This window comes from Piliocolobus tephrosceles, chromosome 3 (genome assembly GCF_002776525.5).
Source record: "Piliocolobus tephrosceles isolate RC106 chromosome 3, ASM277652v3, whole genome shotgun sequence".
Classification (NCBI taxonomy): Eukaryota; Metazoa; Chordata; class Mammalia; order Primates; family Cercopithecidae; genus Piliocolobus; species Piliocolobus tephrosceles.
This window is the reverse complement of record NC_045436.1, coordinates 55,383,314-55,455,402: the sequence shown is the minus strand read 5'-3', so window position 1 is coordinate 55,455,402 and position 72,089 is coordinate 55,383,314.

Sequence of the window (72,089 nt, the reverse complement as noted above, 5' to 3'; positions counted from 1 at the left end):
TAAGTATAAAATTCAATGCTTGTAAGTAAATATACAGAGCTGTGCAATCATGACCGCAATTCAGTTTTAGACCTTTACAGTCACCAGCCCCAGGATACTAGTTTGCTTTCTGCCTCTATAATATTGCCTTTCACATGAATGCTTGTTTTTACTTTTAATCCTGGATTTCTAGATATCACCTCTGTGTCAGCAGAGCACAGGTGTCAGTCAATAATTGGTATGCGATTGTTCTTTAAAAAGGTTTCTTTCTACCTATTACTAATGATCTGGGTGAAGATTAGGTAATACATTCAGTTCTCAGGCAGTTTATAAGTCTGTCCTAGATATTTCTTTCTACTAGGCCTTCTTCACTTCTCCTCTGTTGCTGAGGTCTGAATATTTGTGTCCCCCAAAATTCATATGTTGAAAACCTAATCACAAATGTGATGGTATTAAGAGGTAGAGCCTTTAGAAGGTGATTAGATCTTGAGGGTGGAGACCTCATGAATGGATTAGTATCCATATAAAGGGGAATCCAAAGAGCTTCCTTGCCCCCTCTGCCATGTGAGACACCTTTATGAACCAGGATATGGGCCTTCAACAGCTACCAAATCCACTGCGTTAGACTTTGATTTCCCAGCCTCCAGAACTGTGAAAAATAAATTTCTGTTGTTTATAAGCAGCCCAGTTTATGGTATTTTGTTATGGCAGTTCAAACAGACTAAGGCCTCTGTACATGAAAAAGGCTTCATGTTCAGCCTCTGCTGTTGTAATTAGTCTTGAGCACATATGCAGCTTCCCAGACCTCCAGGTAAATGAGGGCTTATCAAGGCACACTTTAGTGATCTCATCCTCCAGATCTCTCTGTTAAAAATCTGACTAGTCTGCTTGTTTGTTACTTATTCCAACAGGTATCACAACCACAGATTATCTGTGATATTGGTCTTTGGCAGTTATTTATCCCTAAATTGACAGTTCTTTCAACATCACCTTCAGATGGAAATTTTGTGTGCACTGCTCCAGATTAAGTCAGCGCCAGAGCCAAACTTCTGTTTTTTTTATGGCCTTTCCTGCCCTGGTGAAACTACCATACTGATAGGGCTGGGAGGAATGAGAGTTTGCCTGGAATAAAACACCTCAGGTGTCACTATTCTTAACAGAAGTTAGTAGTTTTGCTGCAACAGTCGCTTCTGAATTTGTTGCATGCCTTTGGTTGATTTCCAGAATTCTACTAAGGCTGCTTCTACATTGTTGTTCAATCTCATCACTGATTTTTAGGGGAAGAGGATTTACTGAGAATGTTACTCTATAATTTCAAAAGTCCTAATCCCTTTTACATATGTGAAAAAATCCTTGAGGTGATTTTGATATAATAGCTAATGTTACACAATAATATGTAAAGAACAAAATATTTAACAAGTTAGATAAATGACTTAGACACCATCTTCAACACACTGTCCTGTACTCATAAATTATACTGTTTTTAATGAGCTATATAATGGTAATAACTAATGCAAATCTTCCAATTGTAAGTTTTATTCCACTATTTTTTTTGGAAAATGTAGGATGTACATTAAAAAATAGTATACTTCCAAACCAGTGGGTTTTCAAATGATAGATAATTATTTTTAGTTTTTATTTTTTAATAATTATTTTCATTTTTATAAAATCTCATTTAGTGTGACTAATATTTTTCTACTGGATTCATTTCCTGTATTTACTAAGTAGCTTATTTTAACATGGAACTAGTTTTCTACAAAGTATTGCTTTTATTTTGGTAATTTTATTTGTCAGAAAGTTGAAAATCAGAGAATATGACTATCATTGGTGAAGTGAGAATACATCATGAAGTCAAATGAAAGGGAGTTGTGATGGTTAATTTTATGTGTCAAGTTGTCTAGATTATGGCAATCAGTTGTTTAGTCAAATACTTGTCTTGATGTTTCTGTGAAGGTATTTATTTAGATATAATTAACATTTATAGTGAGTTGACTTTAAATAAAACCAATTATCTTCCATAAAGTAGACTGGCCTTATCCAATCAGTTGAAGACCATAAGCAGAAAGAATAAAGTTTTCTGAATAAAAGAAATTCAGCTTTCACATTGCAACATAGAAATGCTGCCGGAATTAGTAGTTTCAATCTCAAAGTTGAACTGAAAAATATTGAAACTGAATTAGTGGTTACAGTCTCAAAACTTCAATTCTTTCCTGAATCTCTAGCCTGTCAGTTTGTCTTATAAATTTTGAACTTGTCAGGTCCCACAATTGCATGAGCCAATTCCTCAAGGTTTACCTTGAGCATATACTCTCTCTCTCTCTCATTATATTTTATTTAATATAGACAATATATAATATATAATACTATATATTATATATGATAAATGTCATTTACTTGGGTGTGTATATATACTAGAAATATAGGAAATAACTAAAAAAGTTCACCTATTAAACATTGTTTATACATACAGTTCAATTTCAGAGATGTCTCAGTGGAAAATTATAAATTATAATATCTCTTACCTAGAATTTTTCATATAGTTAATCCTAAATTATTAGGATTTCACACTGAATTTCGGGACCAATACATTCCCCACATCTCCTCAACCTTATTGTGAAATATGGATCCCTCTCAGAAACTTGAAGAAAAACACTTGAAATTTAAGTCATTATATTTTATTATTTTGGTAGTAAGCAAGAATAAATTGTGCAAAGTAAAAGATATTTTCTATAATACTTAAATTATGCCAAGGTAAGATATTTCAAGTACAGATTTCTCAGAGGGTGGTGAGAGCACTACCTGAAGGAAGCAGCACCAAGCCTACCTGTATGTAATTTTAACAATGATGAGATAGAAGATAGTCTGAACAGAGACCACAAGGACAGAACTAGATGAGATGAGATGCCACCTAATGGCAGCAACACAGGCCTGTTTTACCTGTCAATAAGAAAACTACAAAGGAAAAAATGTGAGAAATACTAAAAGGAAGAAAGAGATAGCATTTAAGCTCTCTTTCTTACTTCTCCATGTCATGGTAAAAAGACAGTCAGTCCAGAGGCTGAAAATGAAAGGGTAAGAAAGAAAGAAAAGGTGAGTGGGCCAACATCTCCTCAAAATAAGTCACAAATAGGCTCCATTAAGCATCCAGTCTCATTTGAAGAAAACAACAAATCTCAGAAACATATTTCAAAATAAAAAAAAATGATAAGAAGGAATTGGTTTTAAAAAATTAGTAAATAACCCTCTAGTTTTAAGACATGCCCAAAGAAAAAGAAAATTGATCTCTTTGATTTTCCCAATTAACCATCTTCTGAATCCATGAGTCTCATAACTATAAAATATTTATCAGTTTTTAAACAAATAAGAACATACAAATCAGAACATTTGCTTAGTTTGTACTATTACACTAACCTCAGTTTTAATGCTATGTTACATATAATTATTTAAAAGCCAATATTTTCAAATGACAATAATGGAAAGTAGTTTTTGCTTACACTGAATACAAGGAATTTTAAGATTATTTATTATAATAATAAATTATCTGTGGTAAAATAATAATCTTTGTAATATATTCCAATAAGTGACCATTTCTCTTCTAAAATATATACAGAAATTACATGGAATGATGAAAGTGATATTCTTTCATGTGTTCAACAAATATATGCCAGGTACAATGTGCTAGCACTGTTGTACACCCTGGAGAATATATAATACTGAAAAATCATTCTTTTCATCTCTGTATAAATATGCTTTTTCTCCCATTACCAAGGTGGTTTCTGTCTACACAAATGATGATGAGGCTGGCCTTGTCACTTGCTGTGACAATAGAATAAAGTCAAAATGACACTATCTGTTTTCAGGTTGAGGTGGTTTATGACTTTATGCCTTTGGAAACCAGCTATCATTTAAGAAGGCTTGCCACCATGTTGGAGAGATAAATCTGGTGGATGTAGAGAGGCTCTTTATTAAGAGGAAAATAAGAGGCAGGAAGGAGCAATAAGAAGTCCAACTATCCCCAAGTCATTCTTCCCATCCCAGCTTAGTCACCATGTATGCCAATGAAGCCATGTTGATTTCTGCAGTCCCAGTCAAGCTGCCTGAGCCAATACAAACTGATGCCAGGCAGGTAGGAAAAGTACCAGAATGAATTTTTCTACACATTCACGTTATATATAATATCTAGACAAAGCTGACGGAAAAAAATATTAAACTCAGAAAAACAAACGGAAGAGGACAACTATCATTTGAAAGTCTGAAGAAAACTCAAGATTGGAAGAGAACATTTTCCAATGGACTGAAATTCATTCCTATGATTGTTTTGAAGAATTTACTACCAACAATAATTCCATTATACATAACCTCAAAAAAGAGATGATGAAACAATAGAACAAGATGATGAAGAAGTTGAACTAGAAGAGCAGAATGAAACTGAGCTACTGCTTACATTCTAAATGAATTTGATTGGTAACAATGCTATCTCATATGCATTGAGTAACCACTACATGAAAGAAATTCTTATGATTCTATTACTTATGTTACCTCTGTTCATCCTCATAATAACGTTTTGAGGTAGAAAATACCAGTTTGTTCATTTAAAAAATAATAAAACTGAAGACACAGTTTGGGTAAATGATTTAAGTTATTAACACAATTCAGCTAAGTAATTTCACTACTCCTTTCAAACTGTCAAGCTAGAATGCAAGTCTGAGCAGTGCATCTCCAGAGCCCCTGCCTTTTTTCTTACAATATTAAAGCTACTTCTACTCTCTTTTGGTTAGTATTTGCATGGAATATTTTTTCTACTATTTTATTTCCAATGTATTCATTGTCTTGGACTTAAAATAAGTCTCTGGGAAACAGTACATAGTTGGATTGTGGTTTTATACATTTATTTTGTCATCTCTGTCTTTTGATTTAACAGTTTAACTCTACTTACATTTAAAGTAATTACTGATAAGGATAGATTTGTCATTTTGCTATTTGTTTTCTATATACTTTATAGCTTTTGTTAATCCTCATTTTCTGCATCACTGACTCTTTTGTATTTAGTTAAATTTTAGTAGTGATACATTTTATTTTTCTTCTTAGCTCCTTTTCTGTATATCCTAAAACTATTTTCCTTGTGATTACCACAGGCATTACATTTAACATCATATAGCACTCTAATTTGAATTTATACAAGCTTAACTTAAATAGCAGATAAAAATGTGTTTATTAACAACTGCAACACAAACCTGTTCAGTTATTGATGTCACAAAATTTGATCTTTGTACATTATGTGTCCAAAAAATAAACTGTTTTTTAACACATCATTCTATAAAATCATGTAGAAAATAAAATACTGAGTTACCAACTAAAGTTCTACCAACACTAGATTTTAGACTAATACTTTAGACTAATACTTTAAAATAATTATTTTCTTAGATCACATTGAAAACAAGAAGGGAAGTTACAAACGATTGTTAAAATAATACTAGCTTTTGTAATTTTTCATGTATTTACGTTTCCTGAGTTCTCTGTTCCTTGATATGGCTTCAGGTTACTATCTCGTGCCCCTTCCTGTCAACCTGAAAGACTCCATTTAGAATGTATTGTAGGATAGGGCTGGTGGTAATGAATTCCCTCAGTTTTTGTTTATCTGGCAATGTCTTAATTTCTCGCTTTCTTTTGAAGGAAAATTTTGCCAAACATAAGATATTTTGTTGACAGGCATTGTTTTCTTTTATCATTTTGAATATATCAACCCCCTACCTACCGACTTCCAAAGTTTCTGATGAGAAATCTGCTGATAACATTATTAAAGATCCTTTATATGTGATGAGTCACTTCTTTATTGCTGCTTTAAAGATTTTATATTTGTCTTTCAAGATTTTATTTAATGTGTCTGGTAGTGGTCTCTGAGTTTATTCTGCATAAAGTTTACTACATTTTCTAGCTGTTTGTATTCTATTCATAGTTTCCATCATATTTGGGGTGCTTTGGGCTATTATTTCTTCAAATAAATCTTTCTCTCCCTATCTCTTTCTCTGTTCTTATGGGATTCCCATTATATGTATGTTGGTCTACTTGATGGTGCCCACAGTTCCCTTAGGCTCTGTTCATTTATCATCAATATATATATATATATATATATATATATTTTTTTTTTTTTCTGTTTATTAGACTTTCAATTGCCCTACCTTCTACTTTGCTGATTCCTTTTTTTCTGACTGGTTGAATCTTCCTTTGAGATTTTCTTGTAAATTTTTATTTTCAATTACTGTACTTTTCATTTCTGGGATTTATTTTTGCTTTAAGTTTTTGATCACTTTTTTGATATTTCTATTTTACTCATACATTATTTTCCCAACCTACTTCATATCTTGTTTTAGTTCTTCCAGTTTCTTTAAGGTGGTTGATTTAAAAATCTTTATCTACAAGGTCTGGAATCTGGCCTTTCTTAGTGATGTATTTTTCTGTTGATTTATTTTTTAACTTTGAGTGTACTATAATTCCTTATTTCCTTATATTCTTTGTGATTTCTTTATTGCAAACTGGATTTTTGAATATAATAATATAGTAACTCGACTATCACCTTCTGCTTAGGGTTTATTACTTTTGGGATTTATTTAGTTTAGCTTTGTTTTTGATGATTATAGAATGTCTTTAAGCTCTACATCAGTTTGAGGTGTAGACTTAAGATATGCTCATGTCTTCTATGCTTTTACCTGGGCATGCACAGTGACTTTATTTTTCCCCATATATGTAGGAGTTTTGGGGGAATGTTTTGTTTGCTTATTGTGTTATTTATTTTTTAGTATTCCCGTCTTTAGAAGACTAGAATTTTTAATATTCTAGTCTTTAATTAATATCAGGATTAATTAATACCAGGATTCCAAAAGGACTAGGGGAAAGAAAAATTAAGGGAGAAAAGAGTTTCAGCTCCTTAGATCTCCTGGAAATTGAATTAGCCAGAAAGAAAGGGACTTGCAACAATGCCCACCACTGTGTCTGCACCTGTAATCAGAAGCAGCAATAAGCAAGTAGAACACAGACCTAGGTATTTGGAAGACAGAGCCCTATTGCCCACTCTGATTCTGCAGGATTTAGGCAAGCTGTTCTAGGAACATGTGCACAGTCATCTGACACAGTGTTGAGGCATGGGAAATGGCTGCTCTATGCTAAGATCCAAAGCTGACTGAAATTAAATGTAATTTACTAAGTCTAAACTTTCATTAGAAGTTACAAGCCTGTAATAGAATTCAAAATTCCGGAATAGTTACATCAGGCAGACTTTCAGTGCGATTGTTGTGTATGTGGGGAGACAGTTTCCTGGTGCTTCCTACTCCAACATCTTCTCAGAGTTCTCTCAGAATAACTTACTTTTACAGTAGTTCATGATCTAGAGAACTATTATAAAAGCGGTCTTCTTTGATTCTTCTCTAGATTAAGTGGTTGTGAAAATATATGTGCCCTATTCTACATATCTTTTTTTTTTTTTTTTTTTTTTTTTTTTTTGAGACGGAGTCTCGCTCTGTCACCCAGGCTGGAGTGCAGTGGCCAGATCTCAGCTCACTGCAAGCTCCGCCTCCCGGGTTCACGCCATTCTCCTGCCTCAGCCTCCCGAGTAGCTGGGACTATAGGCGCCCGCCACCTCGCCCGGCTAGATTGTTGTATTTTTTAGTAGAGACGGGGTTTCACGGTGTTAGCCAGGATGGTCTCGATCTCCTGACCTCGTGATCCGCCCGTCTCGGCCTCCCAAAGTGCTGGGATTACAGGCTTGAGCCACCGCGCCCGGCCTTCTACATATCTTTATAAATTAAAAGTCTTTATTATTTTTTTATTTTTAAATGTATTCCCAATTTCAATTGCATTTCTCCTTATTTATTTGGACTTTAAAAAAAATCAGTATCAGGAATTATATTTTTTTAAAAAAAGCATGTAAATTAAGAAACAAAAAAGGTGTTTTGGTTAGAAAATCTAATTTATTTTGTTTTGCTTTTCAAAATACTGAATAATGTATTGATTTTTATCATCTTTACACTGAATAAAGAACATTATTATTCTTAGGAACAAGAATAAGAAGTCACAGATCTTCCTATAAGGCTTGTAACTACATGAATACATGAATATGATTTTTCCAAATTTATATTTTATTTGGAATAAATAATGGAAGAAACTTTTGCTGTAGATTTTGGAGAAAAAAAAAGAACTTATAAATCTAAAAGTCACATATACTTTAAAAATAAATTGATTTCAACACTATCATGATGAATAACAAAAATACATTAAATAGTTTGTATAATGAAAAGGAATCTGATTCATATAAAAGCAAGTTAATGCATACTACATACAGGCATGATAAAGTAAGTTTACTAACCAATAGTGAATAAACTGAACATCCTTTCTTGATCTGGTCTCTGTTTCTCCAGGTGCATTTCTCAAACTCTCTCTTGAGTTTGAATTCTTTCAGTTCTACTTAAAGATTCTGTCAGCTCTGAATGTTTACATAGTTCATCAACTCTCTGGAAAGCCCTCTCCAAAATGATACTATACATAGAACCTCATTTTCCCCACTTGTCTTGGTCTACTTGGGCTGCCGTAACAAAAATACAACAAACTCAGTGGCTTAAACAACAGACAATTAATTTCTCACAGATCCAGAGACTAGAAAATCAGAATCAAGTTTCCATTAAGGTTGATTTTTGGTGCAGCCACTCTTCCTGACCTGCAGATGGCCACCTTCTTGCTTTGTTCTCATATGGCCTTTCTTCTGTGAATGTTCATGTGTGAAGAGGGAGAGCTGTCTGATGTCTGTTTCTCTTCTTACAAGAACAACAGTCCTATTGGATTAGGACCCTATCATAACCTCATTTAACTTTAATTTCCTTTTTAGGGCCCTTTCTCCAACTCTCTAGTGATATTGAGGGTTATGGGCTTTAAAGTAATGAATTCTGAGGGGAACAATTCACTCCATAACACCATTTACATCCTCTAGTTCTCAGATTAAATATAATTTTTTAAAACAAATTATTTTTAATAAGTTCTTATTGAATGTGAACTTTTTAAACATGTATTGTCTTTGTAATAAGCTAGCTTTTTTTTCTTTTTCATTTTTTTTTTTTTTTTTTAGAGACGGAATCATGCCGCTGCAGACCTGAACTCCTAGGCTCAAACAATTTTGTCACCTTAACCTGCTGTGTAGCTGGAACTACATGGCCATGCCCAGCTAATTATTTAACTTCTTTTCTTTTCTGTTTTTTTTTTTTTTTTTTTTTTTTTCAGAAAAGGGGTTTATTCTTACAGGTTTACAAGTTGGTCTCAGACTTCTGGTCTCAAGTAATCTTTCAACCTTGGCCTGCCAAAGTGCTGGATCACAGGGCCAGGCACGGTGGTTCACACTTGTAATCCCAGCACTTTGGGAGGCCAAGGCTGGTAGGTTACTTGAGGTCATTAGTTCAAGACCAGCCTGGCCTACATAGAGAAACGCTGTCCCTACTAAAAAACACAAAAATTAACTGTGCATGGTGGTACATGCCTGTAATCCCAGCTACTTGGGAGGCTGAGACAGGAGAATTGCTTGAACCCTGGAGGCCACTGCACTCCAGCCTGGGCAACAGATTGAGACTTCATCTCAAAAAAAAAAAAAAAAAAAAGAGTGCTGGGGTTACAAGTGTGAGTCATTATGACAGTCCTAGGCTAGCTTTTTAATATTTATTTTTCTACTGGAAAATGTACCCCAAGAAGGGTAGGATATGCCTATTTTTGTTCATTGCTAGAGCACCAGCTCTTAAACCAGGAGCTGTGTATGCTAAGTGGCCAGTGAATAGTTTATCTAATACATTGAACTGAACTGAATCTGTGACTATAAATAAGAGCAAGAGCAAAATTATTTTCAGTAATATGCATACAAGGATTATATTTCACATATTTATTTTATTAAGAAAAGTATGAAATTGCCATTTTATCATGCACTCCACAACTAAATAAATGTTTTGAAACATTTTATATATAAGTAAATTTTCTGAATTTTCAGTGGAAAATCTCTTTTTAAATAATTTTAACTGATTAGGAATAAAAATTTAATGTAATAATATATTTCTAAATGTTACAACTTTATGATAACTTTAAGACTGAAGTTTTGTTAATGATAAGAGAAAATATTTTCAGTAATTTATTTTTCATTCTAACAATAATTTTTTTTACCAGCATTTGAAGGAAAATTAAGGTGGGGCATGGTGTCTTAGAACCAAGGAAGTGAGATATTTTAAACCACAGTTGTAACAATTAAAAGTAAAACATTTTTCCACTATTTTATTTCCATGTTTAATAGCTTATAATGCCAATGGCAATCTTTTCAAAGATTACATCTTTTATTTTTTCCCCTTTTAATGCAGAAAGAACAGATCTTTTGTTTTGATCATCTGTTACCCTGGTGTTTGAGTTTATAACTGGCACTTGTAAATTATTAGTAAATACTAATCTCTTATTTAAAAAAGGGTGAGTGAAAAGAAAAGCCTGCAGCAGGCCCAAGATGGCTGAATAGGAACAGCTCCAGCCTCCAGCTCCCAGCCTGAGTGACACAGAAGACAGGTGATTTCTGCATTTTCAACTGAGGTACCAGGTTCATCTCACTGGGGCATGTCGGACAGTTGGCACTGGTCCATGGGTGCAGCCCAACCAGTGAGAGCTGAAGCAGGGTGAGGCATCGCCTCACCTGGGAAGTGCAAGGGGGAAGGGAATTCCTTTTCCTAGCCAAGGGAAATTGAGACACACAACACCTGGAAAATCGGATCACTCCTACCCTAATACTGCATTTTATCAAGGGTCTTAGCAAATGGCACACCAGGAGATTATATCCCACACCTAGCCCAGAGGGTCCCACACCCACGGAGCCTCCCTCATTGCTAGCACAGCAGTCTGAGATCTAACTGCAAGGTGGCAGCAAAGCTGGGGGAGGGGCGCCCACCATTGCTGAGGCTTAAGCAGGTAAACAAAGGCACCAGGAAGCTCAAATTGGGTGGAGCCCACCACAGCCCAAAGAGGCCAGCCTGCCTCTGTAGACTCCTCCTCTTGGGACAGGGTATAGCTAAAAAAAAAAAGCAGCAGAAACCTTGGCAGAGGTAAATGCCCCATCTGACAGCTTTGAAGAGAGCAGTGAATCTCCCAGCATGGAGGTTGAGATCTGAGAATGGACAGACCGCCTGCTTAAGTGGGTCCCTGACCCCTGAGTAGCCTAACTGGGAGACATACCCCACTAAGTGCAGACCAATACCTCACACCTCACACAGCTGGGTACACCCGAGATGAAGCTTCCAGAGCAAGAATCAGACAGCAACATTCGCTGTTCAGCAATATTCTATCTTCTGCAACCTCCGCTGCTGATACCCAGGCAAACAGGGTCTGGAGTGGACCTCAAGCAAACTCCAACAGACCTACAGCTGAGGGTCCTGTTAGAAGGAAAACTAGCAAACAGAAGGGACACCCACACCAAAACCCCATCAGTACATCACCATTATCATAGGCCAAAGGCAGATAAAACCACAAAGATGTGGAAAAAGCAGTGCAGAAAAGCTGGAAATTCAAAAAATCACAGCGCATCTCCCCCTCCAAAGGAACACAGCTCATCACCAGGAATGGAACAAAGCTGGACGGAGAATGACTTTGACGAGCTGAGAAAAGAAGGCTTCAGTCGATCAAACTTCTCAGAGCTAAAGGAGGAGCTATGTAACCAGCCCAAAGAAACTAAAAACTTTGAAAAAAGAATGGATGAATGGATATCTAGAATAATCAATGCAGAGAAGACCTTAAAAGAACTGATAGAGATTAAAACCATAACATGACAACTACATGACAAATGCACAGGCTTCAGTAACCGACTCCATCAACTGGAAGAAAGAGTATCAGCGATTGAAGATCAAATGAATGGAATGAAGCTAAAAGAGAAGTGTGGAGAAAAAAGAGTAAAAAGAAATGAACAGAGTCTCCAAGAAATATGGGATTATGTGAAAAGACCAAATCTACGTCTGATTGGGGTGCCTGAAGGTGAGGGGGGAAATGGAACCAAGTTGGAAAACACTCTGCAGGATATCATCCAGGAGAATTTCCCCAACCTAGTAAGGCAGGCCAACATTCAAATTCAGGAAATACAGAGAATGCCACAAAGATACTCCTCGAGAAGAGCAACTCCAAGACACATAATTGTCAGATTCATCAAAGTCAAAATGAAGGAAAAAAAAATCTTAAGGGCAGCCAGAGAGAAAGGTCGAGTTACACACAAAGGGAAGCCCATCAGACTAACAGAGGATCTCTGGGTAGAAACTCTCCAAGCCAGAAGAGAGTGGGGACCAATATTCAACATCCTTAAAGAAAACAATTTTCAACCCAGAATTTCATATCCATCCAAACTAAGTTTCATAAGTGAAGGAGAAATAAAATCCTTTACAGACAAGCAAATGCTGAGAGATTTTGTCACCACCAGGTCTGCCCTACAAGAGATCCTGAAGGAAGCACTAAACATGGAAAGGAACAACAGGTACCAGCCATTGCAAAAACATGTCAAAATGTAAAGTCTTTCGATGCTAGGAAGAAACTGCATCAACTATTGAGCAAAATAACCAGCTAATATCATAATGACAGGATCAAGTTATCACATAACAATATTAACCTTAAACGTAAATGGACTAAATGCTCCAATTAAAAGACACAGACTGGCAAATTGGATAAAGAGTTAAAACGCATCAGTTTGCTGTATTCAGGAGACCCATCTCACATGCAAAAACACGCATAGGCTCAAAATAAAGGGATGGAGGAAGATCTACCAAGAAAATCGAAAACAAACAAAAAAAAGCAGTGATTGCAATCCTAGTCTCTGATAAAACAGATTTTAAACCATCAAAGATCAAAACAGACAAAGAAGGCCATTACATAATGGTAAAGGGATCATTTCATCAGGAAGAGCTAACTATCATAAATATATATGCACCCAATACAGGAGCACCCAGATTCATAAAGCAAGTCCTTAAAGACTTACAAAGAGACTTAGACTCCCATACAATAATAATGGGAGACTTTAACACCCCACTGTCAACATTAGACAGATCAACGAGACAGAAAGTTTACAAGGATATCCAGGAATTGAACTCAACTCTGCACCAAGTGGACCTAATAGACATCTACAGAACTCTCCACCCCAAATCAACAGAATATACATTCTTCTCAGCACCACATCGCACTTATTCCAAAATTGTCCACATAGTTGGAAGTAAAGCACTCCTCAGCAAATGTAAAAGAACAGAAATTATAGCAAACTGTCTCTCAGATCACAGTGCAGTCAAACTAGAACTCAGGACTAAGAAACTCAATCAAAACTGCTCAACTACATGGAAACTGAACAAACTGCTCCTGTATGACTACTGGGTACATAACGAAATGAAGACAGAAATAAAGATGTTCTTTGAAACCAATGAGAACAAAGATACAACACAACAGAATCTCTGGGACACATTTAAATCAGTGTATAGGGAGAAATTTATAGCACTAAATGTCCACAAGAGAAAGCAGGAAAGATCTAAAATTGACACCCTAACATCACAATTAAAAGAACTAGAGAAGCAAGAGCAAACACATTCAAAAACTAGCAGAAGGCAAGAAATAACTAATATCAGAGCAGAACTGAAGGAGATAGGGACACAAAAATCCCCCCAAAAAATCAATGAATAAAGGAGCAGATTTTTTGAAAAGAAAACAACAAAACTGATAGACTGCTAGCAAGACTAATAAAGAAGAAAAGACAGAAGAATCAAATAGATGCAATAAAAAATGATAAAGAGGATATCACCACTGACCCCACAAAAATACAAACTGCCATCAGAGAATACTATAAACACCTCTATGCAAATAAACTAGAAAACCTAGAAGAAATGGATAATTTCCTGGACACTTACACTCTCCCAAGACTAAACCAGGAAGAAGTTGAATCCCTGAATAGACCAATAGCAGGCTCTGAAATTGAGGCAATAATTAATAGCCTACCAACCAAAAAAAGTCCAGGACCAGACGGATTCACAGTCAAATTCTACCAGAGGTACAAGGAAGAGTTGGTACCATTCCTTCTGAAACTATTCCAATCAATAGAAAAAGAGGGAATCCTCCCTAACTCATTTCACGAGGCCAACATCATCCTGATACCAAAGACTGGCAGAGACACAACAACAAAAAAAGAGAATTTTAGATGAATATCCTTGATGAACATCAATGTAAAAATTCTCAATAAAATACAGGCAAATCGAATCCAGCAGCACATCAACAAGCTTATCCACCATGATCAAGTGGGCTTCATCCCTGGGATGCAAGGCTGGTTCAACATACACAAATCAATAAACGTAATCCAGCATATAAACAGAACCAAAGATAAAAACCTCATGATTATCTCAATAGATGCAGAAAAGGCCTTTGAAAAAATTCAACAGTCCTTCATGCTAAAAAACTCTCAATAAATTCGGTATTGATGGAATGTATCTCAAAAAAATAAGAGCTATTTATGACAAACCCACAGCCAATATCATACTGAATGGGCAAAAACTGGAAGCATTCCCTTTGAAAACAGGGATGCCCTCTCTCACCACTCCTATTCAACATAGTGTTGGAAGTTCTGGCTGGGGCAATCAGGCAAGAGAAAGAAATCAAGTGTATTCAGTTAGGAAAAGAAGAAGTCAAATTGTCCCTGTTTGCAGATGACATGATTGTATATTTGCAAAACCCCATTGTCTCAGTCCAAAATCTCCTTAAGCTGATAAGCAACTTCAGCAAAGTCCCAGGATACAAAATCAATGTGCAAAAATCACAAGCATTCTTATACACCAATAACAGACAAACAGAGAGACAAATCATGAATGAACTCCCATTCACAATTGCTTCAAAGAGAATAAAATACCTAGGAATCCAACTCACAAGGGATGTAAAGGACCTCTCCAAGGAGAACTACAAACCACTGCTCAGTGAAATAAAAGAGGATACAAACAAATGGAAGAATATTCCATGCTCATGGATAGGAAGAATCAATATCACAAAAATGGCCATACTGCCCAAGTAATTTATAGATTCAATGCCATCCCTATTAAGCTACCACTGACTTTCTTCACTGAATTTGGAAAAAACTGCTTTAAAGTTCATATGGAACCAAAAAAGAGCCTGCATTGCCAAGACAATCCTAAGTCAAAAGAACAAAGCTGGAGGCATCATGCTACCTGACTTCAAACTATACTACAAGGCTACAGTAACCAAAACAGCGTGATACTGGTACCAAAACAGAGATATATACCAATGGAACAGAACAGAGCCCTCAGAAATAATACCACACATCTACAACCATCTGATCTTTGATAAACCTGACAAAAACAAGAAATGGGGAAAGGATTTCCTATTAAATAAATGGTGCTGGGAAAATTGGCTAGCCATAAGTAGAAAGCTGAAACTGGATCCTTTCCTTACTCCTTATATGAAAATTAATTCAAGATGGATTAGAGACTTAAATTTTAGACCTAAAACCATAAAAAACCATAGAAGAAATCCTAGGTAATACCATTCAGGACATAGGCATGGGCAAGGACTTCATGTCTAAAACACCAAAAGGAACGGCAACAAAAGCCAAAATTGACAAATGGGATCTAATTAAACTAAAAAGCTTCTGCACAGCAAAAGAAACTACCCCCAGAGTGAACAGGCAACCTACAGAATGAGAGAAAATTTTTGCAATCTACACATCTGACAAAGGGCTAATATCCATAACCTATAAAGAACTCAATCAAATTTTCAAGATTAAAAAAACAAACAACCCCATCAAATGTGGGCAAAGGATATGAACAGACACTTCTCAAAAGAAGACATTCATGCAGCCAACAGACACATGAAAAAATGCTCATCATCACTTACTATCAGAGAAATGCAAATCAAAATCACAATGAGATACCATTTCACACCAGTTAGAATGGCAATCATTAAAAAATCAGGAAACAACAGGTGCTGGAGAGGATATGGAGGAATAGGAACACTTTTACACTGTTGGTGGGACTGTAAACTAGTTCAACCATTGTGGAAAACAGTGTGGCGATTCCTCAAGGATCTAGAACTAGAAATACCATTTGACCCAGCCATCCCATTATTGGGAATATACCCGAAGTATTATAAGTCGTGTTGCTATAAAGACACATGCACACGTATGTTTATTGAAGCACTATTCACAATAGCAAAGACTTGGAATCAACCAAATGTCCATCTGTGACAGACTGGATTAAGAAAATGTGGCACATGTACACCATGGAATATTATGCAGCCATAAAAAAGGATGAGTTTGTGTCCTTTCTAGGGACATGGATGCAGCTGGAAACCATCATTCTCAGCAAACTATCGCAAGGACAGAAAACCAAACACCACATGTTCTCACTCATAGGTGGGAATTGAACAATGGGAACACTTGGACACAGCATGGGGAACTTCACACACTGGGACCTGTTGTGGGGTGGGGGAAGCGGGGAGGGATCGCCTTAAGAGATATGCCTAATGTAAATGACGAGTTAATGGGTGCAGCACACCAACATGGCACAAGTATACATATGTAACAAACCTGCACGTTGTGCACATGTACCCTAGAACTTAAAGTATAATTTAATAAATAAATAAATAACAAAATAAAATAAAATTAAAATAAAATTGTATTCCTCTCTGTTTCTAACCCCATATCCAGGTTTATTTTAGAGATAGTTTGTCTCTATAATAAATTTTTTCATAAAAAATTTCATAGCTCAGAATCTAGGAAACTAGCCCTCTTCATACCTTGATCTAGAATTCCCAGCCTGCAGAGGAAAAAATAAATAAATTTATGTTTTCTAAGCCACTAAGTTTGTGGTACCTTGTTACAATAGCACTAGAAAACTAATAAACCCTTTTACTTGTGCTTTTGTTTGTTTTAAATTATTTATGTACTTATCAATTTGATAATTAGCCTTTGACAAATAGAATGTTGCGGAAACAATACTGCATTACTTCTCTGAGTAGATTATAAGCACCTTGCAGCTTCTGCCTGGAGCTTTGGAATTTTTTTTTGTTTTTGAAAAGCCAGCTGTCATGCAAGAAGTCTAATCAACCTGAGATTGCAATCCTGTGATGGCAGGATGGCAGGATGGGCCAAATCAGCCACTGAGGTGGTCACAGGGAGAGAGAAAGAGAGAGTCTTGAAATTCTAGCCAACCCAGCTATTCCAAACCAGGTGTCAGACATATAAGTAAAGAAGTCACGTTGTTTTTAAGGATGATCAGTATTCCGTTGTGTATATACAGTACATTTTCTTTATCTATTCATTTGTTGTTGGACATTAGGCTAGTTTCATATCTTGGCTATTGTTAATAGTGCTCTAATAAACATGAGAGGGCAGAAATCTCTTCAACAAGCTGACTTCCAAACTTTTGGGTAAATATCCAGAAATAATATTGCTGGATCATATGGTAATTGTACTTTTTATTTTTTGAGGAATCTTCATATTGTTTTCTATGGTGACTGTACTCAAATATTTGAGATGATGGATATATTAATAGTTTAACTATTTCACATTACATCATAAATTACAACATCACATTTTACTCCATAAATTTATACAATTACGAATTGTCAATTTACATTTTTTTAAAAAGCCACATTGAATGTCCTCTTCAGTTGAATCTTCAGGTAACTCTAGGTCCATTTGCCAAATGATGGCTAATGTCTGAGACACCTAAAGTGAGAACAATTTAGACAAGCTAAGACAACCCACAGAGACATGAGGTGTCATAAGAAATTGTTCTAAGTTACTAAGTTTTTGAGTGATTTGTTAGGCAGCATTAGATAGCTGGGATACTAATTTCTGTAGTTAGCTTGGTGTAGATGGGTGTTTCTTAAAGTACTGTCACCAGACTAGCAGCATCAGCATCATTGGGAACTAGTTAGAAATGCAAATTCTTGGACTACAGCCCAGAAACTCTGAATCAGAAACTCTGGAGACAGGGCTCCACTGTTTCTGGTTAAACAAGCCTTCCAGGTGATTTTGACTCACAATCTAGTTTTAGAACAACTTTAAATTCTTTCTTAATGAAATCTTTACATTTTTGGTTGATGGAGACCAAACACAGGCAAAAAGATCGACCTTATCATAGCTTAAGAAGTGCTGTAACATCTGTGCAGTGCCAGCGTTTCATCCTCCCCTCATGGTAAGCCTCCTCAGCCGTTCATTTTCTATGTGCTCTGCTCTCTCCAAAAGACCATGGACTTCCTGAAAGCCACTGCTTCTTCCTGAATTTCTTTTCCTTTTTTTTTTTTTTTTAATGTTTTTGTCAGCTTTTCCCAATAACCTTTATATCTTGCTAAGCTTCGCTTTTTCATGGGAATCCTAGCTGACTTCTTGACTAGGTCAACTCTACTGTTAATAGGCCTTCAGTGTACTATGTACCTTTTCATCAGATTACTTGTCACAGTTGAATGTGCACACATTTGTGCAGTCATTTAGAAGTGTGCCTCCTCCCACGATAAACTATAAACTCATCAAAGCAGGAACAATGTTAGCATGAGACTGAGCAAGATAAAAATTAGCAAACTGATTTCTCACTAAGGAAGTAATGATAATAATATTTATGAAAGTTCTCATTAGCACTCCTGAGCAGACCATGTACATTTAGTGAATTATCCCATTTAAAACAGCTTGTAAATTACAGTGATAAGGTCAGATCCTCAAGTTCTAGTTTAAAGAAAAAATTATTTTTGTCACTATTTCATGCATGTCACACATTTTCCAAAACCAGTGAAGCCTGTTGAAACATGGCGTGTATTTTGAACTTTAAAGTTGAAATTTTTTCTATTACCAAATAAAAGTATTTTTTTTAAAAGGGTACTTTGAAAACATCTGAGAAGGCTTTTTATGTAGTAATAGCTTCGTTGGCTTATGTTCTTTGTATAACATATTTTATAAGTATATTCAGATACCATAATTAAATAGCAAATGTATGAGCAACACTTCTTTTAAGGGATTGTTTTCAACATATTTAACAACCAGCATGTTATAGATAATGAGCAATCAAAGTGGCCATCTGCTACCATGTTCCAGCAGGATCCAGGAGGACGACCTTTGCTGTACTAGGTCTGAATTCTTTCTTCCCATATTATGGTTCCAAGAAGGTCTGGGAAGATGCAAAGGAGGGGCCAAGGTGACCTTTGTGCTTGGGAGGGGTAAGCATCAAACAATGTCATTATCTGTTCACACCAACTACTGGTAACCCCTAAGCCTGGTTTTGTGAAATTTAGGGTAAGCTAAGTAGGACATATTTCTTGCCATGAAAAATTGTTATAGTCTAGCAGGATATATGGAAATTATACAAACAGAAAAAAATAATTTTTAAAAGCGGCAAAAAGTCATAATAGGTTTGATGAGTAAACATTGCTATTTGCTTAGCTAGATATACAGAATAGGGTAAACTTAAAAATATTTAATAATATAAAATTCATTATTTTCAATTATTTCATGTTAGTTTAAAATAGATTTATTATTAAATTATTTTCTTTAGCTTAATTTAGAATTTTAATTGTTACTTATAATTTAAATTTTAATTCTGGACATTTGTTTTATATATATGACATATATATATATATAATGTATTTGTTTTAATTTTGAAATGCAAATAACCAGGAGGTGATATGATTTGGCTGTGTGGCCACCCAAATCTCATCTTGAATTGTAGTTCCAATAATCACCATGTATTGTGGGAGAGACCTGGTGAAAGGTAATTGAATCATGGGGACAGTTGACCCCATGCTGCTGTTCTCATGTTAGTGACTGAGTTCTCATGATATCTGATGGATTTATAAGGAGATTTACCCCCTTTGGCTCAGCTCTTTCCCTTGCTGCCACCATGTGAAGAAGGATGTGTTAGCTTCCCCTTCTGCCATGATTGTAAGTTTTCTGAGGCCTCCCCAGGCCTGTGAAACTCTGAGTCGATTAAACTTCCTTTCCTTATAAATTCCCCAGTCTTGGGTATGTCCTTAAGGCAGCATGAGAAAGGATTAATACAGTAAATTTGTACTGGGTGGGGTGCTGCTATAAAGATACCTGAAAATGTAGAAGAGATTTTGGAACTGGGTAACAGGCAGAGGTTGGAACAGTTAGGAGGGCTCAGAAAAAGAAAAGTATGGGAAAGTTTGGAACTTCCTAGAGACTTGTTGAATGACTTTGACCAAAATACTTATTTTTTTTTTTCCTAAAAACTTCAAAATTTTAATTTTGGCACTTAATTCCTTAATTTGTCTTGAATTGATTTGGGTTTATTTTGTCAGTTTGTGATCCATTTTTTTCTCTACATAGATACACTGTCTTACAGAGGAAATTACATATCAATCCACCTCTTCTGCAATGATCTACAAAAACCAGGTCTAATATTTATGTTTTCGACAGATGCACAGATCAGTATCTCCTGTTGCTCTACTCTGTGTATTTATTATTTAAACAATACACCATTACTTTAATTCTATAGTTTCCTAATAATTCTTGACATTTTGCTGACAGATCTGTGGTAATGAATGAACATTGAAATATCTTTCTTCCTACATATTCTCAGTGGAGAAAAACAAATGTATAGAAAATAATATTTTGCATAAGCCCTAAGAATAAAAAGCTGAACATAGCAAATTAAAATAAAAGAGATTAATAATATAATTATACCACTCTACTCACTCTGTAATCTGAATAGTTATAAATCCAAATGTTGGTAAAACCTAAAGATTCATCACAAATTTTCTTCATTTGAAGCAGCCAACAGAGTCTGTTTAGTGACCTAAACATTATATCCATTTATAATAATAGCTTTGAGTATCTTTGAAAGGTTAAAGAATTATTATTATTTCATGCACATGCAGACATATGTAAATATACTACTTAAGAGACTGCTATCCAGCTCTAAAATGATTGTTTAACATTTATATGCAACGTTTTTTGAAAACTGGATATTCTAACTGTCTAATTTCATAACAAGAAGATTTTTTTTCCATATTCTCATAGATATCCATGTGCTTATAGCTTAAATTCCTGTTTATATCTGTTATAGTTTATAGTACCTCCTACAGGAACGAGTCTGCCATAAACTCCTTTCAAAAATTTTATCTGTCCTCTAATTTGTTTTTCTACAATTTTTTTCTATTTGTTTTTGGTTTTTTAGTACCATCATTGCCAACTAAAATAGTATTTATTTGTGTATTGATCTCTTTTAAGATCTGTTTTTTCCATGGAAATATACACTTAATGAGAGCAAAATTTTCATCTGGTACCTTGACTACTTTAACACATCATGTATTATTCACAGTAAATTGAATTTTTTTGTAAAATAGACACATTTTTCTTTGAGACTCTTGTGGCTCTTATGTCCTCAGTCTTTAATTTTTCTATGGTGTTCTTCTTTATCACTCCCACCATTGAATTTTACAGTTATTTCTAAACAGCAAAACAGAGAAGATGATGCAGAAATTGCATGTACCACTTCACTTCTAACTGTATGCAATAAGGTGAAAACTTAGTCACTTTGCAACATATAGCTCCATTGGAGGCTGGAGAGTCTAGACTCTAAAGCTGGTAGCATCTGCCAGAAAAAATAAGAGAGCTGATATGGGGAGATATAACAATAATCTCTGCTCCCTCCCTCTAAAATCATTTTACAATAGAGAAGATCTTTAATAAATATTTGTTGAATGAGTGAATGAATGTTTCTAAGAAATGTACTAGAATTGCAGACAGAATGAGGAGAAATTGTGCCTGTAATAAATCTATACCTAATCAGAACTAAATTTTAGTTTATATTAATAGATAAATTTTAGAAAAGAAGTACAAAAATATATCTCCATTTCTCTCTAACCAAATGGTTCTTCATAATATCTTATATTTTATTTTACTTATTCCATTTGATCTCTGCTGAGAGTGTGGAGAAATATAAGATGACAATATCTTCTTTATAATCATACATACAGAAGTAAAGGAAAAAGGAAAGGAAAGGCCACATGTTGATAATGCTTTGACACAGAACAACCCTTACTGATACTATAGCAAAGGCACAATTCTTATAGGAGGGTCACTCTGGTCATTTGTTTTGATTGTTAAAAAATAAAAATATAATGTATGTTCCATTCTTCCACTTTAAAAAACATAATTAGTTTAGTTTAATTCAGTTATAGTATACATTTATTTTCTGTATTTATCAAGCCAACTGAATTTTATAAATTCTACTAACAAAAACACAGTGAGAAGAAGCGGGGAGAGAACTGTGATGGAAGAAACAAGCCTTATTTCTTCAGATTCTAATGGTGTGAAAAAACACAGGAAGAAGAATCTGATTTAGAAACACATTCCACCAATTACTTTTCTTGTTGTCTACAATCATATATTCATTGCCTGTTAGACTTGTTTGCAAAAATTTGCTTTGTGCCTTGTTCTAAAATATGGTAATGTGAAAATATGCACATACTATAACAAAGTAAAGTGAAATTAAAAGAAGTAAGCCAAAAAATAGTTTAGAAAAAGAACATAAGGCCTGGAATGCTTGATATATAGATTTTATAGTAAGAGGTGATTTCTACTTAATAAACATGGGTTACAGAATGAATAAAGAACTACCTCACATCAAAATGACAAGAAAAAATAAGTTAGAAGATTTAATTTTTTATTACTTTAGAAAAAAGTGATTAGTTCTAACATCTAGATCAAAGATTATATTTATTTTACTATAAGATGCTAAACTGTTAGTTTTTATGCTGTGATCATTACTGTCTGTGTACAATTTTTCTGAATAAACAAATGAACAAATACTAACTGGTTAGGATTAAAGCCACTTCATTGATTTCTAATTATATAGAAGTATACCTCTTATTATTGCAGTTTGCTTTATTGCATGACACAAGTATCTTTTCTTTTCTTTTTCTTTTTTCTTTTTTTTTTTTACAAATTGAAGGTTGATGGTAACCCTGCATCTAGCAAGTCTATAGGCACCATTTTTACAAAAGAAGGTATCATTTCATGTCTCTGTGTCACCTTTTGGTAATTATCACAGTATTTCAAATTATTTCATTGCTATTATATCTGGTAGGGTGGTCCTTGGTATTACAAGTGTAACTGTTCTGGTGGACCAGAAACCACACCCACGTAAGACTATAAACTTAACTGATAAATGTTGTGTGTTCTGACTGCTCGACTTACTAGTCATTCTTCTGTCTCTTTCCCTTTCCTCTTGTCTCCCCATTTCCAGAGAAACAACAATATTGAAATTATGCCAATTAATAACCCTATAATGGCATTTAAATGTTTCAGTGAAGGAAAGAGTTGTACATATTTAGCTTTAAACCAAAAGCTACAAATGATTAAGTTTGGTGAGAAAGGTATGTAAAAAACCAATACAGACCAAGAACTAGGCCTCTTGCACCAATTAGTAATTTGTAAATGCAAAGAAAAAGTTTTTGAAGGAAATTAAAAGTGCTAATTTAGGGAATATATAAATGATAAGGAAGTGAAACAGTTTTATTTCTAATATGAAGAAATTTTCAATGGTCTGCATAGAAGATCAAACCAGACACAACACTCACTTAAGCCAACTGCAATCTAGAGCAAGGCCTTAACCCTCTTCAATTCTATAAAGGGTGAAAGAGGTGATGAAGCTGCAGAAGAAAGGTTTAAAGCTAGCTGGGTTGGTTTATGAAATTTAAAGAACGAAACCATCCCCATAACATAAAAGAAAATAAAAGTGTAAAGTGAAGCACCACATGCTAATGGAGAAGCTTCAGCAAGTTATCCAGAAGATCTAGCTAAGATAATTGATGAAGGTGGCTACTCTAAACAATAGATTTTCAATACATATATAACACTCCTATATTGAAAGAAGATGCCATCTAGAACTTTCATAGCTGGAGAGGAGAAGTCAATTACTTGCTTCAAAGTTTCAAGGTACAGATTAACTCTCTTGTTATGAGAGGTAATGCATCCAGTGACTTTAAATTGAAATTGATGTTTGTTTACCATTTGAAAATCCTAACATTCTTAAGAATTATGCAAAGTCTACCTGCCTGTACTCTGTAAATGGAAGAATAAAGCCTGGATGGCAACACACTTGTTTATAGCAGGGTTTGATTAATAGTTTAAGCCCACTTTTGAAACTGCTGCTCAGGAGAAATATTGCCCTTTCAAAGATCACTTCTCATTGACAATTGACAATGTATCTAGTCACCCATGAGCTCTGACCGAGATGTATAGGAAATAAATGTTGTTTTCCTGTCTGTTAACACAACATCCATTATACAGCCATTAATCAAGGAGAAATTTCAAGTCTTATTTCAGAAATATATTTTGTAAGCCTACAGCTGTTGTAGAGAGTGATTCCTCTGATGGCTCTGAGCAAAGTAAATTGAAAACATTCTGGAAAATATTTATAATTCTAGATGTTATTAAGAACATAAATGATTCTTGGGAGGAGGTAAAACTATTAACATTCACAGCAGTTAAAAGAAGTTGATTCCCACTCTCATGGATGATTTTGAGGAATTCAAGACCAGTGGAGGAAGTAACTGCAGATGTAGAAACAGCAAGAGAACTAGAATTAGAGGTGGAGCCTGAAGATGTGACTGAATTCCTACAATAGCAGCATAAAACTTGAGAGGGGGGGCTTCTTATGATTGAGCAAATAATGTGGTTTCTTGAGATGGACTCTACTGGTGAACATGATGTGAACACAAAAGGAAATGAGTTTAAATGACTCGTAGTTTCACATGGCTAGGAGGCTTCAGAAAATTAACCATGACAGAAGACGAAAGAGAACATGAGTCTTCTCATGGTGGCAGAAAAGAGTGTTGATCAAAGGGGGAAGAGTTCCTTATAAATACAACTTTTATATACACTGGAAAACCAAAACATTTGTGTGACTTGATTTACTGCTCTATTAAATTTATTTTGGTGGTATGAAACCTGCAATATCTCTGAGATAGGCCTCCATATTATATTTTAAATAGACATATAGTAATCCTCAACATTTAGAACATTTATTTTGGACTGAAGCTTTGGTTATTAAGATAAAATAAGTCAAATAACTCACTTTATCAAATTATAAAAATTATTAAATCTACTATTTGTTTAAGTTTCCATTACAAATTTGTGTGCTTCATGTTTGAAGTTCTATGATGATCTATTTATATGATATAGCAGAGAGGAAAATAAAGGCATAATGTTTATTTTTAATTGAATTTGTTCTTAGTCATTTTTATCAATAAACTAAGATGATTTCTAACATCTTAATGTGTTTCTATTAGTCATAAAAAGTATAACTATTCATTAAAAAGTATAACTATATTGTTATAAAACTATCAGATCTTGTGAGAACTCACTCACTATCATGAAAACATCATGGGGAAAGTGTCCCCATAATAATACTACCTCCAACTGGTTTCCACCAGTGCCCAGTGGACACTCTGTGTGGAGGTTCTGACTGCATATATTCCTTCTGCATTTCCCTAGCAAAAGCTCTTCATGAGAGCTCCAACCTTGCAGCAAACTTCTGCTTGCACATACAGGCATTTCTGTACATCCTCTGAAATCTAGGCAGAGGTTCCCAAACCTCAGTTTTTTACTTCTGTGCACCTGCAGGCCCAACACCACATGAAAGTTGTCAAGGCTTGGGGCTTGCACCCTGTGAAGCAACAGCCTGAGTTATACATTCACTGTTTTTAGCTACTACTAGGATGCAAGTCACCAAGTCCCAAGACTGCACAAAGCAACAAGGCCCTGGGCCTCACCCACAAAACCATTTTTTCTCCTAGGCCTCTGAGCCTGTGATGGTAGGTGCTGCTTTGAAGACCTCTGATGTGCCCTGGAGAAACTTTCCCCATTGTCTTGGGGATTAACATTCAGCTCCTCATTACTTATGCAGATTTCTGCAGCCGGCTTGAATTTCTCCCCAGAAAAAGGATTTTCCTTTTCTGTTGCATCATCAGGCTGCAATTTTTCCAAACTTTTGTTCTCTTCTCTTTTAAACGTAAGTTCCTATTCTAAACCATCTCTTTGTGAATGCATAAAACCAAATGCTTTTAAGAGCATCTAGGTCACATCTTGAATGTTTTGTTGATTAGAAATTTCTTCTGCCAGATACCCTAAATTATCTCTCTCAAGTTCAAAATTCCACAGATCTCTAGGGAAGGGGCAAAATTCCACCAGTCTCTTGGCTAAAGCATAGAGCAAGAGTCATCTTTATTCCAGTTCCCGAAAAGTTCCTTATCTTAATCTGAGACCACTTCAGCCTGGATTTCATTGTCCATATCCCTATCAGCATTTTGGTCAAAGCCATTAAATAAGTCCCTAGGAAATTCCAAACTTTCTCATATCTTTCTGTCTTCTTCTGAGCTCTCCACACTGTTACAATCTCTGCCTGTTACCCAGTTCCAAAGTGGCTTCCACATTTTCTATCGGAATAGCAGCACCCCAGTCTTTGCAGTATGAATTTGTGGTGTTACCCCATTTTCACACTGCTATAAAGAACTTCCTGAGAAGGGGTGATTTATAAAGGAAAGGACTTTAATTGACTTCTAGTTCTGCATGGCTGGGGAGACCTCAGGGAACTTACAATCATGGTGGAAGGTGAAGGAGAGGCAAAGACTTTCTTCACATGGTGGCAAGAGAGAGAAGATTAAGGAGTGAGGCAGGAAGAGTCCCTTATAAAACCATCAGATCTCATTAGAATTCACTCACTATCACAAGAACAACATGAGGAAAACTGCCGCTATGATCCAGTTACCTTTACCTGGCCTTTCTTTGACACTTAGGGATTAGGAGGATTTTAATTCAAGATGAGATTTGGGTGAGGACACAAAAGCTACCGTATCAGCAGACATGATGTTAATTGCTTTGAATACTGTGAATAAGCTGTAAGTAGGTGACAAAAGTTTCTCAAGGTGCTTTCCAACAGTTAGTAAATAAGATAATTTTGTAAATAGTATACAATTTTATGTCACTGCATTCTTAAAGAATCTGATACAGAATAAACTTTTACATTTCTTACTATACCTTATTTTTAAACAAATTTAGTTATTTTAACTGCAAATTTAGTTATTTTAACTGCAAAACATATTCATGATCTGTCAATAATTCCTATAGAAGGAGGATCAACTTTGCTGTATACCAAGCTTCAAACATATTCATAGCACTGGATTTTAAAAGTAATCATGAGTACAGTACCAGGCAAGAAATTGTAATAAATCATAGTAGACTAATTACTGTTTGAAAAGCAATTTATTTCAAATAATCTCTTTTCTCTATGTGGTATAGCTTAATGGTAATTTCAAGAGTATAATTTCAGCCAGTGGAATCAGACATATCTAGGTTTTAATCTCCATTTTACCACCAACCACCTTTGTGATCCAGAATTTATTTCTTAAACTTTTTGCCTGAACATTCTCTATGGCATCTCTATTCTGTTAGATTGTTCTATGCATCTTATTTTCTACCAATAACATGCTGTTTTGATTACTATAGCCTTGTAGTATAATTTAAAGTTGGATAATATAGGCCGATTCAGTGGCTATATTATTGACACTTTCTTTGACACTTAGGGATTACAAGGATTTTAATTCAAGATGAGATTTGGGTAAGGACACAAAACCTACCATATCAGCAGACATGATGTTAATTGCTTTGAATACTGTGAATAAGCTGTAAATAGATGATTTATTTTGGGAGGTAAATAGATGATCACATTTTAGGAGGCCAAGGAGGGCAGTTCATTTGATGTCGGAAGTTCAAGACCAGCCTGACCAACATAGTGAAACCTTGTTTCTACTAAAAATACAGAAATTCATCAGGTGGTGTGGTGCATGCCTGTAGTCCCAGCTACTCAGGAGGCTGAAATAGGTGAATCATTTGAACCCAGGAGGTGGAGGTTGTAGTGAGCCGAGAGCCGAGATCATGCCATTGCACTCCAGCCTAGGGGACAAGAGTAAAACTCTATCTCAAAAAAAAAAAAAAAAAAAAAAAGGTAATATGATACCTTCAGGTTTATTTTCATATAGGATTACTTTAGCTATCTGGGCCCCTATTTGGCTCCATAAATTTTAGGATTGTCTTTTCTAATTCTGTAAAAAATAATATTGGTATATTGTTAGTAATTAAGTTGAATCTGTAGATTGTTTTGGGAAGTAAGGTCATTTTCATGATATTGACCCTTTAAATCCATAAGCATGGGATGTATTTTCATTTGGTTGTGGTCATCTAGATTCCTTTCAGCAGTGTTTTATAGTTCTCCTTGTAGAGATCTTCCAGGTCTTTGGTTAAGTATGTTCTTATGTATTTTATTTTATTTTGTATTTCTATTGTAAAAGGAATTTATTCTTGTAATTACTTTCTTTGGAAGTTTTAATGTGTACTTGATGGTGTGCCAAGGACTTTATACTATCATGTTAATACTTCAAATAAATCTCTGAAATAGATGATACTCTCTTGATCTGTAAGGAACTCCAACAAATAAGAAAGACAAAAGCAAATAATTCCATTGAAAAGTGAGTGAAAGAATAGGAATTTATCAAAAGAAGATACACAAATGATTAATAAACATATGAAAAAATGTGCAACATCATTAATCATCATGGAAATGCAAATTAAAATCACATCAAGATAACACTTTGGGGTGAGATGAGGGGGTTTTCTCAATATACAATCATGTCATCTGCAAAAGGAGACAATTTGACTTTTTTTCCTAATTAAATACCCATTATTTCTTTCTCTTGCCTGATTGCCCTGGCCAGAACTTCCAATACTATGTTGAATAGGCATGGTGAGAGAGGGCATCCTTGCCTTATGCCAGTTTTCAAAGGGAATGCTTCCAGTTTTTGCCCAATCAGGATGATATTGGCTGTGGGTTTATCATAAATAGCTCTTATCATTTTGAGATACATTCCATCAATACCAAGTTTATTGAAAGTTTTTAGTGTGAAGTGCTGCTGAATGTTGTTGAAGGCCTTTTCTGCATCTATTGAGATAATTATGTGATTTTTGTCATTGGTCCTGTTTATGTGATGGATTACGTTTATGAATTTGAGTGTGTTGAATGAGCCTTGCATACCAGGGATGAAGCGGACTTGATCATGGTGGATAAACTTTTTGGTGTGCTGCTGGATTCAGTGTGCCAGTATTTTATAGAGGAATTTTGCATCGATGTTCATCAGGGATATTGACCTAAAATTTCCTTTTTTTCTTGTGTCTCTGTCAGGTTTTGGTATCAGGATGATGGTGGCCTCATAAAATGAGTTAAGGAGGATTCCCTCTTTTTCCATTGTTTCAAATAGTTTTGGGAGGAATGGTACCAGCTCCTCTTTGTGCCTCTGGTATAAGTTGTCTGCGAATCCATCTGGTCCAGGGCTTTTTTGGCTATTAGGCTATTAATTACTGTCTCAATTTCAGAACTTGTTATTGGTCTATTGAGGGATTTAACTTCTTTCTGGTTTAGTCTTGGAAGGGTGTATGTGTCCAGGAATTTATCCATTTCTTCTTGATTTTCTAGTTTATTTGTGTAGAGCTGTTTACAGTATTCTCTAATGGTAGTTTGTATTTTTATGGGATCAGTAGTGATACCTCCTTTATCATTTTTCATTGCATCTATTTGATTCTTCTCTCTTTTCTTCTTTATTAGTCTGGCTAGCGGTCTACCTATTTTGTTGATCTTTTCAAAAAACCAGCTCCTGGATTCATTGATTTTTATGAAGGGTATTCTGTTTCTCTAACTCCTTCAGTTCTACTCTGATCTTAGTCATTTCTTGTTTTCTGCTAGCTTTTGAATTTGTTTGCTCTTGCTTCTCTAGTTGTTTTAATTGTAATGTTAGAGTGTTGATTTTAGATCTTTCCTGCTTTCTCTTGTGGGCATTTAGTGCTATAAATTTACCTCTACACACTGCTTTAAATGTATCCCAGAGATTCCAGTATATTGTGTCTTTGTTCTCATTGGTTTCAAAGAACATCTTTATTTCTGCCTTTGTTTCATTATTTACCCAGTAGTCATTCAGGAGCAAGTTGCTCAGTTTACATGTAGTTGAGTGGTTTTGATTTAGTTTCTTAATTCTGAGTTCTAATTTCATTGCACTGTGGTCTGAGAGACTGTATATTATGATTTCCATTATTTTGAATTTATTGAAGAGTGTTTTACTTCCAATTATGTGGTCAATTTTAGAATAAGTGTTATGTGATGCTGAGAAGAATGTATATTTTGTTGATTTGGGGTGGAGAGTTCTGTAGATGTCTATTAAGTCTGCTTGGTCCAGAGCTGAGTTAAAGTCCTGGATATCACTGTTAATTTTCTGTCTCAATGTTCTGTCTAATATTGACAGTAGGGTATTTAAGTCTCCCCGTATTATTGTGTGGGAGTCTAAGTCTCTCTATGGGTCTCTAAGAACTTGCTTTATTAAGCTGAGTGCTGCTGTATTGGGTGCATATATATTTAGGATAGTTAACTCTTTTTATTGCATTGATTCCATTACCATTATGGAATGCCCTTCTTTGTCTCTTTTGATCTTTGTTGGTTTAAAGTCTGTTTTATCAGAGACTGGGATGGCAACCCCTGATTTTTTTTTTCTTTCTTTCTTTCTTTTTCTTTTTTTTTTTTTGGCTTTCCATTTGCTTGGGAAATATTTCTCCATCCATTTTTGTTGAGCCCATGTGTGTCTTTGCCTATGAGATGGGTCTCCTGAATACAGCACACCGAGGGGTCTTGACTCTTTATCCAGTTTGCCAATCTTTGTCTTTTAACCGGGGCATTTAGCCCATTTAATTTAAGTTTAATAATCTCCTTCAGCTGATAAGCAACTTCAGCAAAGTCTCAGTATACAATATCAATGTGCAAAAATTACAAGCATTCCTATACACCAGTAACTGACAGAGAGCCAAATCATGAGTGAACTCCCATTCACAATTGCTACAAAGAGAATAAAATACATAGGAATACAATTTATAAGGTATGTCAAGGACCTCGTCAAGGAGAACTACAAACCACTGCTCAAAGAAATAAGAGAGGACACAAACAAATGGAAAAACATTTCATGCTCATGGATAGGAAGAACCCATATCATAAAAATGGCCATACTGCTCAAAGTAATTTATAGATTCAATGCTATCCCCATCAAACTACCATTGATTTTCTTCACAGAATTGGAAAAAAAAAAAAAAAGCAAACTATTTTAAAGTTCATACGGAACCAAAAAAGAGCCCGCACAGCCAAGACAATCCTAAGCAAAAAGAACAAAGCTAGAGGCATCACACTACCTGACTTCAAACTATACTACACATCTACAGTAACCAAAACAGCATGATACTGGTATCAAAACAGATATGTTCACCAATGGAACAGAATAGAGGTCTCAGAAATAACACCTCACATCTACAATCACCCGATCTTTGACAAACCTGACAAAAACAAACAATGGGGAAAGGTCTCCCTATTTAATCAATGGTGTTGAGAAAACTGGCTAGCCATATTAAGGAAGCTGAAACTGGATCCCTTCCTTACATCTTACACAAAAATTAACTTAAGATGGATTAAAACTTAAAAGTAAGATCTAAAACCATAAACTCCCTAGAAGAAAACCTAGGCAATACCATTCAGGACATAGGCATGGGCAAAGACTTCATGAATAAAACACCAAAAGCAATGGCAATGAAAGCCAAAATTGACAAATGGGATCTAACTAAACTGAAGAGCTCCTACACAGCAAAAGAAACTATCAACAGAGTGAACAGGCAACCTACAGAATAGGAGAAAATTTTTACAATCTGAGAAAGGGTAATTATCCAGAATTTACAAAGGACTTAAACACATTTACAACAACAACAACAAAACCATCAAATGTGAGTAAAGTATATGAACAGATGCTTCTCAAAAGAAGACATTTATGCAGCCAACAAATATATGAAAAAAAGCTCATCATCACTGGTCATTAAACAAATGTAAATCAAAACCACAATGACATACCATCTCACGTCAGTTAGAATGGTGATCATTAAAAATTCAGAAAACAATAGATGCTGGAGAGGAAGTGGAGAAATAGAAAACTTTTACACTGTTGGTGGCAATGTAAATTAGGTCAATCATTGTGGAAGACAGTGTGGTGATTCCTCAAGGATCTAGAATTAGGAATACCATTGACTCAGCAATCCCATTACCGGGTATATACCCAAAGGATTTAAATTATTCTACCATAAAGACACATACACACATATGTTTATTGTGGCACTATTCACAATAGCAAAGTCTTGGAGCCAACTCAAATGCCTATCAGTGATAGACTGAATAAAGGAAATATGGCACATATACACCATGGAATACTATGCAGTCATAAAAAAGGGTGAGTGCATGTCCTTTGCACTGACACAACATAACTTTCAGCAAACTAACACAAGAACAGAAAACCGAACACCACATGTTCTCACTTATAAGTGGGAGTTGAACAAGAAAAACACACAGACATGGTGGTGAGGTCATCACACACCAGGATCTGTCAGGGGATGGGAGGCTGAGGGAGGGATAGCATTAGGAGAAATACCCAGGTGATGAGTGCAGCAAACCACCATGACACGTGTATACTTGTGTAACAAACCTTCACATTCTGCACATGTACTCCAGAACTTATATAATGATAATGATAATAATAATAATAATAATAATAATAATAATAATAATACCACTTTACCCAGTCAGAATGGTCATTTTTGAAAAGTCAAAAAACAATAGATATCGGTGTCAATGTGGTGAAAAGAGAATGCTTATATACTGCTGGTGACAATGTAAATTCATACAATCTCTATGGAAAACAGCATGGGGATTTCCCAAACAACTAAAAGTAGATCTACCATTTGATCCAGCAATCCCACTAATAAGTATCTACCCAAAGGAAAACAAATCAAAAAGACATCTGCATGTGTATATTTATTGCAGCACAGCTGACAATTGCAAAGATGTGGAATCAATGTAACTGCCCATCCACCAATGAGTGAATAAAGTGGTGTGTAAATAAAGATCTAAACACACACACACATATATATATATATATAATGAAATATTACTGAGTCATAAGAAATAATGAGCTAATGCCTTTTGCAGGAATTTGGATGATACTATAGATTTTGATTCTAAGTGTAGTAACTCAGGAATCTAAAACAGATACTGCATAGATACTGCATGTTCTTCCTTATAGGTGGGAGCTAACCTATGGGTATGCAAAGGCATGCAGAGTGGTACAACGGATATTGGAGACTAGAAGGTCAGGGGTGGGCAGGGAATGAAGGATGAAAAACTACCTATTGGGTACAACTGTCACTATTTGGGTGTTGGGTGCACTAAAATTCTATATTTCACCACTATACAATTCATCCCTGTAACTGAGAAACCCACCTGTAACTTTAAAGCTATTATTTTTTTTAAAAAAAGTAATACGTGTATTGACAATTTATAATTTTGTTTCTTTCTCAAGACAATTAATTGAAAGAGAAAATAACTTTTACATAAAGATCTCTATAGCTGGAATGACCATATAATTTATTTTCCAAATCAGTACAATTTAAGGGGGAAGAGAACACTATTAATAATTTTGTCATAACAACAAACTTGGGTCGAGCTGGCCTAGACTTGTGGTGCCTCTAATTGGAGGTTTTCTGCAGCAGAAGAGAAATTTTAATATATTTCGTTTTATTCTGACATACCAGACTTTCTTCCAACAAAACATACATTAAACAAAAACAATAGTGAAGACAAAATCATATGGCTATTCCTTGCGAAGTAAGTCAAGTGAGAAGGAGAGGCAAAGTTTATTCTAGGCCCTGAGAATGAATATAGTCACATCTTTTTTTAAAGGCTCTAGATAGGGTGGCCCTGTTCCTATTTTTCCTATATCATTAAAATAAAAAGCTTAGAATTCCATGATTCATTGACCTCTTTCAATTATCAGTCCCAAAATGTTCACCAGTAAATGAACATCTTTTCTTGCATTTTGAATAGATTACTTCAAAATCTCTGGGATCCTAGAATTTCTGTAAAATGTTCAAATTTCTTGGAATTGATAAAAATGCTGTTATTTTCTTCATCACCAAGGAATAAAGTGACCTCCTTCCAGATGTCCTATCAAGAAAATTGCTTTCTACACCCACACCATATAACAGTACAGCTTCTGTTATTTCATTAAGTTATGTTGTATTTTCTCCATGATACTGACCACAAGAAGAATTGATACTATTAATTTCTTTAGGTCTTTGTTTATTGACTGTTTGTTTATCTGAAAAGTAAACTATATGAGGACTGTAGTTTTATCTGTCACTGCCATGTTCCTAATGAGTAGAATAATAACTAGAATAATAGATGCATCATTAGTATCTATAGAAAGAATAAGATATTTGCCCCTACAATGAAACAGTTTTGTAAAATTTGCCATGTCAGGTGGTTTTGGAAAATAGAATTAGGTTGGTGCAAAAGTAATTGCAGTTTTTGCCATTGAAAGTAATAGGAAAAAACACAATTATATTTTTGTACTAACCTAATATAAAATAATGATGCTAATTAGAACATAGGTGAGAAGCAGGTACCAAAGTTACTTTCAGCAGTCAAAACTATTACAGCCAGAATATACTGGAGCTCTAAAGCTTGCCAAAAATGTACTTTTTTAAAAGAAAAAATGAAATACAAAGACACATCAGTAAATGACACAATGTTAATAACCATGTGAGATACAGTGCACTATGGCTGTGTGTGGAAAATTGAAAATAGCAAAGCTGACCCTAATTTCTGACTGTGAACAAATGAAATCAAATACAAATCTGAGTGTAAATAAATTCCAAACAACAATGTTAGGATTAAGGTTTATTGATAGTTCTACCCATATATGCTGTATACATATGTGTGTGTGTGTTGACAGATGTCTGTGTATGTGTGTGTGCTTTGAGACAGGGTCTCATTCTGTCACTTAGGCTGGAGTACAGGGGCACGATGGTGACTCCGGTGATCCCTTTACCTCAGTCTCCAGAGTATCTGGGACTGCAGCCGTGCTAATTTTTTTGTAGAGACGAGGGTTTCCCCATGCTGTCCAGGTTGGCCTTGAACTGGTCAGCTGGTCACTTGGGCTCAAGTGATCCACCTGTCTTGGGTCTACCAAAGTGCTGGAATTACACATGCCAGCCACTTCACTTGGCCTATAATGAAAATTTAATATACTTTACTTATATTACAATGAGCTTCACCACCACTAATTTTAGACATGCTCCATGTTCTTTCTCCGATTATACATGTCATAGGCTAGATATGAAAGCCAATGGAATTCTGAAAATTCAGAGTACCTGAATATAGAAATGTCTAATGCTTATTAATGTGAAAACTGAACATTATCAGATATTTTCAACATATGTTAATATTGTAAGTTTATGACCCAGCATTAGAATTATGAAATTTATATTTAATAACATATCATCTAGATTCTCTCCATATCTTATTATTTGGCAGCATTATGTGTCTAGTATAATATAATATAATATAATATAATATAATATAATATAATATAATATAATATAATATAATCTCATTTTATTTTAACCTAACGAACTAAAGCAATGAGATAATTCCTCACAAAAAACAATTCCCAGTAAAATGATTATCTATGTCTTTCAAATTAGATATTTGCCAAATATTCAGTCTATTAATGGCTGGGTTAAGGTTGGTATTTATAACTTTATCTTTCTTCCAAGGATAAAGTTTTATTTTATTCTTTGCTCACAAGAGGAAATTAAATAAATTTTAAAATAAAATATAAAGTAACTGCATATAAAATTTATACTGTTACCAACATTATGCATTTCTTCTGATATAATCATCCTCTGAAATAGCTCTAAAATCGATAGGTTGCACAAAAGTAAATTAAAAATCATAAGTTAAATGTTAAAATATTAATGAAGATCTACTATACCCATGAAAGAACAACTGTCTTAGTTTACAAATCATGAACACATTATTCATTACCTTTCTCTTATTATTTTTCTCCTCTACAAAGTACAGATAGCAATATCTCCTGTTCCTGCATATCGGTTTGCAAATGCATAGGAAGTAATTCCACCTTTGGATATTTTACTGAGGAAACGAGAATACCAATGCTCTCTTTTCTTTTGCATTTAGTGTAATAAAAGTATGAGAACTGGATGTGTACACTTAATTATTATATTTGAAATCATGAGGAGAAGTGTATAGAGCTTCAGGGCAGACGCAGTATGAAATAGAATACTTTGTCCTCGGAAGAGAATTACATAAGGTTAGTTTGTCTTCTAACCAGCAGCGTAGGTCCAAATTCTAAGTCAACCCTGTAAGGTAAGTTTCCAGAAACGATGTCCTTTTGTGAGAGCCCATAATCCTGCAATTTTGCCTCTGCCATCCTACTCACTATTATCCTCTGTCCTTTTGAACTTAGCCTGAATGTCTGGCACTATTATGTAGATTATTATTAATCTTTGCTAAGACAGCACACTGACACATAATTTCCTTACTATGTTCTCTAATATGTTTATTATAAAATAATGTGTATCAGAAATATTCATATAGTATCCCAGTTACCCCATTACCATTTTCATTAAATTTCATAAATCTTTGTTATTTTCAGCTCTTACAAATAAAAAACTGAAGAGGGTCAGTCCCTCCACACCTGTGAGTATTTCTCATCAGGTGGGACAAATGACTGAGAAAATAAATAAGACACAGAATCAAAGCATAGAGAAAGAACAATGGGCCCAGGGGACCGGCACTCAGCACACAGAGGACCCTCATGGGAACCAGCCTCTGAGTTCCCTCAGAATTTATTGATTACTATTTTCACTATCTCAGCAAGGGGAATGCAGCAGGAGGACAGGGTGACAGTTGGGAGAAGGTTAGCAGGAAAACGTGAGCAAAGGAATCTGTGTCACAAATAAGTTCAAAGGAAGGTACTATGCCTGGATGTGCACCTAGGCCAGATTTATGCTTCTCTCCGCCCAAACATCTCAGTGTAGCAAAGAGTAATAGAGCAGCACTGCTGCCAGCATATCTCGCCTCCAGCCACAGGGCAGTTTTCTCCTATCTCAGAACAGAATGACTGTACGATCGGGTTTTACACCGAGACATTCCATTCCCAGGGACATGCAGGAGACAGAGACCTTCCTCTTATCTCAACCGCAAAGAGGCCTTCCTCTTTTACTAATCCTCCTCAGCACAGACTATTTACGGGTGTCGGGCTGGGGAATGGTCAGGTCTTTCCCTTCCCACGAGGTCACATCTCAGGCTGTCTCAGTGGGAGAAACCTTGGACAATACCCAGGCTTTCTTGGGCAGAGGTCCCTGCAGCTTTCCGCAGTGCATTGTGCCCCTGGTTAATCGAGAATGGAGAATGGCGATGACTTTTACCAGCATAGTGCCTGTAAACATATTGTTAACAAGGCACATCCTGCACAGCCCTAGATCCTTAAACTTTGATTCTGTACAACACATGTTTCTGTGAGCACAGGACTGGGGCTAAAGTTACAGATTAACAGCATCTCAAGGCAAAACAATTTTCTTAGTACAGACCAAAATGGAATTTCTTGTGTCTTCCTTTGCTACATAGACATAGTAACGGTCTGATCTCTCTTTCTTTTTCCTACAAAAATCAAACACTGACTGGTTTACAATTACATGACAATCTGTGATAGAATTAAAGGCAGAGTGTAATTCTACAAGCATGCCTTCCTTTCTGCCACTATGACTTGCTGTTTAGAATTAAAACCAGCTGAAAGCACGGCCATATACCCTCTTGAGGGAGACCGAAAGGACTGGTAACTGATTGAACAGTTAGCTTATGCTTTAAATTTGAGTTTCTTTCATATTACAGTGGTGGTTCAGAACAGAAAGAATTGGTCACTACTAGAGTCCCTGGTTCAGTGTAACCATCATCCCTACAGGGTTGAAAGAGCTTTGAAATATAATGGATCCCTTCCCAATCCCCAAGCCTACTCATCTCCAGCCCTGAACAAAGAACAGAGAGTGCAAATAATACAGAAAGAGATGATGGAAACGGTGAGTGTTCCAGAATACCATGGGGTCCTGCTCTGTTTACATCTGAAATAAAATTCCCATAGCTAGAGGCACGTCTTTGAATTGAGGTGAAATAATTATCTCTAGAAAATCACTATTAAAATATACAAATGGCTCAGCCCTCATTAACACACCATCACAGTTTACTTTATCAAATTAAGAAGTTGATGCTCTCAGGGCTCTGCAGATAAATGGGAAAAAAAATGTTGCTTTTACTTCAGGCAATTGAAAAGATCTCAAACATAGCCCTGGGTAGGCAGGGAAGGTCTACAAAGGACTCCACAGTGGAGTCTGCCCTCCCGAGGGTTGTGAGGGAAGCGTAGTCAGTCATGGTGCCTGAGGTAGGCAGGCTTCAGTGAGTCTAAACTGTGTGTGTGTGTGTGTTTCTTTACAGTTGCACCAGGGGTTTTTTTTTTTTTTCTGATATGGTCATGCTTATGATGTGTCAGAACATTTAAAATATTTCCTTTTGTATTTTAAAGGGAGTTGGAGAAAGAGAGTAGTAGATTTGTAAATTTTGCTATGCTGCAGAATTGTTACTTAATTTTGAAATTTTCTGACAGCAAAGATGGTTAAACACTGTAATAATATTTTATAAATCATTTTAAAACACACTTTTTTCCTTAAAGTTTTATTCTATTGAAGAAATAAGGAATTACAACCTTATTTAGAAATCTTCCTGATGACAAACGAAAAAAATGTTGCCCTTCAAGTTACTATTTTAAAAATAGTAATTTCATAAGATTTTAGAAACTTGAATATGTACATATATAGAATGTAAATTTAATATTTATATGTCTTTAATGAAAAATAAATGAATAAATATACTTGAGGGACTTATCTGTAACCACAAAAATCTGAGATCCAAGTTTAAGAATAGCCCAGATATTTCTTCCTTTCAATAGAACTGTAACCATTTTAAAAATATATCTCAATTGAAATTTTCATTCACCATGCAATGCAATAATATATCCAGACTGTTTGGAAGTATTTAACCAAAATGTGGTTTCATGAGGAATGAACTTATATATTTCATTTTTCCTACTAAACCAGAGAATCTCTAGCAATTAAAGCAATTACTGAGGTTATGCCTTTGCAGTCATTCTTCATAGGTGAGGGTAGAAGAAACTCTACAGTATATCACATTTACTTAATAGCTTTGTGTGTCAATTATATAACACTGTTGAAAATACAATTATTATATTTGGGGTTATTAATTTCCTAATTTGTCTTCTCCCTTACTTGTAGATATAGTAGTAATGATCATTCAAATCACATTTTCCTGTTTTTATTTCCTTTTGATCTTGAATAATTTTCAACATTAAACAAAAATCAATTATATGTATCAATGTTATCATCAACTCTTCAATTATGTGATGTTCCAGCTGAATTAATTAATGCTGAGAAAGGAATAATAACTATTGAACAGGGCAAGACAGTCTTTATTCTGAGGAATTGGATACACTTCCTATTTCTCAAATACCTACATTTTGAAGTTTGTCCTAATGCTACATTTTACCTGTATGTGAGTAATTATGTAAAAATAAGGACAAATTCTAGATTCAAGCATAAAATACAAAATTTGGGGCTTCTGGGTCATAGTCCCATCATCAAATGTTTCAACTGAAATAGAAAAGATTGAAGTAAGATTCCAGGTCTACATGAAGAAATTATAATAATTAAGTAGCCACTGCTATCTGATCCCAAACTCTCCAATTACTCATTTTGACAAGATACTTATTAATGCTTTCAGAGTTGAATACCAATGCTTTCAAATAACACAAATAATTTGACATCAAATTTATACTGAACTAAAGCCATTATTTTGAATAATTTGAAAGAGACTATAAAGTATTCAGAAAACTCACACCAATAGCGGTAACTTAGTGAATAACCAAATTATTAACAATTCCAAAATGCCTTTCCTGTTTTATTTAGATCAGTTAAATAAACACCACAATGCAACAAGAAAATAAAGGTATTTTTTATTCTTATAAAGCATACAATTGAGGAAAAAGTGTGGCTATAGGCCATCATTATAACTGGGTATCTCCTATTGTATTATGTATGTAAATTATCCTTGTTGTGACAAAATTTACTAATACAATAAGAATTATAATGCAGATTACATGAACAACTTTGTCAATTTTAACATGGAAAAGCCAGCCTCCAGAGTAACAGGCAATTCATCATATAACTGTTGAAAATAGCTATAATGTAGCTGAATACTCTGCAGTGCTATTTGTTACCAGTTATGGAAACATCTTACTTTTTCTCCTAGGGCCAGATCAGGATTGCATATTCTGTTTAGGATATTTCAAAGTGTTTTTTAAAAGATGTTATTTAAGTGAATATGCAAATTGCTTAATCAACATGTTGTTCCAACATCAGATTAACTGATATTCAGTTATCTGAACTAAAAATGGTAAATGAGACTAACTCAGTTTTTCGGGCTTATGACAGTTTAACATGTCTGTAAAATACAAGAATCTCATTGCATAACCACTGAGAAGGCACCCTAGTATTCTGAAAATTAGTGCAGTCATATCAGTATTTTAAACTTCATTCACTGGTGGGATCAGATTCATGTGTCTTATAGATAAATTTAATTAAGCAGTTTGATATGTTGTGATTAACTGATGTGCACTCTTAAGACTAGATGAATTATATTGCTGAAATTATTTAATAAGCAGAGAAGATTAAGAAAAAGGTTAGAAATTAAATAACATTACGTTAAAAAAAATTTTCAGCATCATGGATTTGTTCTTTAAATAGGAAAAGCTAGGGACAGGTTGGAAGGTTATTTTATTAAGACATCTCATAAATGCTCTAAGATATTTTTAATATATGTATTGAACAACTTGACATACCACAAGCCTGATCTGAAATTATGCCTTACCATTTCTTATGAATGACAATGAAATAATATCATGACACATCACGTAATCACTGCCATATTTAGAGCATGAACGGACACTGCAAAATCTACAAAAGAAGTGAAAGACCGCTGGTACAGTGGCTCACGCCTGTAATCCCAGCACTTTGGGAGACTGAGATGGGTGGATCACCTGAGGTGAGGAGTTTGAGATCAGCCTGGCCAACATGGTGAAACTCCTTCTCTACTAAAAATATAAAGATTAGTCAGGTATGGTAGCAGGCATCTGTAAACCCAGCTACTTAGGAGGCTGAGGCAGGAGAATCACTTGAACCTGGGAAGCAGAGGTTGCAGTGAGCCGAGATTGCGCCACTGCACTCTAGCCTGAGCTACAGAACTCCATCTAAAATATAAATAAATAAATAAATATTTAAAAAAAGAAATGAAAGACAACACTTAAGGATATACCTAATACATAATAACAAAGTTCAGATGTTATTCGAAAATTATAAGCTATGAGTAGAAAAATCATAAATCATAGATATGGCCTGACAATTCCTTCAGAACATCTATATGGATCTTTTTTTTTTTTTTTTTTTTTGTACTCTGTGTACCCACATTTGGAAAAGAGTTTTCAAGAGGGTTAACATTGCTCTTCACCTAATGTTACACATTATGTTTCAGGACATATTTTTAAATACTGTTCTATTGCATATTTAAACCCATTATGCTCTTCTAGGTAACAAAATTAAGTATCTAATTATTAATGGTTATCAACCAGATGTCATAAAATGTAATGAAAATGTAATGAAAAGTTGATAACAACATGCTATCAAACCAAAATCTGAAAATGTTCTGTTCAATCCATAACAGAGTATCTTTCATGTGTGGATGGAAAACAAGACTCAGTGACAAGGTAAAAAGTAGGTCAAAAATGATTTCAAAATGTCAGTGAAACTGAAATAATTGAAGCTCTAATTGTTTTCTTGCTCATCAAAATTATTCTCGTCCATTTAAACTTAGGCCATAACTGTTTTGATCACAGATAAGGAAAGAATCTAGCAAATTATATTGTTAAGTTTTCAAAATCTTCAGCTGATAGTTTAACTAAAATGGCAGTAATGCTTAGGTTTTAACTTCAAGTTAGAGATGCCATAGGTTTCAAATCCAAGACAGAGTTTGCGATGTGGAGAACTCCACTGCCAATTGGGCATTCTGGGTAATAGTGTTTTAAAGAATGGATGTAGTCAAAACAAATTTAGATACACTGATTACTTTAGCTTTCAGGTTAAGAAATTTCATTTGAAAATGTTCTTTTTAGGCATTGAAAAAATCTTTAAAGTGTAAATAAGCCTAGGGGAGTTATTTCAACTAATGACATAGCCTGAAAAGAACTGAAGCAGCAAGACTCCATGTCTGATGTTTAGATTGATTACTATATGCTTTAGAGTTTTATAGCCTCTCTGGAACAAAGGAAATATCACCTTTTAATGTGAAGTTACAATTTAATTTTGTTAGCTGATGTAAAGTATTTTTCTGATTTTAATGAATCTAGAACAACGCTTAATGTTTATATATGTCTTCAGGTGTTATGTATAGTTATAAACTGAGCCAATAAAAATTGGTTACAGGATCAGATATAAATTAAATGGTACTTACTTTTCTTCTCTTTTCATTTTATATACATTACTTTAGATAAAAATAGAAAACATTTCTTTTAGAAAAAGAAGAAACAATAATATAATCATTATTATCCTTTGATAGACTATACATAGGCTACTTGTCTATGGCAGCATGGATGTAGGGTACCAGCTGATTACAAAAAGAGCCTGGGAATGTCCGCTAGAGACATTGGATCCAGAGATTTTCGAAGTTAATGGGATCCATCACCTCCCTAGGTTAATTTCAAAGTAGGTTGTTCATTGCCACAAATATTTATGTTAAAATATGTACAAGTTGTCTGCGCACGGTGGCTCACGCCTGTAATTCCAGCACTTTGGGAGGCCAAGGTGGGCGGATCACGAGGTCAGGAGATCAAGACCATCATGACTAACATAGTGAAACCCTGTCTGTACTAAAAATACAAAAAAAATTAGCCGGGCATGGTGGCGGGCGCCTGTAGTCCCAGCTACTCGGGAGGCTGAGGCAGGAGGAGAATGGCGTGAAACCAGGAGGTGGAGCTTGCAGTGAGCCAAGATCGGACACTGCACTCCAGCCTGGGGGACAGGGTGAGACTCTGTCTCAAAAAAAAAAAAAAAAAATGATAATAATAATATGTGCAAGTTATAATGACATGAATATTCTCAATATATTCTAAATTTAAAGTTTAATATACTATTAAACCATTTATTTTTTTTAGCCCAAATTTGTACAAGATTTAAATGTATACACAATGAAGATGTATTTTTATTTCCTCTCTCATATTTAGAAAGTAGTGTTATACTGTCAAAATTGATCTGGTTTCATCAAGTACTTCCAGTCATTATCAATTATTTTCATGTTAATTTTTCACTTTTGAATTTTCTTTGTCAAAATATGGACTATTATGAATAAGAAAAGATCATTATGTGTTCCATGATGTGTGTCAGCTTTTCCTATATAAGTAACCTCTTGTCAGTTCATTTCTCCCTGGAACATGAAACAGAGCAAAGTCAAAATATAGTAAAATGTGACCACCAATCCTATGTGAAATTGGTCATAATAGGAAAGTACATAAAATTGTCATCTCCAACTTAAAAAAAAAACCGACAAGAAACACCTATATTTAATACGCTTGAGTGGGAAAGGATACAGTAATCATGTGAGTAAATTTAGTAAGATTTGCATTATATAATCCTGATGCAACAGTTTTTGGTATTTTATAAGAAGAAATAAAAATGTGTGTATTTAAGTTTTAGTTTTATATTTTTGTAAGTTTTGCTCACAAATTATTTTTGGTGTTACATAAAACCTAAGCAGATACATAGTAATTAGGTATTTTTAAATTATTTAGTTTCTTTAGAAGCATGACTGTGATAATTTTCTTCTCTTTAAAAAATTCTGTTGTCTCAACTGTCTATAACCATGCTTTGAAGTAGCTAAATAACATGTATTATAGACCCGCAAATTAGCACTTTGTTGCCTTGAAATCCTAGTTGCAAATTAGAGCTTGACCACACTAAATAAGAGCAATTCTGCTGCTCACTTAGTTCAACATCAACAAATTTCTTTCCTAAAGATACTAGGAAAAAAATAGAATGTAATAAGCCTTGATCTGTAATAGTTTCCAGAAATGAACTTGGTATATTTTAAAATTGGTTTTATATGCACAACTGCAAGCTATCACTTTTATTACTCATGTTGCTAAGTGCTGCTGAATGTGGATGGGCACCCTTGTTTACTGATATAGAGCAGTATCTTCTCACTAGGCAACATAACCTGTGACCGTAAATGATAAGTGGATGCAATGACTTCTTTACATGCATGCAAAGCAAGGCAGGTAAAATCAACAAATTCAGGGCCAAGCCCATTGTAACAACCCTGTAGAGAATAGAGCTAATTATCTAGAAAATTCAGTCTACCACCTAAAATATTTAGGAAAATCTTGGATTAGAAACACCGAAAACAAAGAATAAATCCAACTAGTTTCCAACATTTGTCCCCAAATCTACTTAAATTTCATCCCACATGCCACCATGTTTTTCCTAAGGATATGGACATTGTTTAAAACTGTAATTTGTGTATATATCAGAGCCCAGGTCTTATGAGGACATTGGTAAATACTTTCAATAAAAGAGAATAGATTTTTTTTTTTTTTTTTTTTGAGACGGAGTCTCGCTCTGTCGCCTGGGCTGGAGTGCAGTGGCCGGATCTCAGATCACTGCAAGCTCCACCTCCCGGGTTCACGCCATTCTCCTGCCTCAGCCTCCCGAGTAGCTGGGACTACAGGCGCCCGCCACCTCGCCCGGCTAGTTTTTGTTTTTGTTTTTTTTTTCTTTTTTTTTCTTTTTTTGTATTTTTTAGTAGAGATGGGGTTTCACCGTGGTAGCCAGGATGGTCTCGATCTCCTGACCTCGTGATCCACCCGTCTCAGCCTCCCAAAGTGCTAGGATTACAGGCTTGAGCCACCGCGCCCTGCCATGAGAATAGATATTTTTAAAAAGAATATTCAGTATTCACCACTGGAATAAAGGACTCAAAATTCAGAATATTGTGCTTATTCTTGTTGTGTCGTGTATTAAATAAAAATGGTGACAAAAAGTAATTCTGAGTCTAGGCAACTATATAACAGGTCCTGTTGTTTCTTCCTCACCTACCTTACCTTTTTAGTGAAATTATGATATCCACACAAAGAACCTTAAACACAAAATCCCAATTGTAAATGAAACCATAAATTTTATGAAAAAAAACACACTAATTCCTTCTGGTCATCTGCAGTACATTTCTACAGTGACAAAGAAGTGAGTATAAATTAATGAGACTTAATATCAGACAAATAATAAACTTTAATGAGAAGAAGAGAACTGTTTCTCCATATAAATTAACAAGCTTAAATTAGTCATCTTGAAGTCTACGAACTTTTTTTTAACTTTATTTTTAACTTTATTTTTTTTTATATTGCCTGTGTCTTTAATATATTTTGGATTTTTTTAAAGAGACTACTTTAGTCATATATACATATAGCTATGCTAGTAGTTTTGACTGCAGTTCTGGAGTTTTAAATTAAATATTTATTTTATTTTAAACATAAATTCAGATGAAAATTTGAGTATAATAGAGAGAGATCCCTTGCATCATTTACATAATTTCCATTAATGGTAACATCTTAATAACTGTAGTATAATACCACAACAAGGATATCCCCATTACTGTTTTATAGGCACATCTACTTTTCCTTTGGCCCCTGTCACCTCATAAGTTACTGACAAGCACTAATCTCTTCTTCATTTCTCTAAATTTTGTCAACTTCAAGAATGTTATATAACTGTAACTAACGTGTCACATAAGATATGTGATCAATTGAGATTGCATTTTTTTCTCACTAAGTATAATGCCTTTGATATCCATCTGAGCTATTTATGGATTGGTAGTTTATTTCCTTTTTATGACTCAGTAATATTCCCTGGTATCTATATATTACACTTTGTTTAATCTTCCAACTTATGTAGAGACTCTAGACTGTACAAATAAAGGTATGATAAACATTCATATACAGGTTTTTGTGTGAACATACAGTTTCATTTCTTTGGGGAAAATACACAAGAATTCAATTGCTGGATTGTATGATAGTTTTACTGTTAATGTTTTAAGAAACCACCAGATCATCTTGTATAGTGGCTTGGCCATTTTACATTGTCGGCAGTGATGTTTTAATGATCTAGTTTTTCTGAATACATGCTAGGGTTTGGTGTTGGTAATATCTCACTGTGGCTTAATTTGCACTTTACTGGTTGTTAATGACTTGAAACATCTTTTATGGATTTATATGCTGATAAGGATTGAATGGTCTTCCCCGCAAAAATCGTATATTGAAGCTCTAACCATCAATATGACTTTATTTGGAGATAAATATGCCTTTATTTGTCATGGTTTTCACATTAATACACAACAAAACAAAAATAAAGTGCACTATATAGGAGGGCCTATATAGTGAAAATAAAGGTTAAGTGAGGTCATAAGGGTGAGGCCTTGGTCTGGTAGGACTGGTGTCCTCATAAGAAGAGGAAGACATATGAGAGAGCTCTCTCTTTCTCTCCCTGAACTGCACAGAGAAAAGGGCATGTAAGGACACAGTGAGAAGATGGTCATCCACAAGCCAGAAAGACCTCTGTAGCAAACAACTCTTAAGGGCACTTAAATCTTGGACAGATAGCCTTCAGAGCAATGAAAATGTTTTTTCTATTGTTTAAGGCACCTAGTCTGTGATATTTTATTATGACAGTACTATAAGAATAATACATATGCCATCTGTGTATCTCTTCACTGAAATGTCCCCCGTGTCTTTTGGTTTTTTTTTTTGGCAATTTTCGAAGTAGATTGATAATTTTTTTAATGTTGAGTTTTAAGAGTTTTTTTACATATACTAGATCCTAGTGCTTTGCTATAAACATTGCTTATAAATATTCTCTCTCGATTTGTATCTTGTCTTTTCATCTTAATGAGTGTTTTCCAAAAAAAATATTTAATTTTGATGAAGTCTAGTTCATCAAATTTTTTGTATGGACCATGCTTTCAATGTCAAGACTAAGTACTCTGCCTAGCTCTAGATTCTGAAGACTTTTATATGTTTTAAAGTGTCAAAGTTCTGGATTTCATATGTAAGTCTGTGATATATTTTGAGCTAATATTTTATATAACATATGAGACATAGATTGAGTTTTATTTTTTAACTATGGATGTCCAAATCGCTATAGTACCATTTGTTGAAATGTTATCTTTCCTTCATTGAAGTGCTTTTGCACCTTTGTAAAAAAAAAAAAAAAAAAAAAAAAAAAAATCAGTTGGGCATATTTATGTTGGCCTTTTCTGGATGCGCTATACCATTTTATTGATCTGATACTGATCTGAGTGTTTATCCTCTCTGCATTAATTGAAATATCAATAATGCACAGTGTTGAGTACTCTAACTATATCATGGTCTTGAAATTGGTTAGAGTGTTTCGCCTTATTTTATACTCTTTTTCAAAAATTTTTACTATGTATTTAATACCCTCCAAACTTGCTAAACATACTTGTAAGTTCTAGATGTTTTTTGGTAGATTGCTTGATGTTTCCTATTGGGACAATTATATCATTCATAATGACAGTTTTGTTTCTTCCTTTTCTGGCTGTGTATACTTTCTTCCACTATTGTACTGGCAAAAACTTTCAGTTTTACACTGAATAAACCTGACAAGAATAGACATTCTTGTCTTGTTCTCAATTGTAGGAGAAAAACACCAAGTCTTTCATCATTAAGTAAAACATTACCTAGAGGTTTTTTGTATACTTTCTTTATCGAGATGAGTTAGTTATCTCCATTCCTATTTTTCTGGGAGTTTTTTCTTATGAATAAATATGAAGTGATTATCAAGTGCTATTGTGTGTGTGTACATTGAATGATATGGCCATGTGATTTCTCATGCTGACATCTTTCTCATCTCCCTCTGTGACTCCAGTGACACTAATGTTATATCTTCTCTTATAGTCAGAGAAGCCTCTGAGCCTTTTTGTTTATAGGTTGCTTAGTCTCTGATATTCAAATTGGTAATTTTTACTATTCTGCTTTCTAACACATTATTTTGTTCTCCTTTCTTTTCTGTTGATTCTGCCCATTTAGTTTCTTATTTCAGTTATTATATTTTTTAGTTCTAAATTTTGCATTTGTTTCTTCTTCACATCTTTATTTGTTAATAATTTATATTCCTTTGACAAAATTTGTGTTTGTCTCAAATGGTTTGTCATTGCTCATTGAAACACTTTCATGATGACTGTTTAGAAAGCTTTGCCAGATAATTACAACGTCTGTCATATTAGTGTTGACGTTTATTGATTATGTATTTGTGTTTGGTTTGAAATTTCCCTGCTTCTTGGTATAACAAATATTTTTTCCTTAAAATATACATATTTTGCATATTATATGATAAGGCACTGTCTTACCTAAATATTATGTTTTTGCTGATATGCCAAGCAGTGTTGTGGGTAGTGCCACTTCTTCACAGCCATGTGCTATGGAAGTTCACTTTTCCCATCTGTCACATTTGATATCTTAAGAAGGGGGCTCTCTGTCACTGCTGTGTAGAGGTGGGAATTGTGGCTCCCCACTAAGCCTCCACTAACAGTTCCGTGACTGGGAGGTGTAAGAGTGGTGGGAGTGGAAACAATGTGGGGAGTTACTGCTTCCCACATGGTTTCCACTGACATAATGAGGGAGGGTTGTGATGGCCTCTTTACCATTTTGCTGTGATGAAAGTCTTGACTGTTCACTCAGTCTCATCTAGCACTCTGACATCATCCTAGTGTTGAGAGGGAGGAATGATTTGTCATGGCCAATTAAGGATGGAAGTCCAGGGTTTCCACATGATCTCCATTGGCACTACAAGTGTGACCCTATTACTGCTCATTGAAGATGAAAGTTCTGCCTCCTGACTCAGCCTTTTCTGACACCACCCTGAAGAGACCATTAAGGTGACCTGTTGTAACTTGTCAACAGTGGAAGTCTGTTTTTGGTGGTGCATATCTATTCATGTTTTGGAATTGCTGGCTTCTTTAGCTCCAAGCTGGTGATATATAAGGCAAAAAGAAAACCTAGGGAATTCACCACCATGTCGTTCCTTGTATCTTAGGTGTCTATGCCATCTGTTTTCTTTCTACCTTGCAGTCTTCTACTGCTTATTTTATATATAATGTTCAGGGATTCTAGTTATATATAGATATCTACTCCGTCTTCTTGGAAGCCAAGTATCTATATTTTCTTTTTGGGGAAGTAAATTAAAATAACTCTTGTGAGACAAAAAAGAATTTCACTCTTTATAATCACAATCAACTTGTGACAAAAACAGCATTTTTAAATATGAGTTGAGGTGATGAAAAATATTAGGATCTAAGTTTCTAATAAGAAACAAAAATGTACTTATGCTGCTCAAGAATAGAACAGGGCTGGAAATGTCAATTTGAAAACTATGTACATATCACTAATTAGTCAATTGTGAAATGATTGAGACTACTTAAAAAGTATTTGGAAAAAAGGAAAAAAATACAGAATTTTGAAGATAAAACATAATAAAATAAATTGAAAAGGGGAGTAAGAAAAATAGATTTGTTGCTTTTCCAAAATTTATCTAAAAATAGGCAATCCCATTCTTTTGCTCTTATATTATTCTTTAAACATGGTTTTGAAAATGCATACTAAAAATTGATAAGCACATCTTATGATAAACTAGGATCTGCGCTTCAAAGAACAATATTTGTCATTTTTCGGTATATTTAAAAAAGGTGCCTTAGGCTTTAAAGATATTAGAAAGAGGAATCAGACATACATGCACACACACACACACACACACACACACACAGAGTTATTGCAACAAGATGGAAATAAGTGTGTATCCTATTTCTCAGTCTCCTATTACAGCACATCATTTAAGCAGTTTGGTAATATGATATCCTGAGTGTAAAGGCAAGATAAATTCATTCCTCTAGATGTTTACTTCTTTGATTTTAAAAACGGAAATATTTACTCCTCTCATATCAATATCAGAAAATACCACTGGCCTTGAAATCAACTTTAAATCTTCAGATAAATACATTGAGAACTATCTTTACCACTTCTACTACACAAAATTCCAGTTCAGCACCAGTAAAGCCATATAATTTTATAGACCAACGAAGACAAAGAGAATAGCAGAGAGCACGACAACAGATGGGAGATGTCAGTGAAATTATAGAAGAGTAAATTAGTTTAGAGTGTTAACTGATTTAGACGAGCAGTGAACACTGAAACCTAAGTGTTAAAAGAAAAGCCACACCTCAAAAAATCAAATTGAACTGCAATGTGATACTCTAGAAAGTTTTATTTATTGAGTGAACAAATATCTCAAGAGACATGGGTAAGTGGTAAGGCTGAAAAGCAGGATAGTTATTTAAAAGTCTGTGTCAGAACAGTAGAAATTCCAGATCTCCTATTTTATCACCCCAAATCCAGGTAACTAGTACTCCCTAATCTAGGAAAATGGTATTTCATGACCTACTCCAAAAATTATCTGATTCCCACTAGATTGACTACAATGAAACCTCTTTTCATCTATTCTCATCCATGTATATACGTCTCCAAATTACACTTAAAGATTCACCAGAAAGTTGAGTAAAGTCTTTTATCATAAAAGACAAGGATGAAAGAAAAACAAAAAAAGAAAAATTAATTAGTTAATTAGAGAAAAGCAGAAACAATTTAGGGAACAGAAACTATATGTATATATATATACACACACACATATATATATAGTGTGTGTATATATAGTGTGTGTGTATATATATAGTGTGTATATATATACACACACACACACATACACACACATCATATTATTTGCAAATACATAAAAGTATTTTATAGTTTCAGAAAGAAAATAATTACATAAGTTTATGTTCACCTATATACAAATTATTATCCTCACAGAGATAATAGAACATATGGCACTGATGAAATATGAACAAGATATCATAAAATTAATAATAGAAATAGAAAGAACTTATAGAAATATTATCGAAAAATTTTAACAAAGTTCAATAGAACAGTTAGATGGTAATATCCAGGAAATCACCTGAAACTCTGATAAAAAACAGGAGAGAAAAGATAGGAAAATAAAAACTTCAAAAAAAGAATAAAGAGAGGCAAAGCAAGATAGCTAAATAGAAGCCTCCAATGAATCATCTCCCCCACAGGAATACCAGATTTAACAACTATACAGAAAAAGCACCTTCATAAGAATCAAAAATTAAGTGAACATTCACAGTACCTGGTTTTAACTTCATATCTCTAAAAGACGCACTGAAAAGCCTAGGGAAGACAGTCTTGCATTGCTGATGCCACTCCCTCCCACATACTCCTTGGCATGGCGCAGAGAGAGAATCTATATGCTTGGAGGAGGGAGAGCACGGTGATTGTGAGACATTGCATTAAACTCATGCTCCCTTGTCCCAGTGCAAAGCAAAACGCGACTGAACTCAGCGGAATCCCACCCATGGAGAGAGCATTTAGACCACCTCTGGCTGGCCGCGGTGGCTCACGCCTGTAATCCCAGCACTTTGGGAGGCCGAGGCGGGCGGATCACGAGGTCAGGAGATTGAGACCTTCCTGGCTAACATGGTGAAACCCTGTCTCTACTAAAATTACAAAAAAAAAAAAAAAAAAAAAAAAGAGAGAGAGAAAGAAATTGGCCAGGCATGGTGGTGGACGCTTGTAGTCCCAGCTACACGGGAGGTTGAGGCAGGAGAATGGCGTGAACCCAGGAGGAGGAGCTTGCAGTAAGCTGAAATCGCGCCGCTGTACTCCAGTCTGGGCAACAGAGTGAGACTCTGTCTCAAAAAACAAAAAGAAGAAGAAGAAAAAAAAAAAAAAAAAAAAGTAGATCAGCTCTCCCCAGAAGTGAATGGCCCTTTCCAGGAGTCAGAATTTGAGTTCTGGAGAGCCTTGCCACCATTGGCTAAAGTGCTCTAGGGCACTACATAAAGTAGAAAGGTTGCCTAGGCAATAAGGACTGAAACTTGTAGGCAAGTCCTAGTGCTAAGCTGGGCTTATAGTCAGTGGACTCGGGGACACATAACCTAATGAGACATCAGCCAGGACAACTAATGGAGCGCTTGTGCCAACACTCCTTTAAACCTAGGCAGCACACCTTACAGCTCCAAATCAGAACCCATCCTTCTGCTTGAGGAGAGGAAAAGGAATAGTAAAGAGGACCTTTGTCTTGAATCTTGGATACTAGCTCAGTCACAGTAAGATAGGACACTAGTCAGAGTTGTGAAGTCACCCATTCCAGACCCTAGATCCAAGATAACATTTCTAGGCATACCCTGCACCAGAAGGGAACTTGCTGCCTTGAAGGGAAGGACTCAGGACTCAGTCCTGGCAGGACCCATCACCTCATGACTAAAGAGCCATGCATCCTAAATAACCAGCAGCAATACCTAGGTATCTCGTACATATACACAATAGAGTATTGTTCAGACATAGAAAGAATGAGATCTTGTAATTTGCAACAACATGGATGGAACTGGAGATCATTATGTTAATGGAAATAAGCCAAGCATAGAAAAACAAACTGCATGTTTTCACTTATTTGTGAGAGCTAAATATTAAAACAATTGAACTCATGAAGACAGAGAATGAGAAGGATGGTTACCAGAGGCTGAGAAGGATAGTATAGGAGTGAGGGAGGATGTCAAATGGTTAATGGGTACAAAAAATACCTTGAAAGAATGAACAAGACCTAGTGTTTTCTAGCAAAAGTGGGTGACTATAGTAAAAAAAATTCAATTTTGCATTTAAAAATAACTAAAACAGTATAATTGGATTGTCTGTAATACAAAGGATAGATGCTTGAGGTGATGAGTATGTCATTTACCCTGCTATAATTATTATGCATTTTATACACATATCAAAATAGTTCATGTAACACATCAATATATATCCCTGCTAGGTGCCCATAAAAATTAAAAATTAAAAGAATTCCAATTAGAGAATGAATGTTTAAAAAAATCAAGTAAATAATTCAAGAAAACTTCCCAGGGCTCAAAGATGCCCTCTTACATGAAATGACTCACCAAATTAGCAGATCAATGAATGCCAATAGGGTCACTCCAAAATATATCATATACCACTGTGAAATCAAAATCCTGGAATAAAGAGAAGATCCTGAAAGCTTGCAGAAGAGAAGAAAGTTTTAAATCTTAAAAGACAGAGATGTAAAGAAGGAAAGTCTGAGAAGAAGAGGGGAAATGTCCTGTAAGAACAATCAAGAAGCAAAATGACACCAATCTTTAATATAATACACATACACACAAACAAAAACACATGGCGGGGGTGAGGAGGTGGTGGGGGGGGGAGAGAGAGAGAGAGAGAGAGAGATTGGAGATATTAAATATTAATCCCCTCTGTATACTTCTAAAGAGGAGAGGATTCAAGAAAAAGAGAAAAATTGAATTTATTTAATAGGATCTAAAACAAGAAGTGAAGTATAAATGCTCATGTCTTACTAGTTATTGTTAATTACAGAAGCTTTAAGACACATAAGAGAAAAAAAGAAAAGAAAAAGAAGAAAGAAGGAAAAAGGTATCAAGAAAATGATAGAAAATATTATTAAAGATTTTTAAGCAATTTTTAATTGTATTGAATATCAACCCTCATAGGATGACAATTATGCATCAAGGAAAATACAATAAACATACAATTTGTAAATGCAAGCCAGAAAAAATATGTCAGTAATCTTAAATCTAATGGAATATGGTGATTATCTTTATTAGTTGTGTGGTTAAGATAGGAAATGTATGCAAAAGAAAAAAAAAAAAATGGGAACTCTGCCTATGTCAAAGATTTTTAAGCCTGCCTAGCACCATTTATTTTATATATTGAGGCAAAAAAATTACTAGCCTGTATTGGAGCCGTGAATTTCTGAGATTTGGAGATATATCAGCTTTCTTCAAATTCAGGGGAGTTTATGATGATTTTTCATGAGACTCACAGGTCAGTATATTTTTGTAGGTATTCATTTCCTGATCCTGTTATTGTATTTACTCTTTTCTAAATTGACCTGCCAAAAGGTTGCAATATTAGTTTTACTTTCCCATCTCTCCTGCACAATCCTTCTTTTGCCTTTACAAAAGAAAGTTAAGTCCCTTATTCATCTCAAAGTGTTAATATGGAACATTGTGCTAGCATGTAAAAAAACATCTTGAAGCCATCAAATAAAAAGGTGATTAAACATATTGATGTTACTAGTAAGAACGTTAACAACAGAGAAACAAACAAATCCCATTACAATTCAAGAGGCTCCAATTTATAGATTTTAACAAACTTAATTAAAACTTAGGCTAACAAATGGCAGATGATGAAATCTATTTCATGATATTTTACTACGCTATTTTGACTATAAAGTTCTGTATTATAAAAATAATTGAGTGATATCACTGTACAAAAATTTGACCAGTACTACCTATCTTTATATGTGAAAACTAGTTCTTAAAACTTTCATTAATAAAAACAAAATGTAGGAATAAAAATTCATGGAAAAGCTTGGCTCATTCTACCAAAACTAATATTTATTCATCAACTATATGCAACCTATTTGGAGAAAAAGGGAGGGGAAATGCATTTCACCACAATGTTAATGCTTCATGTTTAAAAATTATTTGGCAGGTTTCTACTTCTGGCTGTAGTGGAGTATGTGGTTCTAACCAGTCTTCTCTCATTGAGCAACTAGACAAGCCAGACAAAATATTTTAATATAACTTCTTGAAGATTGTTTGAAGGCTTTAGCGAGCAACTGAGGCTGCGAAGAATTGTCAGACCAAGGTCCAGGAAAGAAGAAAAGTCTCAAAAGGTGAGCTTAGCTTTTAGGGTGACTGTTCAACTAGAGGCATTTATCTGTTCCCATATTGAAAGAAAAACTGTGTGAGAAATGCCGAGAAGCTAACCTGAGCTTCTAATACACTTGTTGGTTTGAGGGGACAAAATTTAGATTCCAGAGCCTGGCAAGGAAAATATTCATTATTAATAGCTCTCTTTTGAATCTCATCTCCTCTTGAACTCTCAGTTATCTTTATAATTTCATAATATAGTGCTGTCAACATAAAAGGCAGCAGCAAGATAGGGTAAGCCAGGGCATCATATGCTGAGGAACAATGGGAAAGGTAAATACATGGGTAACCTAAATTAATATGTATTTGATAAAAAAATAAAGAAAATTAAAGTAACAAGATTTGAATTATAGACCAACAATAATATAAACACTTGCCAATATTGACTGTATACTGTGTCACAGAGGAGATGTCAACAATATCAAAGTTACAAATAGTAAAAGTGTTCTGCATACTATTTTTAAAAGGAAACTTCATGTTAATTTTAAATACTTGTATTAAATCATAATGTTGTTCAATATATAAAATGAATATGAAATCCTGTCATTCTAGGCAGTAAATATAAATATTATAACCAGAACAATACAAAAAAAAGTAAATGGGTGCTTATCTTTCCTCCTAATAAATGTTATTTATTGTTCTTCTGTTAGATATGAAATAAAAGTTTCTCTGACAATCTTTTCCTTATACTTCACTTTGCTTATGGACAAACTTGTAATATGGTCTCAATGCTGAGAAAATTAATTAGATATTATAATTGCATATCCAAAGACTCTCCTGAAAATTATTCCTAAAAACATTTATGGTGGCAATTATTGATTTGAATCACCAATTTTCTAGCTTTTTATCTTTTTCTAAAACAAAACACATACATAAAGAAAATAATGAACATACAGAAATTATTATCCATGATAATTAGATATTTTATCAATATTTATAATGTGTAATACAAATTTGGGGAAGGATAATATCTAAATTCAATGAGCATTGGCTTGTCCAAATTAGAAGTTGCCCTTGTTTCCAGTTAAAAACTTAAGAGGAAACCAGATGAATGCCAAAAAGAAATTCAGTTAATCAAATTCTAAAGTAGGATTTATGAAATTTGAGATTTGTCTTTACAAAGAGTCTCAGGACACCTTATTATTAAAATCTTGATTTCTAAAATGTAATTAGACATATTTGTGTATTATAATAGAAGCAAAGCAAGAAACTTAGATGGGGACCACTTGGTTGATATTCATTGATAAATAGTGGAATAACTGATGTAATGGGTTAGATGTGCTTTTGGGAGAACAATACAAATAATTTAAATGTGATCTCTTTATAAACTCTGCCTCTCTCACCTCTCTCAGAATGAGATATCATTCATGACTATATAGAAACACTTGCTCTTTTTTGGTTTTGTTTATTATTCTAACTTTTATTTAGGTTCAGCATACACATGGAGGTCTGTTATATAGGTAGAGTGCATGACACAGGAGTTTGGTGTACAGATTATTTTGTCACCCAGGTAAGAAGCATAAAATGCAATAGGTAGCTTTTCATTTCTCACACTGCTCATACCCTCCACCCTCTAGTAGGCCCAGTGTCTGTTGCTTCCTTCTTTGTGTCCATGTGTACTCAATGTTTAGCTCCCACTTATAGTGAGAACACGAGGTATTTGGTTTACTGTTCTTATTAGTTCTCTTAGGATACTGGCCTCCAGTTGCATCCATGTTCCTGGAAAATGATATGTTTTGTTTTGTTTTGTTTTGTTTTTTTATGGCTGTGTAGTATCCCATGGTCTATATGCACCACAATTTATTTATTCAATCTACTGTTGATGGACATTTAGATTGAATCCATGTTTTTGCTATTGTGAATAGTGCAGTGATGAACATAAGTGTTCATGTGTCTTTAAGGTAGAATAATTTATATTCCTTTGGGTATATACCCAATGTGGGATTGCTGGCTCAAATGGTAATTCTGTTTTAAGTTATTTGAGAAATAGCCACAACGCTTTCTACAATGGCTGAACTTATTTACATTCCCACCAGCAATGTATAAGCTTTCCCTTTTCTCTACAACCTCCCCGACATGTATTCATTTGTGACTTTTTAAAAACCACCATTTTGATGGGTGTGAGATGATATCTCATTGTGATTTTAATTTGCACTTATCTAATGATTAGTGATGTTGAATATTTTTTATATGCTTGTTGGCTGCACGTATGTCTTCTTTTGAAAAGTTTTTGTTCATGTCCTTTGCTTGCTTTTTCATGAGGTTGTTTGTTTTTGCTTATAAATTTGTTTAAGTTACTTATAGACCTTTGTGTAGTATCCAGAATCGATAAGTAACTTAAACAAATTTATATTTACATAGTTTGCAAATACTTTCTTCCATTCTGGAGGTCATCTGTTTACTCTGTTTAGAGTTCCTTTTGCTGTGCAGATGCTCTTTCATTTAATGAGGTACCATTTATCACTCTTTAATTTCTTTTTTGCATTTGTTTTTGTTATTTTCATCATAAAATCTTTGCCACATTCTATGACAAGAATAGCATTTCCTAGGTTATCTTCCAGGGTTTTTATATTTTTGTATTTTACATTTAAGTCTTCAATCCATCTTTAGCTTATTTTTGTATATCGCTTAAGAAAGGGATCCAGTTTTAATCTTTTGCATCTGGCAAGCCAGTTATCACCACACCAGTTATTGAACAGGGAGTCCTTTCTCCATTAAATGTTTTTGTCTATCTTGTTGAATATCAGATGGTTATAGCTGTGCAGCATTAGGTCTGGGATGTCTACTCTGTTCCATTAGTCTATGTGTCTGTTTTTGTACCAGCACCATGCTATTTTGGTCAACTTGTAGCATAGTTTGAAGTTGGGCAGTGTGATGCTTTCAGCTTTGTTCTTTTTGCTAGGCTTGCCTTTGCTATTAGGGTTGTTTTTTCATTTTATATGAATTTTGAAATAGTTGTTGCTAATTCTGTGAAGAATGTCATGGTAAATTGATAGGAATAGTACTGAATCTCTAAATAGCTTTGAGCAGTTTTGTTTATGTCATCTATGATTTCTTTTAGCAGTGTTTCGTAATTCTCATTGTAGAGATATTTCACCTCCCTGGTTAGCTGTATTCCTAGATACTTTATTCTTTTTGTGGCTATTGTGGATGGCATGTGATTCAATTCCGCTCTCAGTTTGGGTGGTGTTTGTATATAGAAATGCTACTGATTTTTTTTTTCAATTCTGCTCTCAGTTTGGGTGTTGTTTGTATATAGAAAGGCTACTGATTTTTTTTTTACATTGATTTTGCTGAAATGTTGAAATGAAAAACTGAAATGAAAAATGCTGTAATGAAAAACATTGAAATGTTGCTGAAGTTGTTTATAAAGACCTAAGAGCTTTTGGGCAGAGACTATTGGGTGTTCCAGGTATAGAATCATACTGTCTGGAAGCAGAATAGTTTGACTTCATCTCTTCCTATTTGGATGCCTTTTATTTCTTTTTCTTTCCTGATTGCTCTGGCTAGGACTTTCAGTTCTATGTTGAATAGGAGTGGTGAGAGGAACATCACTGCCTTGTTCAAGTTTTAAAGGGAATGTTTCCAGTTTTTGCCCATACAGTATGTTGTTGGCTGTTGGTTTGTCATAGATAGCTCATATTATTTTGAGGTATGTTCCTTCATTGCCTGTTTTTTTGAAAGCTTTTAACAAGATATGTTGAATTTTACTAAAAGCCTTTTTTTGCATCTATTGAGATGATCATTAGCTTTTTGTTTTACCTCTGTTTATATAATGAATTAAATTTATTGATTCGCATATGTTAAACCAAAATAGCATCCCAGAAATAAAGCCCAGTTAAACATGGTGGATTAGCGTTTTGATATGCTGCTGGATTTGGTTTGCTAGTATTTTGTTGGGGATATTTGCATCTATTTTTACCAATAACATTGCCCTGAATTCTTATTTTTGTTGTCTCTGCCAGGTTTTGGTATCAGGACATTGCTGGCCTCATACTATGAATTATAAAGGAATCTCTCCTCCTTAATTTTTTTGGAATAGTTTGAGTAAGGATGTTACCAGCTCTTCCTTATGCATCTGGTAAAAAGCAGCTGTGAATTTGGTCCTGGGCTTTTGCCAGTTGGTAAGTTTTTTACTACTTATTCAATTTTGGAACTGTAATTAGTCTGTTCAGGAATTCACTGTATCCCTTGTTCAATTGTTGGAGGTGTTAAGTTTCCAATAATTTATCCATTTCTTCTAGGTTTTCTAGCTTATGTACATAGAAATGTTCATAATTGTCTCTGAGGGTTTTTTGTATTTCTGTTGGGTCAGTGGTAACATCTTCTTAGTCATTTTTTATTGCGATCATTTGGATCTTCTTTCTATTTTCTTTATTAGATTAGCTAAAGGTCTATCTATCTTACATATTCTTTCAATAAACCAAGTCCTGGACTCACTAATTTTTTATATGGTTTTCCACAACTTAATTTCCTTCAGTTCAGCTCTGATTTTGATTATTTCTTGTCTTCTGCTAGCTTTGGGGTTGTTTTACTCTTGTTTCTCTAGTTTCTTTAGGTGTGATGTTAGGTGGTTAATTTGAGGTCTTTTTGACTTTTTGATATGTGCATTAAGTGCTATAAATTTCCCTCTTAACCACCTTATTCATGTCCCAAAGATTCTGATATGTTATATCTTAGCTCTCATTAGTTTCAAAGAATATTTTTATTTCTGCCTTAATTTTATTGTTTACCCAAAAGTCATTCAAGAGCAATTTGTTTAATTTCTATGTAATTGTTTTGTTTTAAGTGATTTTCTTAGTACTGATTTTAATTTTTTATTGCATTGTGGTCTGAGAGTGTAGTTTTTATGAGTTTGGGTTATTTGAATTTGCTGAGAATTTTTTTATGGCTGACTGTATGGTTGATTTTAGAGAAAGTGTCATGTGCAGATAATAAAAATGTATACTTTGTTGGTTTGGGGTGGAGTACTCTTTAGATATTTTTTAGGTCCATTTGGTCAAGTGTTGAGATCAGGTCATTAATATGTTTGTTAGTTTTCTGTTTTGATGATCTTTCTAATATCGTTAGTGGAGTGCTGAAGTCTCTCACTATTATGGTGTGGGAATCTAAGTCTCTTTGTAGGTCTCTAGGAACTTGCTTTGCAAATTTCAGTGTCCCTATACACTGGGTGCATATATGTTAACATAGTTAGGTGTTTTTGTTGAATTGAACCTTTACCATTATGTAATACCCTTCTTTGTCTCTTTTAATCTTCATTGGATAAAAGTATGCTTTGTCTGAAATTAAAATAGAAACCCCTGCTTTTTCTTTTTTCCATTTGGTTGGGAGACTTTTCTCCATCCCTTTTCTTTGAGCCTATTGGTGTCATTGCATGGAAAATGGGTCTCTTGAAGACAGTATGCTATTGGGTGTGTTGCTTCTTTATTCAACTTGCCACTCTATGCATTTTCATTGGTGTATTTAGTCTGTTTACATTCAGGGTTAATATTGGTATGTATGGAATTGATCATGTCATTGTGTTGTTAGCTGGGACTTGTTTGTGAGGCTACTTTATAGTGTCAGTCATCTATGTACCTCGTGTTTTCGTGGTGGCTATTATTTGTTTTTTCTTTGCATATTTCTATATGTAGCACTCCCTTCAAGACCTCTTTTAAGATATGTCTTCCTTTTTTTTTTTTTTTTTTTTTTTGAGACAGGGTCTTGTTCTGTTGCCCAGGCTGGAGTTCAGTGGTGCAATCTTGTTTCACTGCAACCTCCACCTCCTAGGTTCAAGTGATTCTCCTGCCTCAGCCTCCCGAGTAGCTGGAACTACAGGGATGCACCACCACTCCTGACTATCTTTCTGTATTTTTAATAGAGATGAGGTTTCATCATGTTGGCCAGGCTGCACTTGAACTCCTGACCTCAGGTGATCCAACCACCTGCGCCTGCCAAAGTGCTGGGATCACAGGTGTGAACCACTGCATCCAGTCATGGTAGGTCTTAGGGTAACACATTCCCTTAACATCTGCTTGTCTGGATTAGGATCCTATTTCTCCTTCGCAGCTTAGTTTGGCTGTATATTAAATTCTTGGTTGGAATTTCTTTTCTTTAAGAATGTTGAATGTACACCCCCAATCTCTTCTGGCTCGTAGGGTTTCTGCTGAAAGGTTTGCTGTTAATCTGTTAAGTTTCCCTTTATAGGTCACATGCCCCTTCTCTCTAGCTTACTTTAACAATTTTTTCTTTCATTTTGGTGTTGGAGAATATGATGACAATGTGTTTTAGTTATGATCATCTTGTATAGTATCTCAGAGGGGTTCACTGCATTTTTTGAACTTGAATGTTGATCTGTTTAGCAAGGCTGGGGAAATTTTCATGGATGATATCCTGAAATATTTTCTAAGTTACTTGCTTTCTCTCCCTCTCTTTCAGGGACATCAAAGGCACATATATTTTGTCTCTTTACATAAGCCCATATTTTTGGAGAGTATTTATTATTATTTAATCATTTTTCTTTATTTCTTCTGACTGAGTTATTTTGAAGAATTGGTCTTTAAGCTCTGAGCTTATTTCCTCAGATTGGTCAATTCTGCTGTTAATATGTGTGATTGTATTCTGAAAATTTTGAGGTGAGTTTTTCAGCTCTATCAAATCAGTTTGATTCTTTCTTAAAATGACCATCTCATCTTTTGTATCATGATTATTTTATTATATTCCTTAGAATCCTTGTGTTGGGGTTTGACTTTCTCCTGAATATCAATAATCTTCATTTCTGTCCAGATTCTGAATTCTATTTCTGTCATTTCAGCCATTTCAGCCTGAATATGAGCCATTGCAGGGTAAATAGATCAGTTATATGGAGGGAATAAGACATTCTGGTTTTTGAGTGGTCAGAGTTCTAGCATTGGTCCTTTCTCATCTGTGTGGGCTGATGTTCCTTCCGTCTTTGAATTTGCTGTCCTTAGGAGGTTTTTTGTTTTTGTTTTTGTTTTTGTTTTGCTTTTATCTTCTTTGATGCCCTTGGGGTTTGATTTTTGCATGAGATGAATTTATGCTACATTTCCAGACATTTTTAGGGGGCCAAGACTCAGCTCAGCCCTCCAGGAATGTGTGCTGTGTAGTTTCATTCTGGGGTACTGGAACCATGTCCCCAGCTTTGTTTTCTGGACCCCTGTGAGCTTAGGAACATGCCACATTGGTAGGGCCCAGGTGCTCCCATACCACTGACCACAGCGCTCCGATGAGTGGTGCCAGCCAAAGTGGTTCTTTATGATAGTGGCAGCAGGATTCAAGCTTGTTCACATGTGCCAGCAGCAGCGGCAGTGTGGTGGGGTGCATGTGCATCGGCTATGATGAGGTAGCAGTGGGGGTTGGGCTGACGCATTTCTGCAGGCCTTCATACCAGCAGCAGGGGTGGTGAACTGGCCTATGCAAAGCTGTTGACCTCCTTGTGTCAGATTGCAGCCGTTGTGGTGATGGCATAGTGGGGCATGGGGTTGTCAGTGCAACAGCAATGGTGGCATAGTGGGGTGGATGGTGGGATGCACTCATGCCAGCTGCAGTGTCCCAGTGGGTGTGCATGCACTCACATGCTGCTGGAGAGGGGAGGTGTGGTCTGCCCACCCAGGCACTGGCAAAGCAGTAGGGGTGTGGCTATGGGCCATTGTGGGCCAACAAAAGGTGCAGGTGAACTGGTATATTTTGATGGAGGTCACTTAGAGCTCTCCCATGGTCAGGTGCAGTCTGCTGGCAAAGGAGCTACCATGAGGGCTCCAGGGTAGCACCCCAGTTGGGCAGCTGCAGCTTCACTGCAACCAGGTGGCCAGATTTGTGCCCCAGGGTAGGCCAGCAGACAAGAGAGAACACAGATCAGACTGGCCTAGTCTCATGGACCAGACTACCAAGTTCTGTCCAGGTCCGGCATTCTCCATATGGCTAAAGTCTCCTAGAGGAGCTTGGCGAACCTTGGGAAGTGGGCATTAGTGAACATATTCCACTGCAGATGTTCCCACACCAAACCCTGAGGGCTTCAAACAGGCTGGAGTACTGTTCCTGCCACCTCTCTAGGCAGCTCTCCCTGATAGCTGGCATGCTTGTGGAGGTCATGAGGTCTCCTGCTGCCAGGATTCTGGAGGTCCATGGCGAGAGCATGTTGCTCAACTCCTGTTCAACTCATGGCTTCCCAAGGAGTCAGTGGGGGTCAGGAAAGTCCCTGTGTACAGTAGTGCCATGCAAGTTTCCCAGCTTCCTCCTCATTCCGCCCATCATCTGTGTCCTCCCTCTGTCTACTCTCAGTGCCTTCCCTCTGAAGATATACTTTGAGTGTGCCAGTCTTCCTTATGTACCAGTCTCTTGGTGGTAGATGTTCCTTCTAGCTGCATCTAATCAGCCCTCTTGAATCACTGAAACACTTGTTTTGACAAGTTATGCTAATATGCCCTAGAACAGATTGGGAACTTTGATCAATATCCAAACACAGCAGTTATTAAAATTCTTTTGTGCTTTTATTCCTCTAGTAATAGATTCCTATGAGTGATCATTATACCTCTCACACCACCCTATACCTTTTGAGGCAAACTGTTATAACAATATTGAAGATAATTTATATGAAATAGTTGGGAGTGACTATAATACAGGTATAAGGCATGAGGCTGAAGTAGTTTGAAAAAGGAGGCTGCTATTTTCTCTGTAAATTAAGAAACACAGTAATGCACAAAAAATATGGGCAAGGTGATTGGGTTAGATATTTTAATACAGTAAATAATTTAAAATACTCAGTTTAGAGAACCAAGAAGTGAAACAATTTAGAAAAATCTTGTAGAAATTCTACGCATTTTAATGATCCCTGTTAAGAATAATGAGGATAATTTTATAGTTGCCTGTTTGTCTTTAGTAATCCTCGGCAATCCAGACACAAGCATAGAAAAAGTGGAAAGAGTGGTTCCTTTAGACTTTAGGTTTTAGTTATATAGATAAGAATGTTGAATGGACAAATGGGTGTGAGAATTTAGCATACTGACAAAAGAATACATGACATCATGGACAAGTGAATATAAGTATAACTCAACAGAACATTGTTCTAGGGCCTGCAAAATTAGGATGTCATTTCTCTCTGGGAAAAAAAAAAAAAAAAAAATGTGACTTATTTTTTCCTGAAATGAGTATAAAAGAACCAATGACATAAATCACAAAATGCCTTTAGCTTCCTTTTTCTCCGTATCAAATGCATTGTCCCATAATACCACTGTGTTATCCCTTTTAGTTCCAGTTCTCTCCATAAAGATGTGATTCTCTCAATTTATGAATGAATGTTTCCTGGCCCCAGAATTGATGTGAGTCTGTCAACAATGAGTCACATGACAGCCCTCTTTCTGAGCCTTTCAGTTACTCCTGTGCAAGCTTTTAAACCTAGAACTAGCAGCAGACTAAGTGTTCTCACCGTTTTATAATTTCCTTTAAGGCATAAAATGTGACTCCATAGGGATACCTTGTCAATTTTAATTTTGTTTTACTTCTTTAGAACTATAGTTGTGTTTTCTCTATGTTTTATAACAACCTGAAAAGTAGCGAAGTGACATTTCTAAAAGCAAGAGTTTAGGAGCAGAGGTTTAAAGAATGTGTATGGTTCTCATAAATTTTCTCAGCAAAGACACCCATATATCTTGGTTATCCTTTGTATTAGTCCATTCTTGCACTACTATGAAAACATATCCAAGACTGGGTAATTTATAAAGGGAAGAGGCTTAATTAACTCATAATTCCACATGGCTGGGGAGGCCTCAGGAGACTTACAATCATGGTGAAAGGGGAAGCAAACACATACTTTTTCACATGGTAGCAGAAGAGGTAGCTGACGAGCACAAGGGGAAAATGCCTCTTATAAAACCATCAGATTTCATGAGAATTCACTCACTATCACAAGAACAGCATAAGCGTAACTGCCCCTATGATTCAATTACTCCCCAATGGGTCCCTCCCATGATGTATGAGGATTATGAGAACTACAATTCATGATGAGATTTCGGTGGGGACACAGCCAAACCATATCATTCCACCTTGGCCCCTCCCAAATCTCATGTCTTCGCATTTTAAGACACAATCTGGTACTTTCAACATTCCCGCAAAGTCTTAACTCATTTTAGCATTAACTCAAAAGTCCAAGTCCAAAGTCCCATCTGAGACAAGGTAAGTTCCTTCCACCTATGAGCTTGTAAAATAAAAAGCAAGTTAGTTACTTCCTAGATACATGGGGGTACAGGCATTGGGTAAATACACCTGTTCCAAATGGGAAAACTTGGCCAAAACAAAGGGGTTATAGGCTCCATGCGAGTCAAAAATCTCATAGGTTACCCATTAAATCTGAAAGTTCCAAAATGATCTCCTTTGACTCCACGTCTCACATCCAGGTCACAATGATGGAGGTAGGTTCCATGGCCTTGGGCAGCTTTGCCTCTGTGGCTCTGCAAGGTATTGGCCCCCTGCTGGTTGCTTTCATGGGGCTTTTCCACGTGCACAGTGCAAGCTGTCAGTGGATTTAAAATTCTGGGGGCTGGAGGACAGTGGCTCTTTTCTCACAGTTCCACTAGGCAGTGTCCCAGTGGGGATTCTGTGTGGGGGCTCCAACCCACATTTCCCTTCCACACTGCCTTAGCAGAGGTTCTCCATGAGAGCTCTGCCCCTGCAAGCAGACTTCTGCCTGAACATCCAGGCATTTCCATATACCTCTGAAATCTAGGTACAGGTTCCCAAATCTAAATTCTTCACCCCTGTGAGCCCACAGGCCTAACACCACATGTAGGCTGCCAAGGCCTGGAGCTTGCATCCTCTGAAGCAATGACCTGAGCTGTACACTGAACCCTTTTAGCTGTGGCTGAAGCTGAGGTATTAACAGTTGGGATGCAGGGCACCATGTCCCAAGGCTGCACAGAGCAGAGGAGCCCTGGGAGTAGTCCAAAAAAGCATTTATCCCTCCCAGGCCTCCAGGGCTGTGATGGAGGGGCTGCTGAGAAGGTCTCTGACATGCCCTGGAGACATTTTCTCTGTTGTCTTGGTGATTAACAATTGACTCATCATTACTTATGCAAATTTCTGCAGTCAGCTTGAATTTCTTTCAAGAAAATAGAGTTTTGTTTTCTAATGCATTGTCAGGCTGCACATTTTTTGAACTTTTATGCTCTGCTTCCTCTTAAATGCTTTACCACTTAGAAATTTCTTCTCCTAGATACCCTAAATTATCTCTCTCAATTTCAAAGTTCCACAGATCTCTAGGGCAGGGGCAATACACCAACAGTCTCTTTGCACAGCAAGAGTGATCTTTACTCTAGTGCCTAACAAGTTCCTCATCTCCATCTGAGACCACCTCAGTGTGGACTTCATCATCCATATCACTATTGGCATTTTGTTCAAAGCCATTCAACAAATCTCTAGGAGGTTCCAAATATTCCCACATCTTCCTGTCTTCTGAGCCCTCCAAGTCTCTAGGAAGTTTCAAACTTTCCCACATTTTTCTATCTTATTTTGAGCCCCCCAAACTGTTCTAACCTCTGCCTGTTACCCAGTTCCAAAGTCATTCCACATTTTCTGGTATCTTTACAACTCCACTACTCCTAGTACCAATTTACTGTGTTAGTTTATTCTCATGCTGCTATGGAGAAATACCCAATACTGGGTAATTTACAAAGGAAAGAGATTCACAATTCTGCATGGCTTGTGAGGCCCCAGAAAACTTACAGTCATGGTAGAAAGGGAAGCAAACAAATCCTTCTTCATATGGTGGCAGGAGAGAGAGGTGTCAAGCAAAAAGTGGAAAAGTCCCTTATAAAACCACCAAATCTTGTGAGAACTCACCCACCATCATGAGAACATCATGAGGGTAACTGGCCCCATGATTCAATTACCTTCCACTGGGTCCCTCCCACAACACATGGGGATAATGGGAACTACAATTCAAGATGAGATTTGGGTGGGGAACAACCAAACTGTATCAGCGGTATTTTAAGACAATTGAAAATAATCATGGTCAGTTCATCTCCTTGGTGAGGGAGAAAAATTATTGTGTTTAAGTTACATTAAACCTAATGTGGGAATTTGCTTAAGGGTTTCCTATAATTGAATTAAAGACAACATGTGTCTAGTGACTGGATACTTCCAAGATTTCAAAGACAGGAGAAGTTCAGGGTTTTGAGTAGATAGTCCAAAGGATTTGAGAATGTCTGATGTCAATGTAAGAGCACTTTAAGGTGATTTTAACTTAGAGGTTGTGAATGTGAGGGTTGATGGTAAATGTTTAGAAAATAAAAATGTATTGTCATTAAGGAGATCAAAGAGCTGAGAGGCCAAGGTTTGAATGTTTCATCCATCTCTTGAAACTGCCCAGATTTCTAGCAGTTCTTAAGATAAAAAATAGTCTTAGTCAATATCTTCATTGAGTAAATGAATAAATGAATGAATTAATAATGCATTCAGAAGCTTCAGCTGGAGTGATATCTGCTGAATCAATCTACTGTTCTTACTTATTGAGTAATGATTATCATTAATTATCTGAACTATTCTAATAACATCCTAAGTAGACTGTGTTAAGACTTTCAGCTTTATCCAGCATATTCCCCCAAGCTGACATTGGTTATTTTTTAATGTGATTTCATGTAAGATGACTTCCTACTTTCAAAAAATAAAACTCAAAAAATCTGTAGGCAGATTCCAGTTTAATTTTCCTTTTCCATACTTTTTTATTATTATATTTTTATTTCTTATCTTTCTATTAAATATCAATTACTTGCTTCTTATTCTTACTTGACCACGTAAAATTTGATGTGTCCTATAGCATCTGCTGGAGCATGTGCCCTCATGGGTACCCCTGACCATGCCTCTGCAAGCATGTATCCTTTCATTCCAAAACATATATTGATTGTCTACAGCATTAAACTGGTCAACAACAAAGATAAGTTTGTTAGCAAGGCACACATTTTCCAGGAAAAAAGTAAAATAAATAAACAAATGAACAGGGCAATCATTTCTTATAATAGGAACTGGGAAATAAAAAAGAGAGAAGTGAGGAGTGAGGAGCTATAGCTGTAACACACACTACCTTTCTTTCTTTTTTTTTTTTTAATGAAGTTACCTAGATACCTAATTTCAGGAAAATTTTCAGAATGACTTCTTGTCGAAGATAACTTAGTTGAAATAGGAATTTAAAGCCATTTAACAGGTGGAAATCAGAATTATGACACTCCAAAAAGCCTTAAAAAGGAAAAAGGGTCTAAAAGTCTCTGATGACTGGAGTTGCAACAGATGAGTTTAGAAGAGAGGCTGGGTTAAAATAAGAAAGTTTGGATTTTTATTAAAACTAAAGTAGGAAGTGTGGGAGGTGCCTTCAAAGTGACAGCATTTGATTAATTCTTTCTGATCACATTCCTTGGAGAGTGCAGAATAGATTGATAGATGAAGCAGAAGTAGGGCCAGCAGTAACAGTGAAGGTGGAAACATCTTCAGTGCAGAAGGAAGGAACATACATGTGAGAGAATCAACAATGCTTGCCACTGGCTTACATGTAGGGAGTCAGGAAAAGGAAGGAGTCAAAGTTATGCAGGTTTTGACATGAGCAAATGAGTAACTAGTGGTACCATTTTGTAAGAAGATAAGACTGATGGAGGGAATTCTTGGGGGCAGGTAATAAACCAAAGGCTCAGCTTTGGACGTGATACATTTGAAATGCTCATGAGATATCCAAGATTTGTCAGGTAAGCAACTGAGCATGTGGGTCTGGAGCTTTGAGGGGACAACTTGTATGGATATATAGACATATCCAGATAGGTAGGTAGGTAGGTAGATAGATAGATAGATAGATAGATAGATAGATAGATAGACAGACAGACTTTCATGTATGCCTAATTTTGTATACATATATGTGTATGTGTGAAAGTTTGTATATGTGTATACATTTTGCAAGCATGATGTCATCATCCAGATGGCATTTATATACATGATAATTAAAGAGATTGCCTGTCATAGCAATATATCTCATAAAATAATTATATTTCTGTGCTACTGTTGCTCTATAGAACATTTTTTATAGCATGAATAGTTTATATTATAGCTTACTGCATACATGTTTGCAATCTCACGTGGTAGCAAACTTCTTTGGGAAGGTTTGACATATTCTTTTCTACATCTTCTATAGTGCTTAAATTGTATGTTTATGGATATATATGTGCACGCATGTGTCTGTGTTTTCTATAATACACATGGATTGAATTTAGTTTCTTGAAATGTTCCATCTTGAAAACTTCTGAACAGCTATGTATTCTTTGTCTGCTCCATTTGTTGAACATTGCTTTCTTTATATTAATATATTCAGTGCAGTCATAAATATAGGCAATCTGGGCACACATTCTTACTTTTACTTTTTTCTCCCCAGTAGTAAGATTGTTTTATGAAAGCCTAAAAAAAGCATCTGTGATCTTTGCTGCTACAAAAATAACCACTGATTCATTCAGTGCTTTGGTGTTGCAGAAGAGGGGGGGAAAAAGTGTAATTACATTATGCAAATTAAAGAACCTTAGATAGAATGACTGACCTTGTTATGTGGGTTAACATCATTGGGTGGGTGAGCTAAACAAGATATCCTTTTGGAGTAAGTAGGTTAGCAATAAAACAGAAATCCCAGTAGTGTCTCCAGTTGTATGCACATTTTCACCTCCCACCTAGAAAGTCTTTCCTCAGGACCAATCATAAGCCCCATATCCTTTAGGATTTTTTTATCTACCTCTGGCCTTTGTGTTCTAACCTCCCCTTCATCATTCAATTAATTTTCTCTATTTGCAGTATTCTCATATCTGATTATTCCCTTGGAAAGATTTTTTTTTAATGTAAAATCTATTTTCACACAATTTTTAAGTTGATTTCATCATGTTTGCAATTACGTGACACATGGAATCTGATCATGCTTTGGCCATCAATTAAATAATTATCTTTAACTAAATTACAGAGAACATTAACACTAGGCAAATGCCCATGGGGAAAACCAACCACCCCACAAAAACAAACAAACAAAAAAACAAAAACAAAAACAAAACAGAGATTCATACTTGCAGGACAAAAAAGATATTTAAAAAATCAAACTATGTGCATAAAAACACTTATCTAAAACAAACTATTTGAAATGCAATGATTTAAGGTGATAACTAACCTAAAATGACCCCTCAGACTTTACATAAGTAATATTAAAGTAAAAGCTTCCATAAGTATCTCTATACTACACCAAGCACAGAAATTATTAGAATTAGTTCATCCATGTTCCTGCATTCCACTTTCCTAATCAAGGCATAACATATTTCCTGAACTTTTCCATAAATGGAATAATGAGCACCAAAAGCATGCATATAAAAATAACAGACGTGGGCTGCTTTCTTTTCTGGTTAATATCACCTGTGTGTGTGTCACACACTGTGTACTTAAAGGAATCTAAAAGGAAAGTGGTTATTCCAAAAGAAAATGGAACTACTGTTACTAAAACATGAGCTTGCCATATTGCTTAGCACTAAACAGAAAACAAAAGAAATAACAAAATATTAGAAAGAGTGGCATGATGGGCTAATGTTGGTCAGAGTCCTGGAAAATGGAATTATGTATAGTTGCTAAACTGATAAAATAAAGACTCCAGTGACAGGAAAATACTCATTATATTCCTAGAATTAGGCTGAATTCTCAGCATAGAGATGAGTTTTCTAGCAATTTTTTTTTTTTTTTTTTTTTCAGATGGAGTTTCTCTCTTGTTGCTCAGGCAGGAGTGCAATGGTGCAATCTTGACTCACCACAATCTCCACCTCCTGGGTTCAAATGATTCTCCTACCTCAGCCTCCAGAGAGCTGGGATTACAGGCATGCACCACCGTGTCTGGCTAATTTTGCATAGAGTTTTTTGTTTGTTTGTTTGTTTTGTTTTTTTTTCCAGTAGAAACAGGGTTTCTCCATGTTGGTCGGGCTGGTCTCAAACTCTGGACCTCAGGTGATCTGCCTGCTTCAGCCTCTCAAAGTACTGGGATTACAGGCATGAGCCATGGTGTCCGGCTTCATACTTTTGGATCACGAGGTCATGAGATGGAGTCTCACACTGTCACCCAGGCTTGGGTGCAGTGGTACGATCTTGGTTCACTGCAACCTTTGCCCCCTGGGTTCAAGCAATTCTTCTGCCTCAGCCTTCCAAGTAGCTGGGACTACAGGCATGCGCTACCACACCAGGCTAATTTTTGCATTTTTAGTAGAGACACGGTTTCACCATATTAGCCAGGCTGGTCTCAAACTCCTGACCTCGTGATCTGCCCACCTTTGCCTCCCAAAGTGCTGGGATTACATGCCTAAGCCACTGCACCTAGCCCGCTTTGTAACATTTTAAAAAAATTTGTGCAGCTGGGTGCAGTGGCTTACGTCTGTAATCCCAGTACTTTGGCAGGCAGAGACAGGTGGATCATGAGGTCAGGAGATCGAGACAATACTGGCTAACACAGTGAAACACCGTTTGTACTAAAAATACAAAAAAAAAAAAAAAATTAGCCAGGCATAGTAGTGGATGCCTGTAGTCCCAGCTACTCGGGAAGCTGAGGCAGGAGAATGGCGTGAACCCGGGAGGCAGAGCTTGCAGTGAGCGGAGATTGTGACACTGCACTCCAGCCTGGGCAACAGAGTAAGACTCCTTCTGAAAAAAAAAAAAAAAAAGGTGCATCTTTTAAAACTGCTAGTAGGAATACAAGGATGTGTGTGCATCTCTGTGTGTGTGTGTGTGTGTGTGTGTGTGTCTGTGTGTGAGAGAGAGAGAGAGAGAGAGAGAGATTTTTCCCCAATTAATAGAAATGGAGATGAAATATCATTTTACTGAACTGCTGAATGTGATAATAGTCAAGGTTCTTGGAAAATTATAGTAATTCCAAAATGTAATAGTATACAGTTTTTATAAAATGCTTTTTTGTGTGTGTTAGCTATGACAGTGATTGGTCTTCAGAAAACTATAGTTTTTAAAAAAATGGTTTTTGGAAATGACCAGAAAGAT